We start from the raw sequence: 65270 nt of genomic DNA on the forward strand, positions 1-65270 counted from the left end.
GGGGAAATGGGAAGCGGCACTGAACACGACATTCACAGACGCAGAATGGGAGCAGATATGCTACCTCACCCACCACTGCTCGACACACAGCAAGACCCAGGAGACAGCATTCAAACTCCTGACAAACTGGTACCGCACCCCACACCTCCTCCACAACATAGACCCAGAACACACCAATCTCTGCTGGAGGTGCGAGAAGGAAACAGGGACCGCAATCCACGTATGGTGGGAATGCGAAATAATTAGACCATACTGGGAAGACATACACAAAATTGTAAAGATGTTCTCGGACGCCCCCCCCCCCCCTGGAACCGGCAGCAATGCTCCTTCATCACACCACAGTATCTAAATCCAAATACAAGAGGTCTATGACGGTTAGGATCCTAAACGTAGCTAAACAGATAGTCCCCCTCTACTGGAAACAAAAGACCGCACCCCCGCTGAGGGTATGGTTTGCCAAGATGGAAGAACTTAGGGCCATAGAAAACCTGCTCATGTCAGCCTCAGACAAACCCCAGACATACGCTGAGACCTGGACATTGTGGCTCCTTGAAACCGCCAAGGACACCTTCCTGGACAAGCTCAAAGACAGAGACACGACTGGACCCCGACCCCCCCCTCCCCCCCCCACCACGGCTTAGACTGAACGCGACTCGAGACTGGAACCCAGGACCGGCCCACCCTGGAGCTCCAATGCGCACCTCCATTCTACTAAAATAAAGACACGTTCACTCTGCGCTGCTACCTACACAGCAGCACTCAACATATCACGCTTTCAGACACAGGTTTAAGTATACCACAGCGGTCACACGCAACGCCCCGCTGTGGCACACATAGCTAACAGATCCCGAACGGGAAGGAGACCCAATACCAAGTACTGCAACACTCCTCGCAGAAGGTGCATACTACCATGAGCCTCGAACACACACTAGGGATGCAAATAATCCAAGCACACGAAACTTGACTAACATAACGCTGCATGCCCACATGTAATACGGGACCTGCGAGCCAGACATTACAAGGGGCCTGCGAGCCCAACTGAACATGCAAAAGTACTGCCCTCAACAAGGGACAGGGCACACATTATGCTCTTGCTCAAACACCTGTGACACTGTATCAACCTGTTTACTTACCCATGAGGGCCTGCGAGCCCGAGATCTTTTTGATACTGATCGTTAAACCTGTCTGCATATTCTAACTTGACTAGAGACCTGCGAGTCTCCAAACTTTGAACGTAAACAAAACAAAAATAAAAATTATATTTACAAAAAAAAATTTATTAAGTGTTGAGGCTAGAATAGGCTCTTCATGCATTTATTTGTTCCTTATATAAAGGATGCGTGGACACAGTGGACAGCGATGTATAAAAATTGTTGAAAAGAAAAAATGTTGAAAATTACTTAAATCTCTATAGTTATTATTATTGCAATTTATATAGCGCCAATAGATTCCGTAGCGCTTTAGTAGTTGCACTGGTTTTCGCTACAGACACTGTTTATAAATAGCCTCTAAAGCAGGGGTAGGCAACCTTTTAGCAGCACTGTGCCGATATAGGATTGTGATGTCCCGTAGCGTGCTGATCCTATTTTTGCTTTGGTGTGTATGCTGCTTGTGTTATTTTTACTGTAATTGCTTTGTATCGTTGTATTTGTGCGTATATGATCTATTATATTGTATATGTTCATTAGTAGTTTATGGTATCGTGTATGATACACATGAATGTGGGCTGCTTGTGCAACTGTGTGTGGATGGATATGTCACATTGTGTGCTTGGTAGAGTGTGTGGGCTGTTTGGGGTATTGCATGTGAGAGGCTGCATGTGGTGTTGTGTGCATGTATGTGGATTGTTAGTGGTGTTGCGTTTGTGGGGATTGTGTGTATGTTTGTATGCGGGCTGTTCGTATTATTTGTATGAGTGGAGGGTTATTCTGCATTTCTGTGTATATCTAGCAGTGTGGGTGGCTTCCCTGGGTTCCAGTGGGGACCAGGCTGGCCAGGTACAGGTCAAGGACAGGAGCTGCAACAGCAGCTGCAGGCTGCTCTACTACAGTGTGGATTCCCATTTACAAGTGCTGGGAGGAACTGATCTGAGATCACTTCCTCTACGTTCTGCAATGCATTAATTGAGGATTTTCCTTCACCACCTTTTCGTATTAGCAGATATCTGAAGTTTCACTGAGACTCCTGATAGGCCAGAGCCTGTTTGGCTCTAGCAGCCTTGAGTGCCGTGCATGGCACTAGTGCCGTAGGTGGCCTACCCCTGCTCTAAAGTAATAATGAAGCATACTTATGTGTGAACAGCCAACAACAGAAACCTGGATTAAGATTTAAGGTAAGTGTAATATAAATTGATCCATTTTATCAACATGTCCTGGCCATCTTACACAGTGCAGTCATCTAAAAAGAAGAATTCTGTGACAAAGTGGAGTAATCACCATGGAACCCAATGATGCTAGGTGCTAAAATGGTCTGTATCATCAATATAGACGGCACATCAGCTTTAAAAGATATTAACGGGGTTATTTACCAAAGTGAGAATTGTGAGGAATTTAAAGTGAATTTTGAGTGAATTCCAAATTTAAGGCCAAAATATCCAAATTGGAAAATCTCTCCAAGTCAACTATCCTTCAAAGTCGACACTTTTGGTGTAAATTTTGAATTCCTGACAATTCTTACTTTAGTGAATAACCCTAACAAATAAAAGAATAAGAACAGAAACACAATGACTTCAGAAATACATTGATACCATAAAGATGTTAGCTAATCTGAGCTTTCAATGCTTTACATTTTTGTTTACCAAGATTAATAAAATCTAAAGCACAACAGGGCGGCTCTGCAGTGGGAATTTTCATTGTTAATCTGCATGGTAGAATCTCCTTCACCTCGGACAAACTATTGTGAAAAGAAAAGAACTCAAAGAACTCAAAGAAAAGAACTCAAGCAGACAAAGTAGAAAACAATATTTATACAAACCAGCCCTACAAAGGAGAACATTATAAACTATGCTCAAAAAAAAAAAAAAAAAAATGATGATTTTTTTTGCTTCAGAACATCCAATTGTTTTGTTTCCATAACAGGAGATACAAAACTTGACAATCATTCAATCGTCTGACACAAGAAGATGCCTTCACTTGCATTTACAACTATAAAAATAAATATAAAAAAAGTGAAGTTCCCCAACGTGGAAGGTCTCAAATGCAGGCCTCCTTCCTGACACCATCTTTACACAATGGCATATTGCTCGTATAAAAGTTCTCTTATCCTAAAAAAGTCTTCACAAAGACATCCCTCTAAGCCAATCCGTCCATTTTCAGTCTGGGGAGAGAAAATAAAAAAAAAATAAAAACACTTTGTTAAAAAATCGGTAATAAATATAAAATCAAAAGCGTTATCAGTGCAGGACAGGTTTTCAAGGACTCACAATTCATTTATTGGTGTACATATTAAAAAAAACAAAAAAAAAACATGTAATATAGCAAATGTAGATTACAAATGCTTTGTGGAAGTGTGGATGCTTAATCACACAAAGTGAAAGGAAAAAAAAACCCCTAAAGTGTAGAAGAGGCTTGTGGGTTTAGGCATGTGCTCTTAAGAAGGGGAATTTGGCTAAAATATGTTATTTGCTCACATGGGCTGTGTATATAAAAAAGGTATCCATTCTAAACTCAAGTGTTTTTCTTTTAACCTCGTGAAAAGCAGTTGGATTAATTGCTAATAGAGAATAATTGTATATGGCACCTAGATGTTAATAAAATGTAGAACTTTCTATCACTGCGTTCCATAAATCAGACTAGATGCCGAGCTGTATTTTATTTAGCTAACTTTATTTATTATGGAAATGCCACTTCTCTAAAAAGAACACTGAATGGAAAATCACTTATAACTTGTGTTAACCCTTCTTTACGCGTTGCTCCGTTTTCTTTTACAATGTATAGTAAAGATTTAGCAAGAGACACATTCCAGTTAAGTTTAGACTCATCAAGGCACACAATGCAAAAGAGAACAGAAACACTGCTTCAGTTTGTCTTTTCTCTGCTATGTGGAATAAGAGAAAAGGCCTAGCTTTCGAACAAATGATCATAGCTTGCCAAATACGGGGTGCCAAAATGGAGGCACTCTGATCTATGATAGGGAGAATTGCAACAGTGTGGATTTCTGCATTTAATTTAATTTTTCGGACATCAGATAACATATTTGCCAAATATAGGAGATAAAGAAACATTAAATGAATACAGCTAAATGACAGTTCTCCTTTAACCCCTTCAGGACGGAGTCAATAGTGCACGTTCTGATCAAAACAAAACGTAAACAAATACTGGAATTTGCGCTATATGTCTGTTCACCCGTAGTTCCCCTCTTTCATATTATATGCACCCACACTTATTATATATCATTTTGTTCAGGAGAAACAGGGCTTTAATTTACCATTAACTATTCATATATGGAATACAATTTATTATGAATAAAATAAAAAAAACTGTGAGAAATGTATTTATTTTTTAAAAATGTGTAGTTCCGCCTCACATTTTAGCTGTAAATGTCATAATACTGTTAGGTTTTACTGCAACAAAATGCACATATTTGTAATCAGCGATGTCTCACGAGTACAACAGTACCCCCCATTAACAGGTTGTATGTTGTTTTGGAAAGTTACAGGGTCAAATATAGAACGTTCCATTTTCAAATTGAAATTTGCCAGATTAGTAATGTTACCTTTGAGACGGTGTGGTAGCCCAGGAATGAGAATTACCCCCATAATGGCATACCATTTGAAAAAGTAGACAAGCCAAGGTATTGAAAGTGGGGTATGTTTAGTCTTTGTTAGTAGCCACTTAGTCACAAACACTGGCCAAAGTTAGCGTTCATATTTTTTTTTGTGTGAAAAAAGCAAAAAACGAATATTTGGCCAGTGTTTGTGACTAAGTGGCTACTAAGAAAGACTGGACATACCCCACTTGCAATACCTCGGGTTGTCTACTTTTGCAAATGGTATGCCATCATGGGGGTAATTCTCATTCCTGGGCTACCATACGCTCTCAAAGGCAACATAACCAATCTAGCAAATTTCAATGTGAAAAAAATGAAACGCAAGCCTTATATGTGACTCTCTAACTTTCCAAAACACCATAAAACCTGTACATGGGGGGTACTGTTATTCTCGGGAGACTTCACTAAACACAAATATTAGTGTTTTAAAACAGTAAAACATATTACAACAATAATATAGTCCATAAAAGTGCCGTTTGTTTGTAAAAAATGCAAAAAACGTCACTTTTACTTAAAATATCATCGTTGTAATACAATTTACCAGTTTGAAACACTAATATTTGAGTTCAGCGAAGTCTCCCGAGTAAAACAGTACCCCCTATGTACAGGTTTTATGGTGTCGTGGAGTATTACAGGGTCAAATATAGTGCTTGCAAATTAAATTCTCTGCACTTTCTCCCTGTGTTGTCAGGCATGTCAATCAAATTTTAATTAATCAAATCACATAATTATGTTAAAAGATTATTTAAATATACATGTAGAATTTTAATATATATACATATATATGTATTTAAATTCTACGTGTATACTAATGTAATCTTTTATGTAATTATATGTATTTATCTATATATATATATATGCGGTTATTTGTATTTTATATATAGATAGATATATATAGAATGTCATTCTAAGTGTATTTTGTTACCAATATATATATATTAATAACAAAATACAGTTAGAATGAAATTACATATGAATATATAATTTATATTAAATTTTGTTTCAATATTTTATTTATTTTATTATTTTATTTATTTATTATTTTAATTATACGTATATATATATATAATATATATATGTACATCTATTATATATATAATATATATATACATATTATATATATATGTAACATCATTCTAAGTGTATTTTAATGCTAATATATATATACTTATATTAGTATTAAAATACACTTTGTATGACGTTACATATATATAATATGTATATATATTATATTTATAATATATATACATATTATATATATATAAAAATATTTTCAATTTATTTTTTAACATGTTTAATTTCTTTTTTTATACTTTCTTACCAGCAGGGGGACTGTCTGATATTTTAGACAGTCCCCCTGCAGGCAGATCCATAGCCAGCTATAGGGGGCCATGTGATCGCTCTTTGAGAGCGATCACATGGCCCCCGGGGGCCTCATTTGCCGTGGGAGGGCTGCCTGGGCTGTCAGGCAGCCCTCCAGAAGAGGATCGCGGCGGAGGTAAGTATAACTTACCTCCTGGGGCTCAAAGCCGTTACGGCGTTCCATGCCGCCGCAACGGCTTTAAAGCCCATTATAATGGGGACGGCATGGAACGCCGTAACGGCGTTAACGGGTTAAAGCAGAATTTCCAATCATGAAATACAGCTGCCCTCCAGCAAAGCATGGAGATCTGATATGACCAGACAAATTACCTGCTAGAGCAACAATGCATACTTGAAGTGGCATCACATATGTATGCATTTAACAGAAAGCTATTCTATCTACATGTGCAATGCTGTCCTAATTTAAAAATGTATACAAAATGATATCCTACACATGTAATAATGAGATTGCCTATTATTTTTACATTCTGCGTCCAATTATTCATGCTAAGGGAGAAATCAGAGAGCTTCCCAACTTCTGACCCAAGATGTCAGTTTCGACCCTTACCCTCCGAACAGCCACCATATTGTTGCAGATAAGCACGCCACCAACAAACTCAGCCTGTATCCCCTCTCGCAGGAGAACTTGCTTAAAATCAGAAAGCCGTGGTTCATTCATAAAGACAGACTGATGTCCTGGAACCTAGAAAACAAATAGAAATAAACCATTATGTGAATACAGTGATGGATGTTATCATATCGAATGACTCCCTATGCATTTCTGGCTGGCTGGCTGCCACAATGCAATATAAAGCACAACACCTTGCAATTTACGTTCATCTTTACTTTCTAGAAAACGTGTGGAATGCAACACATTTTTCAAAGTGCCCTTCACTGAACGTGGCTTAACGGGTAGAGTAATTAAATGGGCATACCTTCCATAACACTTGTCCTGAATGGGATAGGAGGATATCTGTAGATACACATACCTGTTTGCATGTGGACTTTAGTGACTTAGTGGCTTATTGTTCAAGCATCAAATGGGAATAGTTGATAAACAAATGTAAAAATTCAGGCTACAGGTACGCAGTGTTACTGAAATATCTGAAACAACAAACCCTACAGTCTGTACTGTATTGCATGCAAAGGATCTACCAAATACAGGGAAGAAAAGATGCTGGATCCCACGGTTATCAGAATCTCCTAGCTCCTAGGTGGAGAAAAAGTAGCTCGACAGTTATTTTGGAGCTAAAGCTTGCATAATGCTTTGACAGAGTTTGGATCATGAGCCATTATTTTTTTTGAAAAGGACAGATAAACCAGAATAAAACGGTCTTAGTAATTACCTCATTACTTGGTAATGGCTCAAGAGTCGGGATGATCTCACTTTCCTCGGTGAAGTCTTTGTCATCATCGCCAAAGAGGCTCTTTATCACTTTCTGCTGAGCAATGATATTGGCATCTGTTCCAGGAGTGTCCACTTGCATTTCTGAGTCCTCTCCGTCATCCTTCAACTCTCCCTCCTCCAGGATGACACCTGTGTCCACCTTAGACACCCGCATGTCCAGAACTCCATCAATCCACGCTAATTCAGTGTCCTTGGCTTTGCAGAACTTAAGAGAGCTGACTAAAGAGTCCTTCAGTCGAACCTATATGTAGAAGAAAAAAAATATATATATTAACATACAACCTAAAATATTAAAGAAATGCAGACTAAATGTTCAATAGAAAACAGATCAAAATATACCGCAGGGGTTAAAAGGGTCAGCCTTGATGTACAGGTAAACAATTCCTATGGAATCACTTTACAAGCACATTTAAAAAAAGAAAAAAAAAAAAAAAGAAAAAGACAAAAAACACAAACGAAAATGCCCACCTAAAATCATGACACTTGTAGCAGGTATATAAATTGTGCCTACAAAATTGCGGCCAGCGTATACACATTAATACATGTACTTACTTGAATATTTCTTCCTTCCCATCCAAGAAGGCGACTACACGTATTAAAGAAGTAATTTTTGAAGTAGAACTGTCACTTTTAGAGACTCTGACATGTCCGCTAACCTGTTGGAGGGTAGATATACTATTCTAGACCTCCATCTTTCCAGCACGGCCATCTTCTTCTTGGCCTAGTGCTGTTGAAAGCTTTACTCTGCCTTGTTACTACTCTACTTTCCTGTCCCAAGAGTACAAAATGGTTTCCTATGGAAGGACTGCAGGATCTACCCTAGATTATTTCTCCCATGTGCAATGAGACGCCATCGCAATGCCAATTTAATCACTAAACTTGAATATTTACTTGTTGGCTTCCGCTCTTTTAAGAATATTTTTATATTCCATCTACATTCAGCTGCTGGCAACAATTTGATCTCATTACCTGGTATATGTGAGTCTCACTTGTGGCATCCACTGTTTCATGCAGTTTTGGGGTGTACACTTTAATGTCTTTGCCTCCAAATGCTCTGCATGCCTCAGCCAGGTCTTGGCTGGCATCCGGCGGTCCGTGTACAATAACCAGCTGGCGGGGCTTCATCTGGTTAATAATCTTTTTGATTGAGTCGCCATCAGAGCGACCCTCGTAGTCGATGTACGTTACTCGTGCTCTATAATAAAGCATAACGCAGAGATTTGCTCAGAACTGTACTGAGAAATGACATTTACAGATGTAACCAGGATGCTTTGCATTCACAGTCTGATGAGTATGTATATTGGTATCATATTGATATGCGTATTATAGTGTAGGTTGAAATCTGCACAATGGACTCTGAGAACAGATTGAAATGATACATAATTTACATGCGTCGTCTTTGCTCTGTTTCAAACATTACCACATGCAAATACATGGAACCTTATGCAAATGAGCTGCGTGATTGGCATAATGTCACAGATGGGGTGTAGATTGAGTCGTTTTTACTTCTTCGCTTTCTTGCAGTTCTCGTGACAATCTGTAGTTTACGCTATACTAAATGTTCTCTGTGGGGAGGTCTTTTCTGCTCTTCCTTGTCAGTCAAATCATAGGTATAGTGTCTATACCAAATATTTGACTGAGAGATGGGAGAAAGAGCAATTTTTTAACCGTGTTTCTTACAATCTATACATTTCGAGAAAATCTGCTAGCCAATGTAAAGATAAACTCTATTGACCTTTCAAAAGAGCATAAGTAATTTAGGGCATAACAGGTTCCATTTAAAGATAGGTTTAAAGAATGCCCTTAATCATAAAATGTACTCTTGAATGTTTTATACAATTATTAGAAGAATCAAATTTATGTCCTCTACTAGAGACTGCGTTGTCATTTCGAAGTGTATGGTTGAGTTTAACTTACTTGATTTCCATCGGTTCTGTTGTGGAGACACATTTGGTAGGAACATCAGATAAGTCTTGGTCCATTGGTTCTTCACCATTGGCTAGGCCAGATTCCAGTTTGCTTTTTTCCTCTTCTGTGGCTTGAAGCTCTGGAACCAAGAAGTCTTCTGGCCTAATGGAACAGGAGCTTTGTAAATATTAAAACTGCATTGCAAGGTATCATCATGCACATGGTGTATTTTGAGAGATTACTCAATAAATAATTAAAGGGAAAAAACAACAACAACATTGATGGAATATCGCTGGACTCTATGAGCTGCCTGTATATCAAATAACAAATGGAAACGTAGTTCACTTGCTAATGGATGAATCTCAGTACATAAAATAGAGAACCAATATAACATTCAGCACAACACAAAGATCTAAAATTACAAAATTATAATGTACATCCTATTGGCCCAATAAACTGCATTTCTCCTTTTAACTGTCTTTATCTTTAGATTTATGTAAGCAATTTCGATTTTTATTCTCAGGTCAATACAAAGCAATATAAATGAGAACAGCTAGATGCACACCTCCTATAAATTAGTGGATTAAGTTTTTTTTTTGAAAGCAGGTAATAAACATTCAAGCTTACCTGTACAAAACAAACAAACACACACACACACACAAACTAAACAATCTGACAATTTCAAATTAATAGGAACAGTAAACATTTCCAACCACTCAGCCCAGTGTAAACCTGCAGCAAACGTATAGTGTTCTATATAGAAGAAAAACACAAAATAAAACACAATAGTAATCAAAATGTGCTGGGCAAATTTGAACAATTACACACCCTACCAAGGTATTCTTACATTTTTCTCTGTCGTTTCTTTAACGGAACACTCAAACTGAGTTACGCTGAAATTACAGAAACAAACATTTCTTTCCTTTTTTTGGTGTGTAATTGTTAACATTTTGCAAAGCACATTTTGGTTACTCTTATATGTATACAATCTAACATCAACTAACATCACGGTAATTGGCTATTACACATAGTGGTCAATGACTTGTGATGCGTAAAGTCATTCCCTGTTCAGAAAAATTTGGGGTAATATATGTGTATGCAACATTTCTAAAAGAGGAGTTTATTATAGAACACAGTACATCTCGCTATATTTTACTTTGATTTCATTGAACGATAGTGGGCATTAAAAATGTTCTAGGTTAAATCAAATAATCTCTCATTACTCAACTCAATTTACTCAAACTGGTGATCGTTGTCAACCTCTAGACAACTAAAACCAACGATGCCTGTCATTCACATATCTTCACAGAACCTAAATGCTTTGAATGAGCCTCACTTTATGATTTCACCATATTCATCCCATTTAATTCTCTCTTCTGGTGCAGGAAACATGGGATAGGATTTCTTTGCCTGTTTGAAGAAGCTTCCCTTCCTGCTCCCTTCACTCTTCATCATCAGGTCATGTTTGGCCTTGTGTAAGGTTGGTTGGTCAATGTCCTCCTCTGTATCACTGTCGTCACTGGAATCAATGTCTGCTCTAATGAAACAATACAAAGCAAAGGTTAGAGTAGGAGATCCTTGACCTTGGTGAACTCAATGAAATTTAAAAAGGATAAAGCACTAAACTCTTTAGATTGCTCCAGTTTTTTGGCAGCTTCCTTCTTCAGTTTCTCTTTTTCCAAATACTCCTCCAATTCCTTTCCTTCAAGCTTCACGCGTTTTCTAAGCTGAAATAAATAGAGGAAGTGTCAATAATTTTCCACTTTGCGCTTAAGCCCACTGATTGTTTTGAACATATCCAACGAGCAGGAGGCAAAACTTAAGTAAAAACCCCTGAAGCCAAGGGTTCAAATAAATGTCACAGATTGTGCCCAATGTCTAAATGTTGTGTGCAATTCTATGGATGGCACTCTCCTTTCTGAGTTTCTGAAAAGAAATAATACACAGATCCTAAATAGGACTGCTTGGCTTCTTCGTTTTATAATCATTTGAAAGCCTCGCTACTACAATATGTGCCATTTGCTTTAATGCTCTCAGAGACCTATAGTAATGTGATACCATCTACAATTTCTCACATCGGATTAGTGATGTGCAAAGTCATAATATTATAAAGGATATTCCTGCTTTCAAAACTGGCAGGCCAGGCAAACAGATCGTTCACACTGGAGAAGATAGGAAGATCTAAACAGTTGTCACAGTTTATAACATTCTAACAAAACAAACTTTGCAAATATGTGTATATTTGGCAACTGGAAAAAAAAAATCAGAGACTTGAAAACAGAAGATCGATAGTAGGTATTAAAAAGTAAATAAAAAAATTGGATGCTGGGTAGCTGTATTTAGTCTTGCGTTAAGCAGAATTCGTGCGGTGACAAAAAGGGCCATAGCTATATGTGTGATCCATTGGTGAATAAATGTGGGTCATGCAACACTCACTGCAAAAATGATACAATTGCTAGTTTAGAAAAAAGCTTTAAAGAATACAGCTTCTAGACAGATGTATGGCCTGACCCCATGTGTACATATTACCTCCATATCTATGATCTTTTCTGAAGGGTTATCAATAAGAAAGCGGGTAAGTGTTCCTGGAGTTGTTCTGTAGGTGAGGATGACAGAGTTTTTGGGGTCCTGGCACCACTGAATAAAGAGCTCCCTGGAAAAACCGCACTCCAGATCAGGTTGGCTTGCAAGGACCACTTTAGGGCTGGGAACACGTGCAAGGTCAGCAAAACCATGACATAAAGTAAGGTGACGGAACTGGAACGGATTGTTCCTTTTATCTTCAAAGCATCTCATCAATTTGTCACTCATCCATTCAACCTGGTGGGAAAAAAAACACAGTTCTTTCAGAGGGAAGGTATAGAAGAGAAGTTGCTTTATAACTCATTCATTGTCAGAGAACCACAACAAATAATCAACTCTGATAGCACTGAAGAGTTTTAGTAGGGGTATTTTATTTTCTTTCTTAGAGTTTTCAGGAACCACATTGAGACAAATACTGTTCCAGAAGGTGTTAGATGCTTTACTTCCCCATATTGTCCCTCTAGATGGAGCTATTTGAAGGGAGTTATCTACTATTTGTCTACATACCACAGCAGAATCCCAATGGAAGTGAATAGCAAATTAAAAACTTGGGTTTCAACAAAATTATTCCTTCAACCCATCAACTCTTAGCATAGTGAACGGACAGAAAAAAAAATATACAGTCATATAAAGCCAACTATTAATGGACAGAATGGGTTCAAGGAAGAAAGAGTGTAATTAAAAAAGTGTAATTAATGACATATTAGGAGCCAAAGTAAATGAACAAAATATATATATATAAAACAAAATAATAAAATATGAGAGAGAGTGAGAGACAGAGACTTAAAATAGAGCGCAACGCACCTGAGACTTGGAAAACTCAACTACATTGTAGCTGACATTATTTAGGAGCGCCAAAGAGTAAACCCCAAGGCCAGCATCCTTGGTTCTCCAAATCTGGTCTAGAAGCTGTGCAAGTTCCAGAACCCGCCCGGCCGTATCCACCGCAATGAGGACATTCCCGTCACCTCGTAGGGTTTCCAGGACATTTGCTACAAAAACACAACGTAGTCTCATTAGCGTAGAACATATCGCCAGCAAAAAATGATTATACTTCACTTGTTCAGGGTAGAATAACAGTGTAGACTTGTCCAAAACTTTAGTGAGTATTTATTTACCAAATTATGAGCAGTCATGTTTAAGATAAGAAACATTTTAAAGCTAGCCAGTAAACAAAACTCACTCAGATATTAAACATATATTTATGTACATAAATATACCCATATAAATACACTCACTTTTTCTATATATGCAAAAAGAGGTACTGCATGCACCTTAACAGCTGCTAATATAGTGGTTAGAGCACCACTATGTAAATTCACGGGCACCATCCACTGTTTGTTTATGTCAAACCGTTTACAAGCTGTTGGCCAAATACGTGCTTTCCATGGCACCCGTAGCCAGATTACATTACAGCTGAATTAATAATGTGAAAAATACACTTCCACGTTATCAAGTGCAGAGAACCCACTTCTCAGCTTATTTTGCAATTCAGAAGAAAAAAAAAAAGGAGGGGATGGAAGCTAAAGGGAAACACTCATAGTGGGGTTAACCCACAATAATCTACCAAAGTAGTAATCGACAAACAAAGAACTTTTGAGTGCCCTAAGAAAAATGATATAAAATATAACTTTTAATAATGAAGATTAAAATAGAAATATAGTAGCTAAGTGCAAAATGCACCGAGATTGTCAACATAAACAAACAGCGACCAAGTATCTAGTCGTAGATCGCTAAATATACGTAGCTGTGAAAAAGGTTATCTAGTAATATAGCGCTATGTACATACTGCTTGGTCTATATAAGTGCAGTCGAAATAATACTTGGTTGCTGTTTATTTATGTAGACAATCTCTGTGTTGTTTGCACTTGGCTACTATATTTCTATTTTATTTTGCAATTCAGGTTGATAATATTGAAGTGTAGTTTGAATTGTAGTGGTTACAGTCCTGAAGAGAGCAAATTTAACTCAAAAACCCTTAACTGATGCCTCATCTACCTTTTGAAATGGCAGAAAGGAAACGTCAAAATACTTTTTACACGATCCTATGGTATATTAGAGGAGTAAAGTATTTTATATAGTGTCTCACAAATTAGATATCCTCTCCTCTAAGAGAGCTTGAGATATCATAATAGCATCAATATGTGAGTGAATGCAGGACTATGTGTGTTGTGTCACAAGTGTGGTTACAAACATGTGCATCAAGGGTCTGTGTGCGTGTGGTAACAAACCTTACCTCCAGCAACATGTTGCATGCAGCCATGGCTAAACTTAAACTACCTTGCCAGGGTTTTAGTTTCCACATATTAATAGAGGGATGAAACATTGTGCCCCACATATCGCAAAGGTTTTACTGGGCTTTAAATTATCAAAATTTTTGCATTTATGAAGTCAGTATTCAATAGTTTAGAGAATGTTGTGCCTCAGACCCAAATTAAGTAGGCCGGAGTTTTAATATAAACAGAGTACTATATAAATAAAGCAAATAGATTATCAGGTTACTTACTTAACAACTGCTCATCTCTCTGTTTTCTCCTAGGCTGTACATAGGTGGCATTAAAACAGTCTGTGATAAGGAGGGAAGGTCTATTGATCATCTCGAGGGAGCAGCCGTTCAAATGTCTGAAATGAAAGCAAACAATCAGCCCAGCATTGCTTGATATCCAATCATGGCAACGTGAAAAAGGAAGGAAAGGGCCCTGATAAATGTCCCATTTTGCAGCCCAGTTTGGTGAAGCTCGTTTTTTATTTTTTTCCCCCACACAGTATTGTGAGGGATAAGTGGTTCCTCGGGAGAGAACTAATGGCATGTAGCGCCTGTCTTTGTTATTTTATGAAAGAAAGAAAGGGGAGAGAAAATGATCAAATAATTTAGATTTTCTTTTTCAAGGACATCATATTGTTTGGACCAAAGGAATATGGACAGAAAGTGCCACATGGCATTGAAAATTAACCTAGTACCCACTGAGCTTGTCTACACCCAAAATGAATATAGAGAACACAATGTCTACAGTTCTTTGGCCCAGCTCAGTTTAAGCAATAGTATATAAGAATGTATCGTACATTTCTCTCTTGTGATTGAAATCTACAGCATAAACAATTTCTTCTTCTCCATCTTTCACAATTTTCCATATGGTCCCTCCGATCATGTGCCCGGCTGGCAAAGGTGTTATGGACAAACCATGTCCTTTCCCTGGGAAAGAGAAACCATATTAGTAACAGAGTTGAAAAATAATGTTTGGCCTCTGGAAAAAAACATAATATAACCATCAACTTTTTACCTTTTAGATGCACAATTTGGGAGAATTTCAGTTGCTGTATTTTATCAAATGCACAGTCCACATCATCAAGAGTAAACAGATTGAAATCTTCAGTATTATGCCGAGACTAAAAAAAAAAAAAAAAAAAAAAAAAAAGAAAATGCCAAGCTTTACAACAAACTCAATTGTGTTAAAGCTCATATTTAGTAAAGTTCCAAACATACCTGGTACATATCATACATAAACATTTGCCCCATCTTGTACACTGGAATTGTGGCATATATGGCGCAATTTAAACCCATCCTCCCAACGGCATATGGAAGAGCCCCAAGGTGCAAGGGATCCGGGTGAGACAAGAGAACAGCATCCACCTGATGAACATATCTGGCAATAAAATTATAAATATTTTAATATCACAGATTTATCAGATTAGTACAATAACCAGGTTTGCAATCCCAGCCATCAGAGATTGTGGCACGGGCCAGAGGCAAAAAAAAAACCAAACAAAAAAAAACCTGTGCTTTCACTGAAGTAAAAACAAAACAACATGAAGGCTAGTAAATGTGCTGCTGAACAAAACTGAAAGGAGTTCTCTGGTGTGATGTAAACTAAAATACAAAATATAATATCTCGCCACTGGTGTGATATACCTGTATTGCACAATACAATTACAAGTTGAAAAACTTTGTTAGCAAACTAAGGTGAAAGGGTAACATAAAAAAGATGGGAAATGGAGACAAGATTAGCATTGGCTTTAATGAATCATCAGGGAAGCAGCTCCCAGACAGCTGGGTTTCCATAGTAAGTCATCATTGGCCAAGTTCTCCTGACACATTGGACATCCATTATTTTCTCCTATAGATTTACATTAAAAAAAAAATAATATATAGGTAGAATTTATGGATTATACAGATTTCTTCAGAAGTTGGAAAATAATGTCCGCTACAAAATTGTCATGACATTTTCCAAGATCTGCTGTATTCTAAAACATCATATCGCCTCTCAACCAATGCATCCCCTGCCCAGTCAAACTAATGACTGATAACCTTAGAGTTTCAGGCATTGCTGGATGTTCTCTTGCGGCTTCCCTGGTGACAAGTACATAATCTGTTTTGTGAGCATGTTAGGAGATTTTGCAAAGCCTTTGTAATGTAATCAGAAGCAAGACTGATCTCTTCCAACTTCAACAGCTGTGAGAAAAAACAGTCACCAGCCACATTTACTGGTTGTTACAGTAAATATGAGATGAATGGGAGAGTGGGGATATACCCAACTAATAACACTAGTTATTTATGACCTGACAAGCACCGGAGTATGTCGTTTGTTTTATTTTATCTATTGTAACTTAGAGGAAATAGCGGCATGAGCATAATTATTTAACTCCTTTAAAACAGCAAATAATTGAGCATTAAAGGGAAACTCCAGTGCCAGAAAAACGATCCGTTTTTCTGGCACTGGAGGGTCCCTCTCCCTCCCACCCACCAATCCCCGGTTACTGAAGGGGTAAAAACCCCTTCAGTCACTTACCTGGGACAGCGGCGATGTCCCTCGCCGCTGTCTCCGCCTCCGCGACGCTCCTCCTAGTGCTTACGTCGGCCGGTGGGCGAGACTAATCTCGCTCACCGGCCGAGGAGACCTAATGCGCATGCGCGGAAATGCCGCGCATGCGCATTACGTCTCCCCATAGGAAAGCATTGAAAAATCATTTCAATGCTTTCCTATGGGGTTTTGAGCGACGCTGGAGGTCCTCACACAGCGTGAGGACGTCCAGCGACGCTCTAGCACAGGAAACCTGTGCTAGAAACAAGGAAGTGACCTCTAGTGGCTGTCTAATAGACAGCCACTAGAGGTGGAGTTAACCCTGCAATGTAAATATTGCAGTTTATGAAAAACTGCAATAATTACAGTTGCAGGGTTAAGGGTAGTGGGAGTTGGCACCCAGACCACTCCAATGAGCAGAAGTGGTCTGGGTGCCTGGAGTGTCCCTTTAAGACTGCAGGGACATGAGCTATACACCAAAACTGCTTCATTAAGCTAAGTTGGTTTGGTGCTTAGAGTGCCTTTAAGACATTTTTGGCTCTGTATCAGCGTTGGTATGTTTTGATCTAGTCCATTTCCAGGAAAGAGTTTGTGAAAACCTTTAAAAGGACAGGTTGTTCTCACAATAAAACTACATTAGCAAACGCTAAGCACCTACAAACAAAAAAAAGAAAACTTACTTCTTGATGGAGTCTATAATGTCCATGGAAAAATTCTCATCCCAGCCGCAATCCAAGAGAAAGCGGAATTCGTCAACTTGAAGCAGGTAGCAAAGAGCAGATTCCTCCTGCGCTCCAGAAAGCGTGGTTAGCTTAATGATAGACGTCATTCTTGCAATTATAAGAAATCTAAAAACATTGAATAAAAACAAAACAATGCATCAACATATCAGCTGGCAATGCAGGGAAGTGAGAAAACATAAAACCATCAATGTTAAGTGATCTGATTACTAGTTGTTTAGAGGACTTTCCATCCACTTCTGTGTTGACAACTGTGACAATTAATCATCTAAAATTTAAACATACACTATGTAGGTCCCCCACTTGTTGCCAAAACAGCTTGGATGCGTTGAGACATGGACTCTACAAGATCTATTAACATGTCCTGTGACATTCCCCTCCCCCCCCAAATTTTTTTTTATTGTGAACCCATGATACAAGAATATGGAACAAGTGACATTATCATTTTCAAACTATCAAGACTGCTTTTAAGTTGCACCACTTTTGGTAGTACTAACCACTGCATATAGGACTCACCTTTGAGATGCTTACACCCAGCTCTCTAGTCATAACTATTTATAACCTTGTTAAATAATTTAGATCTTTTTGTTGGCCCTTTTTTTCCTGCTACCAACACATGAAACTCGAGAACGGACTGTTCATCTGCTGCCTAATAAATCCCACCCCTTGATAGGTGCCATTGTAACAATATCAATGTTATTCACTTCACCTGTCAGTGGTTTTAATGTTGTGGCTGATCAGTTATTTTTTTTGTTTTTTTTTTATTGTTCTTTTTAAATTCTTCAGAGTTAGGTTCCATACGCCCATTGTTTTGATTCCATACCCCAAATGATATAGATATGCCTGGTTGAGAAACACTGTGCTAGACATTAGCAACAGGGCAAGTAAGGCCACAAGTTTTTTATGGCAGGTATCTCAATCAAGAAGGCTCACTAGGAGCCAGGATTGCTTTGCTGTGCAGATCAGTGTTCTCTTGCCATTTCATAATCAGCTGTAATACCATCTCCTTGGACCCTCAGCACTAGGTTACTCAGATCAAAACCATCTCAAATTAATGCTGTTCCCAATGGGTTTCAGGCCAAATGTTTTAGAGTTAGATTAATCAATGTATTTTTAGGTTGTTTTTTTTGGTTTTGTTTGGTAGTTAGGGACAGGATTTTAGAAATCTAGATCCTCTCATAGGAAATTAAAACTCTAAAAGCAATTATGATGATCTGCTGTGCTAGGCGGTTTACACACTATTTTCGGTCCTTGCACTTTGTTCTCTCACATGTTGCTCTTTGTCACCCGTGAGGTTTTTTTCTCCTTCCTAAGAACCGAGTGTCTTTTTAACTGAACTCTCCGTACCATTTCAAGCTCCATTTATTCCATACCCTCAGCAGGGATGTGGAATTCATATCGCTCGAAGCCTGGGACTTATAATTCAAAGAATCAGGCAGGCAGTAGGCAAGTATCAGGGAGGGTGGGTATTGATTGGGTCAGACAACAATAATCACATCTTATGGTCTGGCACTCACTGACTTTGACTACCGGACTGCAAGGGAGTGTTTACCACAAGCACCCACACTGGACTACCATGGACTTTTCACACCCCAAGGACCACCAAAGGCCATAGGGCCTCTTCTTGAAGTAAACTATGCAGGAGGTGGATGAAATACAATACACAAAACAGCCAACAAACAACACACACACACACACAACCAGAAACATCAAATACTAGATACAGCCAGCGCGCACCACACACAGAAACTAACCCTCTAATATTAACAAATCAAATCTGAATGAAAAAACTGCAGCTAAAGGTTGCGACTATTGCTATTTTGGAGAATATATCCAGGTCTATATCCAGTTTTTTTTAAATCTGAAAGTATTTGTGTTTCAGGGGAATTAGATTGCAATGTTGGACAAGTAGATTTAGTAAAAATTTTCACACCCCTGTCTAAACACCAGACTGCATGATTTCCCATCCCTGGGATCTTCGTAATAGTCTCAGTGCCAGGCTGCGCTCTCTCTCTCTCCTGGTCTCAGTGCCAGGCTGCACGCTCTCTCTCTCTCTCTCTCTCTCTCCTGGTCTCAGTGCCAGGCTGAGCTCTCTCTCCTGGTCTCTCAGTGCCCGGCTACGCGCTCTCTCTCTCTCATGGCCTCAGTGCCCGGCTGCGCTCTCTCCTGGTCTCAGTGCCCGGCTGCGCTCTCTCTCTCGGTCTCAGTGCCAGGCTGCGCTCTCTCTCTCTCTTGGTCTCAGTGCCAGGCTGCGCTCTCTCTCTCTCTTGGTCTCAGTGCCAGGTTGCACTCTCTCTCTCTCTTGGTCTCAGTGCCAGGTTGCACTCTCTCTCTACTGGTCTCAGTGCCAGGTTGCGCTCTCTCTCCTGTTCTCAGTGCCAGGCTGCTCTCTCTCTCTCTCTCCTGGTCTCAGTGCCAGGCTGCTCTCTCTCCTGGTCTCAGTGCCAGGCTGCTCTCTCTCTCTCCTGGTCTCAGTGCCAGGCTGCTCTCTCTCTCTCCTGGTCTCAGTGCCAGGCTGCTCTCTCTCTCTCCTGGTCTCAGTGCCAGGCTGCTCTCTCTCTCTCCTGGTCTCAGTGCCAGGCTGCTCTCTCTCTCTCCTGGTCTCAGTGCCAGGCTGCTCTCTCTCTCTCCTGGTCTCAGTGCCAGGCTGCTCTCTCTCTCTCTCCTGGTCTCAGTGCCAGGCTGCTCTCTCTCTCTCTCCTGGTCTCAGTGCCAGGCTGCTCTCTCTCTCTCTCCTGGTCTCAGTGCCAGGCTGCTCTCTCTCTCTCTCCTGGTCTCAGTGCCAGGCTGCTCTCTCTCTCTCCTGGTCTCAGTGCCAGGCTGCTCTCTCTCTCTCTCCTGGTCTCAGTGCCAGGCTGCTCTCTCTCTCTCTCCTGGTCTCAGTGCCAGGCTGCTCTCTCTCTCTCCTGGTCTCAGTGCCAGGCTGCTCTCTCTCTCTCTCTCCTGGTCTCAGTGCCAGGCTGCTCTCTCTCTCTCTCTCTCTCCTGGTCTCAGTGCCAGGCTGCTCTCTCTCTCTCTCTCTCCTGGTCTCAGTGCCAGGCTGCTCTCTCTCTCTCTCCTGGTCTCAGTGCCAGGCTGCCCTCTCTCTCCGGGTCTCAGTGCCAGGCTGCCCTCTCTCTCCTGGTCTCAGTGCCAGGCTGCCCTCTCTCTCCTGGTCTCAGTGCCAGGCTGCCCTCTCTCTCCTGGTCTCAGTGCCAGGCTGCCCTCTCTCTCCTGGTCTCAGTGCCAGGCTGCCCTCTCTCTCCTGGTCTCAGTGCCAGGCTGCCCTCTCTCTCCTGGTCTCAGTGCCAGGCTGCCCTCTCTCTCCTGGTCTCAGTGCCAGGCTGCCCTCTCTCTCCTGGTCTCAGTGCCAGGCTGCCCTCTCTCTCTCTCTCTCTCTCCTGGTCTCAGTGCCAGGCTGCCCTCTCTCTCTCCTGGTCTCAGTGCCAGTCTGCCCTCTCTCTCTCTCTCCTGGTCTCAGTGCCAGGCTGCCCTCTCTCTCCTGGTCTCAGTGCCAGGCTGCCCTCTCTCTCCTGGTCTCAGTGCCAGGCTGCCCTCTCTCTCCTGGTCTCAGTGCCAGGCTGCCCTCTCTCTCCTGGTCTCAGTGCCAGGCTGCCCTCTCTCTCCTGGTCTCAGTGCCAGGCTGCCCTCTCTCTCCTGGTCTCAGTGCCAGGCTGCCCTCTCTCTCCTGGTCTCAGTGCCAGGCTGCCCTCTCTCTCCTGGTCTCAGTGCCAGGCTGCCCTCTCTCTCCTGGTCTCAGTGCCAGGCTGCCCTCTCTCTCCTGGTCTCAGTGCCAGGCTGCCCTCTCTCTCCTGGTCTCAGTGCCAGGCTGCCCTCTCTCTCCTGGTCTCAGTGCCAGGCTGCCCTCTCTCTCCTGGTCTCAGTGCCAGGCTGCCCTCTCTCTCCTGGTCTCAGTGCCAGGCTGCCCTCTCTCTCCTGGTCTCAGTGCCAGGCTGCCCTCTCTCTCCTGGTCTCAGTGCCAGGCTGCCCTCTCTCTCCTGGTCTCAGTACCAGGCTGCCCTCTCTCTCCTGGTCTCAGTACCAGGCTGCCCTCTCTCTCCTGGTCTCAGTACCAGGCTGCCCTCTCGCTCTCTCTCCTAGTCTCAGTGCCAGGCTGCCCTCTCTCTCTCTCCTAGTCTCAGTGCCAGGCTGCCCTCTCTCTCTCTCCTGGTCTCAGTGCCAGGCTGCCCTCTCTCTCTCTCCTGGTCTCAGTGCCAGGCTGCCCTCTCTCTCTCCTGGTCTCAGTGCCAGGCTGCCCCCCCCCTCTCTCTCTCTCTCTCTCTCTCCTGGTCTCAGTGCCAGGCTGCCCCCCCTCTCTCTCTCCTGGTCTCAGTGCCAGGCTGCCCTCTCTCTCTCTCTCCTGGTCTCAGTGCCAGGCTGCCCTCTCTCTCCTGGTCTCAGTGCCAGGCTGCGCTCTCTCTCTCCTGGTCTTAGTGCCAGGCTGCGCTCTCTCTCTCCTGGTCTTAGTGCCAGGCTGCGCTCTCTCTCTCCTGGTCTTAGTGCTCTCTCTCTCCCCTGGTCTCTCAGTACCTTGCTGTTCTCTCAGTACCAGAAAGCTCTCTCTCTCTTCTGGTCTCTCAGTGAGAAATTGCTCTCTCTTCCTTGGCCTCTAAGTGATATGCTGATCTCTCTCCCTTAGTCGTTCTCTCTCTGTGCCAGGCTGCTCTCTCTCTCAGTGTCCTGCTGCTCTCTCTCCCCCTCTCCCCTGGTATCTCAGTGCCAGGCTGCTCTCTCTCAGTTCCAGGCCGCGCGCTCTCTCTCAGTCTCAGTCCCAGGCTGCTCTCTCTCTCTCTCAGTCTCAGTCCCAGGCTGCTCTCTCTCTCTCTCAGTCTCAGTCCCAGGCTGCTCTCTCTCTCTCTCAGTCTCAGTCCCAGGCTGCTCTCTCTCTCTCTCAGTCTCAGTCCCAGGCTGCTCTCTCTCTCTCTATCTATGTCTCAGTCCGAGGCTGTGCTCTCTCTCTCTCTCAGGCTCTCTCTATGTCTCAGTCCCAGGCTGTGCTCGCTCGCTCTCTCTCTCTCAGTCCCAGGCTGTGCTCTCTCCCTCTCAGTCCCAGGCTGTGCTCTCTCCCTCTCAGTCCCAGGCTGTGCTCTCTCCCTCTCAGTCCCAGGCTGTGCTCTCTCCCTCTCAGTCCCAGGCTGTGCTCTCTCCCTCTCAGTCCCAGGCTGTGCTCTCTCCCTCTCAGTCCCAGGCTGTGCTCTCTCCCTCTCAGTCCCAGGCTGTGCTCTCTCCCTCTCAGTCCCAGGCTGTGCTCTCTCTCTCTCCCTCAGTCCCAGGCTGTGCTCTCTCTCTCTCTGCTCTCAGTCCCAGGCTGTGCTCTCTCTCTCGCTGTGCTCTCAGTCCCAGGCTGTGCTCTCAATCCCAGGCTGTGCTCTCAGTCCCAGGCTGTGCTCTCAGTCCCAGGCTGTGCTCTCAGTCCCAGGCTGTGCTCGCTCTCTCTCTCTCTCTCTCTCTCTCTCAGTCCCAGGCTGTGCTCGCTCGCTCTCTCTCAGTCTCAGGCTGTGCTCTCAGTCTCAGGCTGTGCTCTCTCTCTCTCAGTCCCAGACTGTGTGTGTGTCTCTCTCTCTCTCTCTCTCTCTCTCTCTCTCTCTCTCTCTCTCTCTCTCTCTCTCAGTCCCAGGTGGTTGAGGCATGTTTCCCACTAATAATGTAACCGTGTGCCCGTACCGTTACCTGTTAAGCCGGTAATCGCAGTAACGGTCGGTCAGTTCCTGCTCCTGCGGTCAGCCCGTTCTCGTGCCCCATGTAGCAGTCTCAGGCCTGCACTCTCGGGACTCGCTGTATCGGACCCGGCGCCATGTTAGCAGCGCGCAGGAGCGGGGACCAGCTGGGAGCAACCAACTCACACCGCGGGGGGAACCAATGTCTGCTTCACTCCATCCGACTATCCCTGTCTGCCGTGCAGGCTGCTCTCACCATACACTGCAAGGCTTTCAGAATAATTACCGGTCTATAAAAAACCTCTAGCTGTCCGCAGACTATACATTCCAAATAACCCCCCCCCCCCCCCCGTGTGCGGTATAATGGTCTCGCCCAATGCCCTCTATCCCCGTGCTGGGAGCTCAGTGTGCAGTCTGGGCCCAACACAACACAGAGCGGTGAGTGACACCTACCTGCCCACCCTGGGGACTAACATGGGGCCCCTGAGAGCCTCACACATGGCAACACCTGGGAGCCTCACACATGGCAACACCTGGGAGCCTCACACATGGCAACACCTGGGAGCAGGTGATATCAGGGACATTATACCAACCTCATATAATGCAGCCAATGGCTACTACAGGGATATAGCCTGATATCCTACACCCCATTATTAATGGGAGGAGGGTATACCCTGATATCCTACACCCCATTATTAATGGGAGGTGGGTATACCCTGATATCCTACACCCCATTATTCATGAGAGGAGGGTATACCCTGATATCCTACACCCCATTATTCATGAGAGGAGGGTATACCCTGATATCCTACACCCCATTATTAATGGGAGGAGGGTATACCCTGATATCCTACACCCCATTATTCATGAGAGGAGGGTATACCCTGATATCCTACACCCCATTATTAATGGGAGGAGGGTATACCCTGATATCCTACACCCCATTATTAATGGGAGGAGGGTATACCCTGATATCCTACACCCCATTATTAATGGGAGGAGGGTATACCCTGATATCCTACACCCCATTATTAATGGGAGGAGGGTATACCCTGATATCCTACACCCCATTATTAATGAGAGGAGGGTATACCCTGATATCCTACACCCCATTATTAATGGGAGGAGGGTATACCCTGATATCCTACACCCCATTATTAATGGGAGGAGGGTATACCCTGATATCCTACACCCCATTATTAATGGGAGGAGGGTATACCCTGATATCCTACACCCCATTATTCATGAGAGGAGGGTATACCCTGATATCCTACACCCCATTATTCATGAGAGGAGGGTATACCCTGATATCCTACACCCCATTATTAATAAGAGGAGGGTATACCCTGATATCCTACACCCCATTATTCATGAGAGGAGGGTATACCCTGATATCCTACACCCCATTATTAATGGGAGGAGGGTATACCCTGATATCCTACACCCCATTATTCATGAGAGGAGGGTACACCCTGATATCCTACACCCCGTTATTCATGAGAGGAGGGTACACCCTGATATCCTACACCCCGTTATTCATGAGAGGAGGGTACACCCTGATATCCTACACCCCGTTATTCATGAGAGGAGGGTACACCCTGATATCCTACACCCCATTATTAATGAGAGGTGGGTATACCATGATATCCTACACCCCATTATTAATGGGAGGAGGGTATACCCTGATATCCTACACCCCATTATTAATGGGAGGAGGGTATACCCTGATATCCTACACCCCATTATTAATGGGAGGAGGGTATACCCTGATATCCTACACCCCATTATTAATGAGAGGAGGGTATACCCTGATATCCTACACCCCATTATTAATGAGAGGAGGGTATACCCTGATATCCTACACCCCATTATTAATGGGAGGAGGGTATACCCTGATATCCTACACCCCATTATTAATGGGAGGAGGGTATACCCTGATATCCTACACCCCATTATTAATGGGAGGAGGGTATACCCTGATATCCTACACCCCATTATTCATGAGAGGAGGGTATACCCTGATATCCTACACCCCATTATTCATGAGAGGAGGGTATACCTGATATCCTACACCCCATTATTAATGAGAGGAGGGTATACCCTGATATCCTACACCCCATTATTCATGAGAGGAGGGTATACCCTGATATCCTACACCCCATTATTAATGGGAGGAGGGTATACCCTGATATCCTACACCCCATTATTCATGAGAGGAGGGTACACCCTGATATCCTACACCCCGTTATTCATGAGAGGAGGGTACACCCTGATATCCTACACCCCGTTATTCATGAGAGGAGGGTACACCCTGATATCCTACACCCCGTTATTCATGAGAGGAGGGTACACCCTGATATCCTACACCCCATTATTAATGAGAGGTGGGTATACCATGATATCCTACACCCCATTATTAATGAGGAGGGTATACCCTGATACCATATACCCCATTATTAATGAGAGGAGGGTATACCCAGATATTCTACACCCTGATATTCATGAGAGGAGGGTATACCCTGATATCCTACACCCCATTATTAATGAGAGGAGGGTATACCCTGATATCCTACACCCCATTATTCATGAGAGGTGGGTATACCTTGATATCCTACAACCCATTATTCACGAGAGTTGGGTATACCCTGATATCTTACACCCCATTATTCATGAGGTGGTGTAACGGCTACCCAGGTATTGAGAGGGTATCTGCCGTTGGAGACGTCCTTTTCCCTGCAAGCTGCTGTGGAGAAGTAAAGCTGGTATAATCCCATCCACGATATCCAGAGAGAGTCAGGTTTAGCTGTAAACAGGAGTAGAGTAATCTTCCCAAATAATCCCCTTCCAAGAACGAGACGAGGCTACGTTTTGAAGGGTCAAGATGAACTGAGGACTGGAACACCCAGCCTGCTTTTTATTAGGAACAGATACATACAGGACACTCCCAGGGGGAGGATGAAAACAACCAATCATACGTATGGTAACACCCCCACGTCTCCTCCCCTCAGATAACCACATAACATAATTAAAATGTCCACATTTTTACACAAGTTCTGGATGTACCCCAAAAACAGGGGGTACCGCTTTAAATCCGGTAGCTGGATAGCTCTCCTTCAGGGGAACAATATGTCCAAAAATCAGCCCATTCGGATGTATAGTTCGGGAGATACAGAGTTCCAAAGTTTTGACCGACCGCACAGACCAACTAGCCGAAATTAGTTCCATGAGTTTTGGCCTTGCGGTCGGTCTCCGTTCGCACGGTAAAAAGACCCGAAAATCTGGTCATCCATGCGAATCTCGGTGGTCGCTGAAATCCCCATAGATGGTTAAGCATAACTACCGAATGGTGGGACGTTCAGTAGTTTCAGTACGAATTTACGGAGGTCTGGAGGACTCAGCGGTGTTCGCCTGTTTGTGTATCCGTTTTCAGTTCCATGCGGTTACAGGCAAATACCGCTGTTCGTGCACAAGATGGCCGCGAACACGTGTAAAAGTCCCGAAATGGCGGCCACCTATACTTTACACACGGAATTCGTACTGAATCATGCGAACGGTTTATTCTGTCGAATCCTCTTATATTTTACACTGTGGATTCACTTAAATCATGCGAACAGGAGACAATGAAACGAATAGAAGTTTGAACTGTAATTCCCTTGCTTGCTTCACAGCTACCAGGGACTTGTAAGGATCTGTTACAGGTGGGTATACCCTGATATCTTACACCCCATTATTCATGAGGTGGGTATACCCTGATATCTTACACCCCATTATTCATGAGAGGTGGGTATACCCTGATATCCTACACCCTGTTATTCATGAGAGGAGGGTATACCCTGATATCCTACACCCCGTTATTCATGAGAGGAGGGTATACCCTGATATCCTACACCCTGTTATTCATGAGAGGTGGGTATACCCTGATATCCTACACCCCATTATTAATGGGAGGAGGGTATACCCTGATATCCTACACCCCATTATTCATGGGAGGTGGGTATACCCTGATATCCTACACCCTGTTATTCATGAGAGGAGGGTATACCCTGATATCCTACACCCTGTTATTCATGAGAGGTGGGTATACCCTGATATCCTACACCCCGTTATTCATGAGAGGTGGGTATACCCTGATATCCTACACCCCGTTATTCATGAGAGGTGGGTATACCCTGATATCCTACACCCTGTTATTCATGAGAGGTGGGTATACCCTTATATCCTACACCCTGTTATTCATGAGAGGTGGGTATACCCTGATATCCTACACCCCGTTATTCATGAGAGGTGGGTATACCCTGATATCCTACACCCCGTTATTCATGAGAGGAGGGTATACCCTGACCTCTTACACTCAATGACTCATGAGAAAAGGATAGTCTAAGGTTCCGATCACAATCTACCTTACTGCAGTTTAGGATGGATAGTGCAGAATTTTAAAGTAAATGCTCAATTAAAGTGTGTATAAATAAACTATCAGGGCTCAGAATTTCCTCTAGCCATTGGCGAGTGAACATTTAGCCCTGGTGAGCATACCATGGCTTGCATTTGTGAGCAACCTCTAAGGCCTGGCTAGTAGCAAAGGACTTGCTATTTATTTATTTATCTATTTTATTGGAGGGTTCCCAATTATGTATGGATTTCTCAAGCATTTCCCTTTCAGAAGTTAACTAAACTCTCTTTTATTGCAGTTCCGGGAGGGTCACCTCATTGCAGCTATCATCCTTGTTCTGTGAAGTCTTCATTACTGAAGGCTGGAACACACGGCACATGCTGCAGCATTTCGCCAACAATGCTTCTCTTAGAGAACACTCACTTAAGCTTTGAGCTACAGTTCGGAGAATAAGGCAGAAAAACCATCCAGCTTTCTGACAGCCGGGAAGTGTTACTAACGGGATTTATAAATATGCCCATTCCTTCGTCGTAACATAAACCCGCAGGGACAAACTTGTTGAAGGCCATGCTCAGACAGCTAAACCTGAGGGTCGGGTTTATTATCTATTATTATTATTATTTATATAGCTCCAGCAAATTCTGTAGTGATGTACAATCCGGGTCCTACTTATAAGATGTGGCGCCCATGGCAGTCTGTCCCTTCCACGGAGAAGTGATGTATTAAACAAGCCGCTCATAGGAAGAGTTAGCCTGGCAGTAACGTTCGGAATGGACTGTGAATGGGAAGTATGGGCAAGTAATTTGTTGCACCATGTGTTGTAATTTGCTTGATTAATATTTGTTTTTGCTTGCAGTGGCCATGGTGAATATTATTGGTATTGTGCGTGAGCACTGGCCTGCTGTTCTTGTTCCAATGGGATTTGTGATTGGATGGTACTTGGACCGAAGAAACAATGAAAAATTGTCTATGTTCAGAAATAGAAGTGTCCTTTACAGAAGGTGAGATCTGGATGTGTAAAAGCAGGTCTAAAAATAGGAAAGGATATTTGTGGAACACTAGATTTTAAATGTAAGAGCAGCCAATGTGTATTTCCACCACTAATCTAAAATGATGCAGAAACTTGCTAATGTTATTTAAGTAAATATGAAATCATTTATTTCTGTAGCACCAACGAATAAGCAGCACTACATCCACTGGGAAAATTGTATTCTTTAATATTTGAAGGCTTTTTACATTCTATTTAAAATGGCAATTAAACTTCCCTTCATTCCAGCTCCAAGTCAGTCTCCACAGAGCAGCTGCTCCAACTCTGGTAACGTTATCAGTAGTGATGACGTCTGTTCAACCCAACAGAAACAAAAGACCTTGCACACTGATGCCGCATTCAAGGTCCGACCTGCGACCAAGGAGGTGCTCCAAGTCAGGGGAGAACACAGCTGAATCCACCAATGTAAACTTGAAAGTAGAAAGACACAGGCGACACTGAGATCAAGAAGGTGAATATTTTTTTATTAGTGGGAACACCACTTTACAAAGTTGCGACGTTTCGTCTCGGCAGAGCCTTAATCAAAACGTCACAACTTTGTGAAGGGGTGTTCCCACTAATAAAAATGTCACCTTCTTGATCTCTGAGTGTCGCCTGTGTCCTTCTACTTTCGAGTCTGTTCAACCCAGTCCTTCTCGTAGAGAAGCACTGTGGACACAAGGCACACGAACGTCAGTTGTGGCACTCCACCAATTGGACGACTCTCACAGAGAACCATTAGATCTAATACTTCTCTATGAGAATCAATGGAGGCATTTTGGTGTAGGGTGGCAGCAGAGAGCGGCAGGTGCTGGTAGCTCTACGTCACAGGAGAGTCAGAGGGGGGCTGGTACAACATTTCAATGATCTCTGGAGGCAGTAGGGAGATAGATGCTAATAGGAAGCACTGGCCTTGCTGCCTGGGATATAGTTATCGTGATTTAATAGATCATGCCCACACATTAGTTAAACCGTGAGCACGTGTTAATTATCGCATGGGCAAGATCTGCTTAATTGCACACATGATACTGTACATCAACACAACAACAACAAATAAATACATATTATCCCTGGGTCTCTTTAGTAATGAGTGTGGATTGATGCAAAAGAAAATATTCAAACAATTGTAGCATTGCTGTGTCAACTGTATAACTACTTCTTGTTCGCAAACTTTGGAGAATGATATGGTATATGATGTATTATTTCCACCTGACATCCACAATAAAAACGGTTGGGGGGGTGGGGGGGAAACAATTGTAGCACAAGGCTGCATTTTTTTTTTTTTTATGTCTCCCTGAGGAAAGCATAGTATCGGACATCTGTAAACATTGCAGTTTCTGTAAAATGGCAATGCTTTTTAAATTATTCTATTATTTTTAAATTTCTTTATACATTGCCTAACAAAATAGGACCGCATCTATGCCACAAAACCATTTTAAGATTAAGTGTGTTTTGTGTCTAGCGTATACCTTTTTAAGGTAAAACAAAGTGTAGTCTGACAACCAGAAACCAATTGATAACAGTAGGCTCTGAGAGCTTTGCCTGCAAGCTTACAATCTAAAGGGGATAAGGGGGGAGGTACATGGCATGACCCAGATAATTTGGCAAACCGTATAAAAAAAAAATGTTTTATCACTTTTCATAGAAACATAGAATGTGACGGCAGATAAGAACCATTCGGCCCATCTAGTCTGCCCAGTTTTCTAAATACTTTAGTCCCTGGCCTTATCTTATAGTTAGGATAGCCTTATGCCTATCCCACGCATGCTTAAACTCCTTTACTGTGTTAACCTCTACCATTTCAGCTGGAAGGCTATTCCATGCATCCACTACCCTCTCAGTAAAGTAATACTTCCTGATATTATTTTTAAACCTTTGTCCCTCTAATTTAAGACGATGTCCTCTGGTTGTGGTAGTTTTTCTTCTTTTAAATATAGTCTCCTCCTTTACTGTGTTGATTCCCTTTATGTATTTAAATGTTTCTATCATATCCCCCCTGTCTCGTCTTTCCACCAAGCTATACATGTTAAGATCCTTTAACCTTTCCTGGTAAGTTTTATCCTGCAATCCATGAACCAGTTTAGTAGCCCTTCTTTGAACTCTCTCTAAGGTATCAATATCCTTTAGAAGATATGGTCTCCAGTACTGTGTACAGTACTCCAAGTGAGGTCTCACCAGTGTTCTGTACAATGGCATGAGCACTTCCCTCTTTCTACTGATAATACCTCTCCCTATACAACCAAGCATTCTGCTAGCATTTCCTGCTGCTCTATTACATTGTCTGCCTAGCTTTAAGTCATCAGAAATAATCACCCCTAAATCCCTTTCCTCAGATGTTGAGGTTAGGACTCTATCAAATATTCTGTACTCTGCCCTTGCGTTTTTATGTCCAAGATGCATTATCTTGCACTTATCCACGTTAAATGTCAGTTACCACAACTCTGACCATTTTTCTAGTTTACCTAACTCATATGCCATTTGGCTTATCCCTCCTGGAACATCAACCCTGTTACATATCTTGGTATCATCCGCAAAAAGACACACCTTACCATCAAGACCTTCTGCAATATCACTAATAAAAACATTAAAGAGAATGGGTCCAAGTACAGATCCCTGAGGTACCCCACTGGTGACAAGCCCAAGCTTCGAATATACTCCATTGACTACAACCCTCTGTTGCCTGTCACTCAGCCACTGCCTTACCCAATCAACAATACTGGAATCCAATCTTAAAGATTGCAGTTTATTGATAAGCCTTCTATGTGCAACAGTGTCAAAAGCCTTACTGAAATCCTAGGTAAGCAATGTCTACGGCACCACCCTGATTATTTTAGTTACCCAATCAAAAAAATCAATAAGATTAGTTTGGCATGATCTCCCTGAAGTAAACCCATGTTGTCTCTGATCCTGAAATCCATGTGTTTTTAGATGTTCAACAATCCTATCCTTTAACATGGTTTCCATCACTTTCCCCACTACTGAAGTAAGGCTTACTGGCCTATAGTTGCCTGACTCCTCCCTATTACCTTTCTTGTGAATAGGCACAACATTCGCTAACTTCCAATCTTCTGGGACTACTCCTGTTAACAATGATTGGTTAAATAAATCTGTTAATGGTTTTGCTAGTACACCACTAAGCTCTTTTAATAGCTTTGGGTGTATTCCATCAGGTCCCATTGACTTATTTGTCTTTACTTTTGACAGTTGAAATAGAACCTCTTCCTCTGTAAACTCACGTGTAATAAATAAATCATTTATCCTTTTTCTTAACTGAGGTCCCTCTCCTTCATTTTCATCTGTAAATACCGAACAAAAATATTCATTGAGGCAGTCAGCTAGACCTTTATCCTCATCTACATACCTTCCTTCTTTTGTTTTTAATCTAACTAATCCTTGTTTTACTTTTCTTTTCTCATTTATGTATCTAAAAAAAGTTTTGTCCCCCTTTTTTTACTGACTGTGCTATTTTCTCTTCTGTGTGTGATTTGGAAGCTCTTATAACTTGCTTAGCCTCTTTCTGCCTAATCTTATAGGTCATTCTGTCTTCCTCACTCTGGGTTTTCTTATAATTACTAAATGCTAACTTTTTGTTTTTTACTATTTTGGCCACATCTGCAGAGTACCACAGTAGTTTCTTGAATTTTTTGCTTTTACTGACAAGCCTAATGCAATTTGCTGTTGCTTTCAGCAGTGCAACTTTTATATAATCCCATTTCTCTTGGACTCCATTTAAATTGCTCCAGTCTGATAATGACTCCTTTTACACATATTCTAATTTTAGAAAAGTCTGTTTCTAAAAAAGTCTAAAACTTTTTTTTTTGTTTTTGTGTGGTGTGACTCGTTCTTATATTAAACCACACTGACTGATGATCACTGGATCCTAAACTTTCACCTACAGTAATATCTGATACCAAATCTCCATTTGTTAACACTAAATCTAGTATGGCCTCTTTACGAGTTGGCTCCTCAACGACTTGTTTTAGAGACAATCCCAGTAGGGAGTTTAGAATATGTGTGCTCCTGGCACAAGCAGCTAATTTTGTTTTCCAATTCACATCAGGAAGATTAAAGTCACCCATGATGATAACTTCCCCCTTCGTTGTCATTTTAGCTATTTCTTCAACTAGTAGATTATCTAACTCTTCAATTAAGAGGGACTTATAAATCACACCTACACGAGTTACTGTGTGATTACCAAATTCTAACGTAACCCAAACGGACTCTGTTCGCCTCACTAACCTTTCATGGGTTGGCACCAGGGCACTTGCTTGCTGTGTTCCCTTAAACAAAATTAAAGCCGTGTTCTAGTGAGCATCTTAGCAGTTTATATTCTAAACCAGGCTTCCTCAAACTCCAGCTGTCCATATGTTGCTGAACTAAAACTCCCATGATTCTATGAATGAAATAGCCCGAGAATCATGGGAGTTGTAGTTCAGCAACATCGGGAGGGCCGGAGTTTGAGGAAGCCTGCTCTAAACTGATAACTGTGGTCAGTTGAAAAGACATCACACACTTTTTTTTTCTCCAGAGCAAAGCTTGAGTACAATAAATTGTGGAATATGCAGCTCACAAACATACAGTTTTGAAATTCCCTTTATGGATTTCTAATTACATTTTGTTCTCAATCTCTAAAGGGAACTGAAACCTGGAGAAGAAGTCACTTGGAGATGAAGAATGGAAAACAAACCTTCTAATTATCTATTTTACGTTGTACCAATAAAACACTGTGTGCTTACTTACAAACATGTCTTCTGTATTGCACAGTCTGGAACCAACTTTGAGCTAAATGTGACCAATAAATGTACTCGCGGAAGACCTAAATTTAGAGTTTGTGTTCTGGTACATTTTAGATACCAACTACTCTCTATTAGTGGTTGCCAAACCAGTCCTAAAGACACCCCTATCAGTTCATGATTTATAGATTACCCAGTTGTGTCTAATGTGTTTTTTAGAAAATAAAAGGTGTAAAATAAGGACTTTATACAGTGAATGATTAAGATTCCATACAGACCGTGGCAAGTTACCATTTTGAACCCCCACGTTCACTCTTTAGTATATAGGGCAATTTCATAGGGCCCAGTATCTTCATGGGTATTTTTTCTAAAAACTGTGCCTTAGTCTGCCTTCCTAGTGCGTCTTATGGTTGATCGGGCTATGACTACTAGGAAGAGTATCCACTCTATTAAAGCTTCTCAAAGTTCCACATATCAGTCCACAAAAGAAGTATGTAGTATAAAATGTGTTCAAGTTTTACAGTTAGGTTTATTTTATTTTTTTTCATTTATTTTTTATTCTTTCAAAAATTTAAGTAGTGCATTATAATATTGTGTGAAATCATCATCAACAACAACAAAATGCGTAAGGGCCTTCCAAAGGGCCGGTTTTTAGAAACAGGCATAATTATAAAATATTTTTAATGTTCCAGAGTTCTTTTTATTTTAGGGATTGTAACAAAGTATTTGTGTAAAGCAGATGTGGGCACATGTCTAAAAGGGATGAAAATTATAGACGTGTGAGTTTAACATGTATTGTTGGTAAATTATTTAAGGGGTCATTAACATATGCTTGTCAGTACTTGAGAGAGGAGAGAAGCAGGAGAACCCTCCTTCAGGTGGTTCTCTTACTCCCTCTCAGCAGCTACAGGTGCTTTACGTGCTGCGTTTGATTATCTAAGTGAATGCCTTCTGCCGGGGCAATAAAGGACTTGTCGCTTCTTTTAATGCTGACATGGTGGCAAGGAAGCACACACAACAGCATCTTTGAAAAGATGTGATCTTCTTGGGGAATTGTCCACAAACAGGACTTGGGGAGGTATTTGGAGTCGGGAGATGGGTCTTACATTAGTGTTAAACACAAGAAGATGACAACAGAGGCACCTGTTAGAGGAGGTGGATACAAACTAAAGATTTCTTATTAAGAAATGAAATGCAACATTGAGAGTTTTGATGAATTCTATGTTTCTTCCATTAAAGGAACACAATAGCATTAGGAATGCAAATTCATAACACTGTGGGGCCCTGTTAGCCATTTAGGTTCCTGGCACTACTGCACCAGTCTCAATGCTGCCATCCCGCCTCCCTGACTTAGATCATCAGTCATGGTCATAGGAAAGCAATGGCAGGCTGGTGCGCATGTGCAACTCAATATTAAAATGTGTCAATCGGGTGGTTTCTAGGTACAGGTTCAGGTAAATCCCATGTTTACCTCTCCCTCCACCCCCACCTCGGCCACCAGACCCTGAGCGACGATGTCACCTCAGGGGTCTTTGTAAATTTGGCAAAGTCCCCACACAGTGACACTGCGGCTTTAACCCCTTAAGGACCCAACTTCTGGAATAAAAGGGAATCATGACATGTCACACATGTCATGTGTCCTTAAGGGGTTAAGCAGGCATGGTTATGGCACCCAGTCCACTTTTTTGAGAAGTAGTAGTCCGAGTGTCTATTGTCATTTAAAGAGAGCCTGTCATAACATTCTAGAATTAGTTGAAACAATAGCATTAGTAGGTTTTATGATAGATGGATCATGTGAAACTACATTTCATTCTTCAAGGAAGGCAGTTTTACATGGCAGTCACTAAACTGTGTAACCACTACATACTGATGTAGTGGTTATAGTACATTTAGGCCACAGGTGCTATCCACTAGTTAATGATGAAAATGTTTTCAAGTAGTTTGACCAAAACCTGACACACTCAGCCAATCAATGACACCAATTTACAGAATAAATTGATAATGCTTAAGTGGAACTAACGCATAAGCTATTCTGTAAAGTGGGTTTTGGGGATGACAGTTTAGTCAAGCCATTAGTGGTTAATCCATCCATGGGCCAACCCCTACTGGAGGTATGGGTAAGGCAGAGATTACACATTTTTTCTTTATAGCCATGCCTATTCATACCAGCAATGGGTGCTCTGAAAGGCTGAAATCTGTTTGTTAACACTGACAGCCAATCGCTGCAGCCGATTGCAGCTCAATTTAATGCTTCCTCATTAGGTCAAGCAGTGTATAGGAGATGGCTGCTGGAGACTCATTTAGCATTAAAACATTAAAAACTGTTTAATATTGAAAGGAAAGAAAGCACCAAGGGACATCAGAAACTATAACCAGTTAGCTGAGAAATGACTTGCGTCCATCGAGTTCAGCCCTTCTAACATCTATAAATTAGTTAAAGCAAATACAGTTCCTACAGTGTCCCTTAAAACAGGGGTGGGGAACCTTCGGTCCTCCAGATATTATGGACTACATCCCCCTTGATGTTTTGCCACAGCATTATGGCTGTAAGAGCATTATGGGAGATGTAATCAAAAACATCTGGAGGGCCGAAGGTTCCCCACCCCTGCTTTAAAAGAACACTCCAGTCACAAAACTTTATCTATATGAAGTCTTTATGGTGCCAGGAGCCTTATTGGCGTTTTGTTATCTTGAGGGGCTGCAGTTCACCCAGGCGACATCCGGCTTCTGAACCTGAGTTTCAGGATGCATGAAGTGTGAACAGACAGTGGCGCACCGCTGGTTGGTTAGGTCAATAAGTCCCCATTCATTATAAAGGTGGTGACCGGAGTGTTCCTTTAACTGAATGATCTCTTACTGTATATGAATTCCATGTACTGCTGTGCCTACTCAATTACTGACTCACCATAGTTATTTTGATAAATATTCAGGAAAGAATAGATCACTGTCCATGACTACCTCTTTCTGGTTTTCTATGTGAATTTAAAAGTCCCAAAAAATGAAAACAGAAATAACTTGGAGTACTTTTGGAATTCATTAATTGTGGCCTAAATTTTGAAATTCACGTTAAAATACTTGGTAATTCTCACTGTAGTATATAACACTGTCTGTATGGGTGATTTCTACTTTCAATCCACTGTTCTCACGGAGTAGTGACAGCTGAGCCATAGGGAATACTGAAGTTGCCCGGTTCAATCATGGCATCCAGGCGCTTGCCTACATCAATACAGGCCGGAAGAGAAGGGAGATATGGGTAGAAAGCGGGTCACGTGACAGGCGGCCAAATCACCTGACTGCCACTCGGTCACATGATCACACGGCTTGCTTCCTGATTGGTTGTCCAAACGCCGGTACGCTGGTGACGTTTTCGTCAGGGGGCGGGGTCCACGACCCGAGATAAACATGGAGTCTATATTTCATGAGAAAGTAAGTTGGGCACCGGGTGTTGGTCTGACATGGTTCTGGAGGGCAGATATGGCGGGAGATACCCGGCAGCCATCACACGGGGGGGCAGCAGCCATGATGATCAGTCAGTGTGTGTGTGAGACCCCCAGGAGCTGAGATCACTGGACATCCGGGGCTTTGGGGGCTGTATCCAGGGGATTAACCCTTTCAGGGTGGAGGTGGTGCACAGACAGGACCATGCTCTCATATCCTGTGGTGCAGGGCCATAGCAAGGCTCAGGGAGCTCACAGGAACCCCAGCTGGGACCAGCCTGGGCTAAGCAGCAATCTGCCTGGGTACCCAGACTGTAATTACTGACTGGCAACTTGGGGGACCCCTGCTTCCTTCTAACATCTGTTAAAGTGGGAGAACAGGGGGCAACATGTGCACAATGGATGGGTAACCGGGTAACAATATTGTAAAGCGCCCCAGAATAAGCTGGCGCTCTATAAATAGCAATAATATTAATAATAAAACAGGTAGACACCCTCTGGATTAGTCCCTGCAAGACATAATATTGTAAAACAGTGCGGAATAACTTGGAGCAATATAAATTCCAATAAAAATATATGAGAAAAAAACAATTATGGTTTCCATCTTCACAAAAAGGATAGAATGACAGCGAGCACCAGAGCAGTATGTGTTCTTGTGGATACGTTGCAAGTAGATTAGTCCAAGTAATTCGCTCAATTTCCAGTCTATTGTACAAAACATGATTCTTGTGTGATTTTTTTTTTCATGTCTATGTCTAATACGTCCGCAAGGAATCTTCACATTTTCTCTCAAATTATACACAATTTAAATGTCGTTGCTATTGCTGTGAAAGATAAGTGCCTTTTACATGAAAAAATGTGAGAAATCTGTGAAAGTTTTTGAGCATTTTCAGTTGTTTTAGCACACAATGTCCACGACTTTTGCATTAGAGATGCCTGGATTTTGCTCACTTTGGAACATTATCACACAGAGCAGTTTCAACATACTGTATTAATGTGGGCATGGAGCTCATCCTTTGTCATCTGTGATGTGGAAACTACAGAACAGGGTCATATTTGTTTTGCAGGTATTGCTTACCATGGAATAAATGGTTAAAAATGCTATTATTATTTTTTTTAACAAAAGCACTCGCTCAACTTTTATGTGGTGATTTTACTATAAGTTGTAATTCTGGTTGAAAATTTGCAGAGTTGGTGTTGTAAAGCTTTGTTATGATGTACAACAATTTTACATTCCTTTTTCCCTAATTATGGTTTCATTGATAAAATATGTGAACTGGCAACTTTTATTCTAAATTGGATGAGAGCTATAAATATGTTGATATGCATTATAACTACAGACGCAAATAGGTACCAAATGAGTGCATTCTTCTGATGAAATCGGTCAATGTGATAAATGCCATATTCCAATAAGTGATAAATGTTTTCAGCTTTTAGAGCCAGGGAGATGTAAAATTAAATTTAAATATTGCACGTGATCACTTGGCAAGTAGTTTGACTTTTACACTGATCAACTTCTTTATGTTTAGACTTAATTTATATGAAAGGGCTGCAAAAATCTCCAATGCAATTGTTTTAACCTGCGTTTTGAAACTCAACTCTGAAAATATGCCAGATCACCTTTTGCTTACATGTTTAGAAGTGACCAGTTAATGGGTGTTCATTAGTATCATAAAGGGAGCAAACTCGTTGCACAAGCACCTGTTATGGATATGCAAGAAACATCTCTTATGGCAAGTTAATTTTTCACTTCTTGTGAAGTGTGGTTAAAGAATTGTCTTAGACCATCTACAGACCACAATCCTACGCCATTAACAATCTATAAAAAGAATAGCTATCATTGTAATTGTTGAAAGTTTTTTGTCTGCAAAATACGGACTTGTCATGTTTTTCTGTGTTTGTAATGCAGCAAGAAGGATCTTTGTGTGCTCAGCACTGTCTCAATAACTTATTGCAAGGGGAATATTTCAGCCCGGTGGAGTTATCTTCTATAGCAATGCAGTTGGATGAACAAGAGAGGATGAGGATGGCCGAAGGAGGCTTAGCCAGTGAAGAGTACAGGATATTCATGCAAGTAAGATATTGCTTAATGAGAAACCTATATAAGATGTTTGTTAATTGTGTTTTACAAAGTCTCATTCAGTTTAAAATGTTAAATGCACACTGTGCTAACAAAAGTAATTGCAAACAGGTGACTTAGGCTCTTTTGCATACATGTCCTAATTCATTTAAATAGTGGTCTAAATCTTACTTGAATTGCCTTGAAAATTATTCCTTTTTACTCTGTTAATTTTACTTTATTTTAGGGATGTATGTACTAACTGAAAATAACTTTTCTTGGGTAGAATGATGCATAGAATATGTCTTATGCCCTTTAATTTAAAGCCATGTTATTTTTATTAGGCAATAAAGGATGGTGTTAACATTTGCGTTATCATATTCCTATCTACTGTTAATAAACAGGTGAGCTGTATTGCTGATATCTAGTGCGTAATAAGGGGTGATTGATAACAGCAGTATCCTTGATTTGTAAATAAGTGAGTTAGAGCAGATCCCCTGGACGGGTAGGGGTAGAGCAGGGGTAGGCAACCTTCCGCACTCCAGATGTTGTAGACTATATCTCGCCTGATGCTTTGCCAGCATTATTGCTATAAGAGCATTATGGGAGATTTAGTCCACCACAACTGGAGTGCTGAAGGTTTCCTACCCCTGAGCTAAAGTATAGCTCAACAGGATTTCTTAAAGGGGTTGAACTATATATCTGACAACCATGGTTGATAAAGTGCTGGAGCACAGACAACTAGCGTTGGTGAAGAGCTGCAGCACAGATCTACAGGTGAGGTAAAGATATGAGCTAGAGCACCGATCTCCAGGATTGGTACAGTGTTTGAACACAGATCTCCAGGATTGGTACAGTGTTTGAACACAGATCTCCAGCATTGTCACCGTGCTAGAACACAGATCTCCAGCATTGTCACCGTGCTAGAACACAGATCTCCAGCATTGTCACCGTGCTAGAACACAGATCTCCAGCATTGTCACCGTGCTAGAACACAGATCTCCAGCATTGGCACTGTGCTAGAACACAGATCTCCAGGATTGGCTCCGTGCTAGAACACAGGTCTCCAGGATTGGCACCGTGCTAGAGCACAGGTCTCCAGGATTGGTACAGTGCTAGAGCACAGGTCTCAAGGATTGATACAGTGCTAGAACACAGATCTCCAGGATTGATACAGTGCTAGAGCACAGCTCTCCAGGATTGGTACAGTGCTAGAGCACAGCTCTCCAGGATTGGTACAGTGCTAGAGAACAGCTCTCCAGGATTGGTACAGTGCTAGAGAACAGCTCTCCAGGATTGGTACAGTGCTAGAGCACAGCTCTCCAGGATTGGTACAGTGCTAGAGCACAGCTCTCCAGGATTGGTACAGTGCTAGAGCACAGCTCTCCAGGATTGGTACAGTGCTAGAGCACAGCTCTCCAGGATTGGTACAGTGCTAGAGCACAGCTCTCCAGGATTGGTACAGTGCTAGAGCACAGCTCTCCAGGATTGGTACAGTGCTAGAGCACAGCTCTCCAGGATTGGTACAGTGCTAGAGCACAGCTCTCCAGGATTGGTACAGTGCTAGAGCACAGCTCTCCAGGATTGGTACAGTGCTAGAGCACAGCTCTCCAGGATTGGTACAGTGCTAGAGCACAGCTCTCCAGGATTGGTACAGTGCTAGAGCACAGCTCTCCAGGATTGGTACAGTGCTAGAGCACAGCTCTCCAGGATTGGTACAGTGCTAGAGCACAGCTCTCCAGGATTGGTACAGTGCTAGAGCACAGCTCTCCAGGATTGGTACAGTGCTAGAGCACAGCTCTCCAGGATTGGTACAGTGCTAGAGCACAGCTCTCCAGGATTGGTACAGTGCTAGAGCACAGCTCTCCAGGATTGGTACAGTGCTAGAGCACAGCTCTCCAGGATTGGTACAGTGCTAGAGCACAGCTCTCCAGGATTGGTACAGTGCTAGAGCACAGCTCTCCAGGATTGGTACAGTGCTAGAGCACAGCTCTCCAGGATTGGTACAGTGCTAGAGCACAGCTCTCCAGGATTGGTACAGTGCTAGAGCACAGCTCTCCAGGATTGGTACAGTGCTAGAGCACAGCTCTCCAGGATTGGTACAGTGCTAGAGCACAGCTCTCCAGGATTGGTACAGTGCTAGAGCACAGCTCTCCAGGATTGGTACAGTGCTAGAGCACAGCTCTCCAGGATTGGTACAGTGCTAGAGCACAGCTCTCCAGGATTGGTACAGTGCTAGAGCACAGCTCTCCAGGATTGGTACAGTGCTAGAGCACAGCTCTCCAGGATTGGTACAGTGCTAGAGCACAGCTCTCCAGGATTGGTACAGTGCTAGAGCACAGCTCTCCAGGATTGGTACAGTGCTAGAGCACAGCTCTCCAGGACTGGTACAGTGCTAGAGCACAGCTCTCCAGGACTGCTACAGTGCTAGAGCACAGATCTCCAGGACTGGTACAGTGCTAGAGCACAGATCTCCAGGACTGGTACAGTGCTAGAGCACAGATCTCCAGGATTGATACAGTGCTAGAGCACAGCTCTCCAGGTTTGATACAGTGCTAGAACACAGCTCTCCAGGATTGGTACAGTGCTAGAGCACAGCTCTCCAGGTTTGATACAGTGCTAGAACACAGCTCTCCAGGATTGGTACAGTGCTAGAGCACAGCTCTCCAGGACTGGTACAGTGTTAGAGCACAGCTCTCCAGGATTGGTACAGTGCTAGAGCACAGCTCTCCAGGATTGGTACAGTGCTAGAGCACAGCTCTCCAGGATTGGTACAGTGCTAGAGCACAGCTCTCCAGGATTGGTACAGTGCTAGAGCACAGGCTTCCATGATTGCTACAGTGCCAGAGCACAGGCTTCCATGATTGCTACAGTGCCAGAGCACAGGTCTCCAGGATTGCTACAGTGCTAGAGCACAGGCTTCCATGATTTCTACAGTGCTAGAGCACAGGCTTCCATGATTTCTACAGTGCTAGAGCACAGGCTTCCATGATTTCTACAGTGCTAGAGCACAGGCTTCCATGATTGCTACAGTGCTAGAGCACAGGCTTCCAGGATTGCTACAGTGCCAGAGCACAGGTCTCCAGGATTGCTACAGTGCTAGAGCACAGGCTTCCATGATTGCTACAGTGCTAGAGCACAGATCTCCAGGATTGATACAGTGCTAGAGCACAGCTCTCCAGGATTGATACAGTGCTAGAGCACAGCTCTCCAGGATTGGTACAGTGTTAGAGCACAGCTCTCCAGGACTGGTACAGTGTTAGAGCACAGCTCTCCAGGACTGGTACAGTGTTAGAGCACAGCTCTCCAGGATTGGTACAGTGCTAGAGCACAGGCTTCCATGATTGCTACAGTGCTAGAGCACAGGCTTCCATGATTGCTACAGTGCTAGAGCACAGGCTTCCATGATTGCTACAGTGCTAGATCACAGGCTTCCATGATTGCTACAGTGCTAGAGCACAGGTCTCCAGGATTGCTACAGTGCTAGAGCACAGGTCTCCAGGATTGCTACAGTGCTAGAGCACAGCTCTCCAGGATTGGTACAGTGCTAGAGCACAGCTCTCCAGGATTGGTACAGTGCTAGAGCACAGCTCTCCAGGACTGGTACAGTGCTAGAGCACAGGTCTCCAGGATTGCTACAGTGCTAGAGCACAGGTCTCCAGGATTGCTACAGTGCTAGAGCACAGGTCTCCAGGATTGCTACAGTGCTAGAGCACAGGTCTCCAGGATTGCTACAGTGCTAGAGCACAGGTCTCCAGGATTGCTACAGTGCTGGAGCACAGGTCTCCAGGATTGCTACAGTGCTGGAGCACAGGTCTCCAGGATTGCTACAGTGCTGGAGCACAGGTCTCCAGGATTGCTACAGTGCTGGAGCACAGGTCTCCAGGATTGCTACAGTGCTGGAGCACAGGTCTCCAGGATTGCTACAGTGCTGGAGCACAGGTCTCCAGGATTGCTACAGTGCTAGAGCACAGGTCTCCAGGATTGCTACAGTGCTAGAGCACAGGTCTCCAGGATTGCTACAGTGCTAGAGCACAGGTCTCCAGGATTGCTACAGTGCTAGAGCACAGGTCTCCAGGATTGCTACAGTGCTAGAGCACAGGTCTCCAGGATTGCTACAGTGCTAGAGCACAGCTCTCCAGGATTGCTACAGTGCTAGAGCACAGCTCTCCAGGATTGCTACAGTGCTAGAGCACAGCTCTCCAGGATTGCTACAGTGCTAGAGCACAGATATTGAGGGATTGTAATGAAGTGATCTTAAACACTGATCTGCAGAACTTTTTAAAGGGGTATAAGTACATATCCTTAGAGTTTAAATATGTGTGAGCTAGAATTTTGTCTATTGCATGTATTTCTTAGTGGGTGGTGAATATATCTTCTACTACCGCTATATATAAGAATATGTTGCTAATTGTTTTCTGGGTTTTTGTTTTTTGCTCTCTTTACAGCAACCCTCTGGAAACATGGACGACAGTGGGTTCTTTTCCATCCAGGTGAGTTATGATTCACTTAATAAAACCTTGCCTTTTAGTTCTGTCTTCCGAAGCTCTGCAGGCAAGTTGGCCACTAATTATAAATGATAACGCCGTGCATTACCACGGCATTGATCTTTTCATTGGTTTGTTATTTCTACACAGGTTATAAGCGATGCCTTAAGAGTGTGGGGGTTAGAACTAATTCTATTCAACAGTCCAGAGTATCAGATGCTTGGAATCGATCCCATGTAAGATCTTTTTCAGAATACTTCAATTTGTGCTAATACCCTTTTATATATTTGAATAAAAGAAACTGTTGTGAGATATTTAATAATTGTTTATATTCACCTTTTAGTGTCTCATCCACCAGGAGATCTCATCACTGTTGTCTCTTGTGCAAGCATGAGAGTCAGTCTGTGCTGTATACTGAGAGACTGCAGGATCCCCTATAGAACTGCTTTTATTTTGAGAGCAAATGCTTTTTCCAAAAATTGTCACTGACAATGGTGGACGTCAGACGTTTAGTGTTTTGTCCGCATTAGCGTGGCTCATACCATAAATTTGTTCCTACTTTGCCTTATATCTTTTTAACTGAATTTCAATGAAATTCCAAAGCCGTCAACATGAGTATTTCAAAACCTTTTATCTTTATGAAATACCATAGAAATAGTAAAGGGGAAGTGTCTCTATTTACACAATAGCTCTAAAACAGGTCCATTTAAAAAATTTTTTTAAAGCATAACCAAATTTTGAAAGAAAAATAGAAACCAGGACCGTGTGACTGGGAAAGCTGTTTAATCTTTGGCTTAGTACTCTAAAGGCAGTTTTTAAAAAAAAAATATATATTTAGATTGCATCCCTCACCTGCAAGGTGGGGTGTCAGGTTTATGCAGATTTCTTAATGTTTAATATCAATGTGAATCACTCTGCTCACTTTATTAAAGGGATACACATCACTTTGAGACAGCTGTCTCATTCAAAATCCTTAGCTTTGAATGAGATTGTTGCCTCACTCTTTAGGCTGAAAAAGAAGGTAAATATTTTTTTTTTTTTCATATTTACCTGCTTCTTTTTTCTTATGCATTCCAAACCCACACCTGGGTGGACACTTATCTATCCAATCAGTGTCCTATCCCTAGGAATGCTGGAAAAGTGCACTAAGAATGCCTGACAGATTTATGCATGTGTTGTTGGAAGATACTGTCACCTTGCAACCTTCAGACAGGAGGAGAAAATGGGGAAGTGTGATCAGTGTCATCATACAGATCAGGCTCCAGTGTTGGGTTTCTATTTGCTGCTGCTGCAGTGATACCCTTTTACTGTCATTAATGGGCTGTAGCTAACTGAAAGGCATGTCCAAATATCTAATCTGACCAAATTTTATAGTAAGTTTATAAACGTGTATTACATACTTTTCAAGTTTTTCTTCTTTTATGCTGTATATTGGTGCATATATGATTTTAGTTAATAAATAATTGACAAGAGATGCATGTCCCTTTAAATGTGAATTGCAAAACTTAGGTCAGAATAGTTTATTTAGGGAAAAAAATAAATGAGAGAATTTGATAAACACTTTTTTTTTTTTATACATTTATTTATTTTATTTTTAGTGTGCAGATGGGTAAATGACAGTAACAAACGTCACAACAGCGTACATGTAGGCATGCAGGGGAGACAGACTTTTTTAATACACTTATATATGTGATGAAGGCTAAACTTGATGGACGCAAGTCTCTTTTCAGCTATGTAACTATATACACTTTTTTTTTTATTAGTTCTTTACTCATTAAAGCAACACTTTCAAATTAAGGCTTGTATTGAGGGATGAGAGGTGATCATAAACCTAAATGAATTCTCATGTAAGTTATGGACACACGGGTCCATCAGCTACTAAAGTATTGATACATGTCCAAAAGGAAATCGTTCTGGAGATTGATAAACGTGCTATTCCCATTCATCACGAAGGCAATTCAGATGACCAGTGAGGTCATTGTAAGAAACTTCCTGTACAGGTTATTCTTATTGAAAGCAGAATATGGGAACACTCCAGTGCTAAATCAAGACTTTCACCTTTTGATTTCCAATTGAATATCAAACCTGCACTTGTGTTAGAATCAGTGCTCATGGGTGATTATTCTTTTTCTTTTAGCAGTTTGAAGGTTTACGTTATTGTTCTGTTGAATGTTATGTCAGCCAACCAGCTTATCGACTGGCTCTTGAGTGCATGTGCTTAAAGCACCAAATGGTTCACTATGGAAACTAATGACTTAGAGCTGTAAAGAAAACTCTCACACAGCTGCCAATGTGCCAACTGTGTATGTAAACACATAGCCTTAGTTAAGCCCATACATAGATATGCTGAAATCCTATGCCAATTTATGCATTCAGTAGGAGCATTCTGTTGCTATGGTGACTGCTCCACATTTTGAACTTTGCCAAGAATTGCTTTGAATGTCTGCCCTTTCAACCGATGTAATATTCCAATGGATGTTTTCATTGTAATTAACATGATGCAAGGCACAATGGCCCTAACTGAACTGCAATTAAAAAAAAAACACAGATGGGTGCGCTTGTCAGTGGCTCTCAATACAATAGATGAGTTATGATCACAGAGGGAGGCAATGTGGTTAATGAGCACCTAGACTTACCTTCATTTAAAGCTATTGTCATAGAATTTAAATTTTCTTTTTTTCTTTTCTTGCAATGCATTTTTTTTTTAATTATGTGTGTGCATTTTTTATGTATTATTAAGGAAAGTGCTTGCAGAGGGAGTGGTTCCACAAAATGTGATTCATATAAAACATTGGTATACGTTGGTGAAATGGTAGTTAAATCAATAAGAGACGTATAAGGAATTACAATACTTCAACAATGCTAATATAACTCTTATAATCTTTATGGCACTATAAGACTTAATGACCAAACTTCTGGAATAAAAGGGAATCATGACATGTCACACATGTCATGTTTCCTTAAGGGGTTAAACCTAAAACAAGTGGTGGCAGATAAAACAAGTCTAGTTTTCTGTCCGCAACTGTACAGCAACAGGACACCATGGATCCCAGGATATGTCGCTGCTGTATGAAGGTCTCTAAAGACCATTGGTATGGGCAGTCCTATGGAGGGCTCTGCAGCCTGGGAGTATCTTTGTTTTCCATTGCACCAGACCTTGGTCGCCGGGGATCCCCGGATTCCAGCACTCTGTTGTGTTGGGAGAGTGCAGCCAGAGAAGGCAGCTGAAGTTTCTGCAGCAAGTCTGCTGAGTCATCAGAGGCTTACAGGACAAGGACCTCACCCCCCTGTGGCACTACTAGGGTTCCCGAGACTCCCCATCAGTACCTGATGCTGTGTTCTCTCAGGAGTTTGGTGATGGGCAGGAACCTGCGACTAGCCAGCAGGACTGAGAATGGTAAGTCCGCGTAGACTGTCATTCTGCGGGTGTCTACTTGTACACTGTGTCAATTCATGAAACAGGCTATAATGGCCGATTTCACTGCTGTGTCCCGCGATGTCTCTGGGTGCGTCCGTTGGCTGCCACAAAGTGCGTTGAGTCTCCTTTCTCTCTGACCCCCATTGCTCGTGTCACCTTGTGCGCGAAGTCCAGTAGGGCTTCTGAGCTCTCTGTTTCTGGTGCTCCCCGGATCCGGATATCTTTACGGCGGTGTCTTGCCTCCAGCGATGCCACTGTATGAAAGAGGCTTTGGACCGGTTGTGTGAGGGCTTCCACTTGGGAGTGTGTGTCAGCTGCCAATGTGCACCCTCCCCCACCCTCTGGGTCCCACTCCCGCTGTGCTCTAAGGGGAGGGGAGTCCCTCGGCGCTGGGGAGTCTCCTCCCTCTTCCGACATCATCCGCTGAATGCACATGCATGACAAGAGCTGCGCGCACATTCAGTCAGTCCATAGGAAAGCATTTCTCAATGCTTTCCTATGGACGTCCAGCGTCTTCTCACTGTGATTGTCACTTTGAGAAGCCCGGAAGCGCCTCTAGCGGCTGTCAATGAGACAGCCACTAGAGGCTGGATTAACTCTAATGTAAACATAGCAGTTTCTCTGAAACTGCTATGTTTACAGCTGCAGGGTTAACCCTAGATTGACCTGGCACTCAGACAACTTCATTAAGCTGAAATGGTCTGGGTGCCTATAGTGGTCCTTTAAGCAGTAAACTTCTCCTCTTGTGTCTTTTATCTTATTAAATTTGAATTGGTAAACCCTCCTCCTCTCCGCAGATAACTTAGGTTTGTTTGTCTGGTTTTGAGTGAGGTTTTGTTTTTTGTGATGTCTTATTCTGTGTATTATTTTTAACATTAATCAAAATGATTTCATAAGATACATTTTTGCAGGTTTAAGGTTTGTTGGATGCCATCAAGTGTGTGTGTAATTGAAAATTAATCAAAATATATATATTTAGAAAACAAATAAAACATTGTATGTGTGCCTAACATTTAGTAAAGTAACCATATGTAGCTGACTCACTGTGTTTTTGCAATGTAATAACTTATTCTTGCTGTATTTATCATTATTCATTGCCCTATTGTGAATAGATTAGCTTGATTTATCATTGCAGAAAACTACTGATTTTAAATTCAAATAGGTTTATTCACTGCACCATACATTTGGTTAGCCTGACATATTCATAGTTATTTGATTTAGTGGTCAATCTACAAGCCTGATCATTTGGAGGATTTTTTTCTTCCTGTCATATGCCTATATGAACCAGCTGCAAATCACTAGCAAGCGAATACGCCCCAAAACCAACATTTAAATGTAGATTACAGTACTGTTTAACTTTCGCAAAATGCAATATGCCTCCCATTTTTCCTATAACACTGAACCACACAACATTTGTCTTGCAAGTAAGCTCAATAACAGCCCTTAGTACGTAGTTCTCCCTGTAGGCAAGTCCCCATTGGGGATGCTGGGACTGTATGTCGCACAGCTAATCCAAAGATATAATCACTTGTGTATAAGTGAATGGAATATATTATGCGATACATGAACGTGTAATATAATGTTTGTGATTACAGAAATGAAAGAGCCTTTATTTGTAATTATAAGGAACACTGGTTTACAGTCCGGAAATTAGGAAAACAGGTAAGATTCTGTTTTATTCCTCCGATTCTAATGCTGTGATCTTCAATGCTTGATAGTTATTAAAATAGCAGATTGTAGCCGCTGCCTTTATTTCAGAGATCTGCCATCAGGGCTTCTTGTGTTAGAGATACCTGAATATCCTACTGAAGTGGGACATAGTCCTAAAACATCTAGAGAGCTGCCACCACTGTGCTGCTTGGATACCTGCAGACACACGTCTTTCTTTTCATGATGAAAGAACATCATGTCATAACTTCCCGTGTCTGCCTTCTGAGATCTGTCCCTTTTCCATGCTTTAGAGAACTAAAGGGCAGACAAACTGAAATGCATTTATTTTCTTTAAAAAAAAAAAAAAAAACACAAAGTGTGGGTGGGTGGACTCTGGTAGCATTGAAGAACTGTTAAGTATTCTAGTGTTTCATTGCTTACTGACCTGGTCGTGATAATGTGATGTTTGTGCAGCGCTTGTTGTCATATAGAGTTATTCAGTAGTGAGAATTCAAAGTGAATTCTAAATTTATGGTCGAAATAGCTGAGCTGTAAAAATTCTAAGTCAGCTATGCTTCCATTTTGGCTAATGTGACTTTAACGGGACACTCCAGATCCCCAAAGCACCTGAACTTGCTGAAATACTTTACGTGCAGATATTAATAGACATTGACTTTTTTTTATTATTATTATTATAAATTACATCGAAACATAGAATGTGACGGCAAATAAGAACCATTCGGCCCATCTAGTCTGCCCAATTTTCTAAATACTTTTATTAGTCCCTGGCCTTATCTTATAGCTAGGATAGCCTTATGCCTATTCCACACATTTTTAAACTCCTTTACTGTGTTAACCTCTACCACTTCAGCTGGAAGGCTATTCCATGCATCCACTACCCTCTCAGTAAAGTAATACTTCCTGATATTATTTTTAAACCTTTGCCCCTCTAATTTAAGACTATTACCTCTTGTTGTAGTCGTTTTTCTAATTTTAAATATAGTCTCGTCTTTCCTCCGAGCTATACATGTTAAGATCCTTTAACCTTTCCTTGTAAGTTTCATCCTTCAATCCATGAACCAGTTTAGTAGCCCTTCTCTGAACTCTCTCCAAAGTATCAATAAAAAAAATGAACTTTGTTACACCCCCTGGTTTTAAAGCAGACAACAGGTCATTGAGCTGCATTGGGAAGTCTGTGATTGGACAGCCACAGAAAGTCTGGGCTGCGTTAGAAGGGGAGGGCTTGCAAAGACAGCAGACGACATCTGTAGGTTTTGCAAGCATTTTTTTTTTAAATATACCCCAATTAAAAAATGCAATATTAAATACATGCAAGCATTCATTGGGGGTATATCTACTGAACTGAGGTTTTTTTATTTTGTATTTGGGTGGTGGAGTGTCCCTTTAAATTTGAAATTCACTTTAAATTCTCACTTTAGTGAATAACCCTGATAGAGTTATCTTTGCTTCCTATTTATGGCAAATCTAGGAAACTATATGATAAATCTATTATCTACTACTATTAAAACTGAACACATGTGGAAGTAAGCCCAGACATTTACATGGCAACAACTGACTGTGTAATCACAAGTGATACTATATGATAAAATGTTTAATCAATTAAGGTTTTCTTCCCTTTGTTCCAGTGGTTTAATTTAAATTCTCTGTTGACGGATCCGGAGTTAATATCAGACACTTACCTTGCACTATTTCTAGCCCAGTTGCAACAAGAAGGTAAGTGTTTGTATCATTCATACATAAAATATATATATATATAGCCACAGCAAATAACAAACCATGGGGGATGGAGTAATGCAGAAAACCTTCATCGTAAATCATTTTTCTAGAGCTCATATTGCCAAACCATAAATCATAACATGAGACCTGATCTAGCTTGCTTTTACAAAAAAACTCTACTAATTACAATTGAACGTTTCTTTCATTTGCATCTGTCATCTAAAGTCCCCTCGTGCCTTGTAGACATTGAGAAAAAACTGCAGATACCATAACTACTAATATCATTTCTATAGGTTATTGTGCAAGAAAATCCCTGTTTCTCTTTCTCTCTTCTTTGTTCTATTGTCCATACAGTTTTACTATATGTCCTCACGCCTCTGCTTTATGTCGTGCATGGTTTTCCCTCAGACTGGTATCTTGTTCAGTGTTTGAAACCCATACACTTCCCAAGATTGTAGTGGATTTTGTAAGAGCCTTACAGCAGACATGCACAACAGTTAGTAGTTTTATTCATGAATTAAACATGAATGAATTAATATAAGGTAGTCTTGTGCTTATTGACTTTTTTTTTTTTTTTTTTCAACTTGTAGTTTCAAAATGAGCAGAGGGTACAGAAAAGAAGAGGGTGGGGAAGGGAAGGTAATAGGTACAGTCCTACAATTGTGATAATTACAATAACCATTATGGAGGATGGTATTACATAGCGATCAATCTGCTGTACAATGTAGGGTCGGCATCTCTGTCTTCCTGAACCCTTTGTGGAGACAGAGACCCTATGTATTCACAGCATTTGGTCAATCAATTGCTTTTTTTTTTTTTTTTTAAATGTTTTTTTCCATCGCCCCCCAATTACGCAAAACACATTTATTTACAACGTTCTTGACTACTCTTAAGAGTAATTTCATTCATGTTTTTCATGAATGAAATAACCTCCAATCGTGTGTGCATTTCTCTGTATAGCTTCCAATACAAAGCTGGAAGCTTTAATATAAACAGCGCTCTGAGTGAAAACCACAGGAGGTAGAGGAATCCCAGCCTTTTCCTCGTCTTTGCAGACATCCTTGTAGATGTTGAGCGATTGTTACCTGTTTTGTCTTTATTTATGAATCTTCCAATTTTCCTTAAACCGTTCTTTATTACACTGCATGTTGCAGGCTATTCCATATTTGTAGTTAAGGGCGACCTCCCGGAATGTGAAGCAGATCAGCTTCTCCAAATGGTTCTGGTACAGCAATTTCAGCGACCAAGACTCATAGGAGAGGATGCAGCAGCAAGAGACAGAAGGTACGGCTAGCACTCATTCTGTGTATCGACACTTAACCATGATGGAAATCTGAATGCATTCGTTAGAAATACAGATCACTCCTGCCAACTGCCCCAGATTCTCCAAGAAGAGTCCCTAGCATTAACATCTCCAGGATCTTTTGCTCACCCATGTGTCTAATGTGCCTTTTGATTTCATGATTTTCTGTAAGCATGTCAAAAGATTTGTATATTGTTCTCTGATCCACAGGGTGCAAATGCAGGAGCAGGCCATAGAGGGAGAACCCTTATACGAAGCACCTGTCATGATGGATGAGGATGAGGAAAACCTGCAGAAAGCGCTAGCTCTCAGTCGGCAGCAGATTGATATGGAAGATGAAGAAGCAGATTTGCGCAGAGCCATTCAGTTAAGCATGCAAGGTGCTGATTAATGATAAATATTATTAAGGGGCTTATTCATTGAACACTGAATTGGAGTGAATTGCAAACCAGTTGCGCAATCGAGGCTAAAATAGCTGATTTGGAAAAACTCTGCTACAGTCACAGCTTTATTATTTGAGCCCAAAGTTTGCAATTCAGTTTAAACACTGACATGGAATTCATTCAAGTGAATAAACACCCCATAGAGTTAAAGTAATTGTAATGTAATGTGCCTGACGCCCATCCGACATGCTGTTGGTATGATCATACGCTACGGTAATTCACTAAACTCTGAATTGTTGCAAATTAAATCCAAGTGGCAAAACTGCACCAATAATAGATGATCTAAGAAATATTCTCCAACTCACAAGTTTCGCATTGGGCTATAAAGGTGCCCTATAGCGTTTGTTAATACAAACACTATAGTTTCCTAGTCCCTATTTAGATTCAGGGCCCCAACGTTTAAGCTTAAAAAAAAATAAATATCAATGGTTTTTACTTCTCGTTTTTCCAGTTTTGAGACTCACTTGGTGAGAAAAGCATTGGAGACCACAGGTGCATGCGCAGCAAATGCCGCACGCAAAACCAATCAAATGCTTCTCATAGGAAAATATTAAATCCCATGTTTCCCTAGGTAATCAGCCGTCACATGTCCAAGTGAAACTCGGTCATATTAGCGGAAGCCCCTCTTAGTGGCTGTCAGCAAGACAACCTCTAGACTTGTAGTTAGCCATGCTATTATAAAGTAGTTAGCTGCATCTACTAATTAGCAATGCTTTAGATTGCCAGGTTAACACTAAAGGGTCATTGCACCCAGACCACATCATTTGGTTTAGAATTAAACCCTGTATGAGCAGCCATAGATTATTCATCAGAACATTATTTTTCATTGGTTGTAACCATGTCAAAGCTATTGAGACTACAGTGTCTTAGACAATCCAAGAACAGCTTGCCAATTGCAATATGACTCTATATACCACCAACACAGACATTTTTAGTAATCTTGAATACACCCATAGCGTACCTTTATATCTATCTATCTCTAGAGGATTCCATAATTTTATTGATTCTAGCAGTACGCTTAGGAATATGTGTTGATTCTACTGTTAGATTTTGGAATAACATCCCTTTTGGCTCATCGATGCGTGTTCTCACATTTTGAATTCTGTATGATCAACAATTGTAGGACAAGGCTGTAAATCTGAACAATAAACACAATCATTACATTGGACCACGGTGATTGCTCACTTTTAGAACATGCCCCCAGAATTGCTTTTTATACAGAACATCTAGCAAGCTTGCTGAAGTGCTTTAGATGGGAAGAGTGTGTCCTTTTATTCTTTTCTTCATAGTCCAAAAAGTGCAGATTTCATCCTTGCGACACCCCTTCCGAGCCCCCAGCTGTCAGTCAGGCAACCGGTTCTGTTACTAAATGGTGGTTTAGCTAAGTAGATCTACACTGATGAGGCAGCAATTGCCCAGAGCACCTGCCTTGCAAAGACTTCTCATTGAACTGCATTGGGAAGTCTTTGATTGGACAGCACAGAATGTGTGGGCGGGGTTAGAAGAGGAGGAGCATGCAAAGATTTCAGACAGGTTCTGCAGTTTTTGCAAGTGGTTTTTAGATATCCCCCTAATGAAAAAAATACATATTTAAATGCATGATTATTTTCGTTTGGGGTATATCTACTAAACAGTGATTATAATTGTATATTTGTGTCTCCTATTTGGGCAATGGAGTGTCCTTTTTAATGTTATTTTATACGGTTTACTTTGATTTTTAATGAAGTCATCGTGTTGGTCCTCAGGTGGCAATCGAAGCGAGTTTACAGATTCTCTGTCACCAAACATTCCTCAATCGTCCGAGACCAGTGACTCTCTCTCGTCAGAAGAGCTGCGACGAAGGAGACAGATGTACTTTGAGAAGTAATTCCCTCCCATTTTTATTTTCACCCTATGGAAACCACAAACAATAAAGCAGTCTGAGCTTCGGGTTTTGGCAGTGAACCAAGGAAGTTATTAAATCTCTCCCTTGCCAGGATTATTCCCTAAGAATTGCCAATTGAATTACTGGTTTTAGGCCAAAATATCCATATTGGGGAAAAATTATTAAACTGCACAATATTTGGCTTAAAATTTGCAGAGCCCTTGTCAATACTTTGCAAGTTTTGGGAATAACTCCGCATTCTCTGAACGACTAAGAACGTGGTCCTATGAGCCAATGGCAAAGGCAAATAAATCAAACACCTGGAGGCTAACGTTTTGGCTCCAAGTTTTATTCCCCCTGATAATGAGAGTGGCATAAATTCATATAATCTTGGCTTATTTTGTAATGGAAGTGATGTTTTCTTATGGGGCTGCTTTGGCTGTGTGCTAATTGGATTTATTTGCATTGAAGATTATGCATCACATTCACAGTTTTTTCTTTAAGGCAGCAGCAGCAGTTAAAGACGGACACACCGACCTCGGCTGCAACTGAAGACACTACTAAAACACTAACAAACGACACAGGTATCTGTTCGTGTTTCACGGTTAGCAATACTCTTTGAATGCACATAACCCAGATCTACAACATTCCAGCCTTCCGTTGATTGAAGCACATCTTATCCTGCACCTGCCATGCAAATATAACATGGTAGCATCTTATAATTATTTCAGGCTTTATCCTGTATTTATTTATGCAAATGCATAATTTAAATTCATTTCCACATTAGAATTTTCATTCTGTTGGCACAGTTTACATGCAAGGTATCCGTTTCCTCTGAAATTAAAGAAATACGTAATGGTTAAGTCCAGGAGTACACTGGTAGCCCTGCCCCATCCACCCTTATCCTCTTCCATGTTGCAGTGTGCTATAGTGATGATGGTGTTACTTTAAAAGTAAGGTTTATGGTGTTTTATTCTGAGTGTAAGTTGTGCATTAGTAAATGTATTCATCCACTGCGTATGTTTTGTTTTGTTTTTTTAATGCTACCATGCTCTGTAATTAGTTACATTTAAAGCAGATCTATGATGTTAAAGGTGTTGCTATTATAAAATTGATGATGCTGTTACATGTGTTAATGCATTTTTTTTTTTTTTAATTGTTTACTTTTTGTACAGCTCCGATTGATTTTGAATAATACATCTACACTCTGACTTCCCAAATTGTAAAGGGCATAGATGGGTAACTGCCAGCTAATTAACCTACTTTTCCCATGATCCTTTGGGAAAGCCCACAGTGGGCTTGGAACATTTCTCTGTATGTACTGTAAATTGATTCAAGCTGAGATTTATTTTTCCATTAACTGCAAAATGTGTGAAAGTTTAAACCGTTACTATAACAGTTTTTTTCAGTATATTTACTATAACATTTTTCCGTCTTACCCTTGCCCACCCCCTTTTTTATGTTAAAAGCATTTAAATTATACAAAACTTACCTCGGCAAGGTTCTTTGTGCTCTTTATCCATGCCCTCTCTGTCGTCACGCTGTGTCCAATCAAATGTTTCTCATAGGGAAGCTTTTGATTGGACAATTTTACTAGGCTTGGAAAGCATACATGCACTCTGAGTCACGAAGAGGAGGGAGGGCTTTAAATATATTTAAAAACAAAACGCAAAATACTGAAAATGTGGGGAGGGAGGGGACATTTAAACTTCCCCTTGCAGGTGATCTTCCAGTGAAGCCCATGACCGTTGTAGCCAGCGTGCAGTTTGTGTTGACTATAGACTTAATTTTTGCAAAGAACTTCTAAAAGCAGAATTGGCCATGGACGTTGGAGTAACCCTTTAAATTTGATGACTAATGTTCATCACTTTTTATTCTTCTTCATATATACAGCTAAATATGCAACCTGACCAGTGGTGTATTTTGCATCTGTGCTGCCTTAGGCGTGACTGAACTCGGGCACCCCCTAATTTTAATTTGCCCTGCCCCTTCCTGTCAAGACCACACCTCTTCCGGTTAAAGACTAACACGGTTTGACTGACAGATACACAGACACACACACTCACTGACAGAAACGCACACACTCACTAACATACACACATAATCACTCACAGACATACGCTCACACAGACACACACACACACACTCTCACTCACCCACAGACACGCTGACCGCTATACAGACACACATTCACTCACAGACACACGGTCACTGACTGACTGACAGACACACTAACAGATATACACACACTTGCAGACAGACACACATGCGCACACACACACACATTCACTGACCGACACACACACACATTTCCCCCCAACAATCACAGATTACTGTTATTTATTTTAATTTAAATCCACCCAGCCTCCCTACCTTTGGGAGAGCTGGGTGGATATTTTTCACCTGTGGACCAGTGGGGCTGATGGGCAGGCGGGCAGGCAGGCATGCAGGAGGCCAGTTCTGTCCCAGGTGGTTGGGCGCGCAAAGCAGGCAGTGAGGGTGCTGAGCTCTTCACACTCAGCTCCCTCGCGCGCCGCAGAGTAATGCCGGGAGCCAGAGTGACGTCTTATTCCAAAGGTGTTGGGCTCTTGGGCCCCCTTAAAACAAGGCATTTGTCTGGGCATTTGGGGGCGGCGCCCCCTGGAAAGTGCCGCCCAAGGCAAGTGCCGCCCAAGGCAAATGCCTTGTTAGCCTCGCGGAAGATACAGCGCTGAACCTGACACAACTGAGTCTTGAGAAAAGTAGGTTAATTAGTTTGAATCGTGTGTTCAGAGGGCAGTTGTGATGTAGGTTTAATTATACAAAATACAGCATGTAACAAACAAATTCATGTATGAATATTAATTTTGCAGTTAAAGTTTATAACCATATGCTGGCTCAAAAAAATTTTGCCCTGGTTATTACTTAATTTTAGTTTGAACTGAGACAATAGGTCCAATAGGGGCAGTGTTAAATTACTGTGTGATTGTTATTCAATGAAGTCAGAATTGCAGGGAATGCAAAGGGGATTTTACATTTATGGCCGAACTATTCGAACTGGAAGCCTAACTGATTTGTAGAATGTTTTTTTTTTTTTTTTTTAGTTTTACTTTTTTTTTGTCTTTAAATTTAAAATTCACTTTAAATTCCTGACAATTCTCACGTAGCATCTTGTCTGTAATACCTGCTTCCTTGACTTCCCACCAGATGCATCTATGAATGAAGACGTGCTGAAGGCTGCTATGAATATGTCTCTGGATAAAGTTGGAACCAACTCGAAACCTGCAGAGGAGAAATGACATAATCCCTTTAGCCTGTGCACATGCTGTCCCTGTGTGACCCATCTCCTCTGTCACACAGGTAGTGAGGATGTACATATTGAGTCCACGTTCTGAATAACGTTTGCTTGGGATATTTCCTGATGCTTTTATGAATGTCGTTTCTTTTTTTTTTTTTATTCTTCATATATAGATAGGTTTGTTTCCAGAATGGCCTTTGGACCTGCATTTTCTTTTTCCGTTCCCATTTTGTACCTGCTATACACAGATCTATCCATAACACAACTCTGCTTAATAAAACTTGCTGTAAGGATAATGTCAACGTGACCAAATTAACCATAACCATTTCTGCAGCGGCATGCCAAGCAATAGTCCCGATCACACATACATACTAACCTACCCTTTTTCAGTTTAACCTTTTTGTTTTCGGAGGGTCAGTGGTCCATTTCTCCGTAACATGTTTTGTCCCTCCTGATTTTTGTTGCTTTTAACGCGGTTTACAAACTACGGCTGTTCTCATGTTTTTTTTATGTCAACACTGTATTCAAATGGATTTATAATTACAGTACAGTATTTCTCGTGATCCGGTGATGAGAAGAGAAGTTAAATCCTCTTTTATAGTTGTGGTCCAGCAGGGGTGACAGTGCTTTCTCTCTTGTTTATAAAATGGTTTCCATACGAAAAAAAGATTTTTGTTGTTATGACTACATTTTACAGCTTGACTCTAGCACCATCCATTGGCTATAATTGATACTATGTGATGGAGTAGATAGTTCCCTCCACTCCCCTTTGAAGACGATGTAAATATGTCTGTTTTGTGATTATTTCAGACTTAGAAGGGAGTGATGATCATATAGTTTCAAAATAAAGAATTACATTTTTTTTTTTTAAAGTGCATGCAGCAGTTAACATGAATAGTTGTCCGTGTGAGGCATCAATATTAAATTGTTATAACACAAAGGGGACATTACGTTATGCCAGACTATCTGCACTAGTTTTTAATATGTCAGGCTGTCATTACCCTAAGCAAGCCAGAGGCGGACAGAAGAGATTTAGTGGGTCAGGTGGTTTAGTGGTACTCCGTTAACCCTAGGGTGGAGGAAAAATATGCGAGAAGTTGTGCTTCACGGGTGAGCAGGTGGCTGTCGCATAATAATGTGGAATCATACATGCCCATAGTTATTTTAGTTTTGCAAGAACTGCATTACATATAAGCACATTTTTGTACAGTGCTTTTTACAGTCCCCCATAAAGCATGCTTGGTCAGGAAGTAGATCCCAACGATTGCAGAACTGCAACACCCATGATGTTTTGCTATCCTTAGTTACTAAAGCACCACGAGCATTGTAGTTTTAATTAATCTCCATTTCTGTGCTCACAAACCTCAAAGGACCACTATACTGCCCGGAAAACACACTTGTTTTCCTGGCACTATAGGGTCTTTAGGTCCCCCCCACCCTCAGGGTCCCACTCCCACTGGGCTGAAGGGGGAGGAAGGGGTTAACCACTTACCTTTCTCCAGCGCCGGGCTCCCTTGGCGCTGGGGAACTCTCCTCCCTCTTCCGACGTCAGCGATGAATGCACATGCGGGCAAGAGCCCTGCGCACATTCAATCAGTCCATAGGAAAGCATTACTCAATGTTTTCCTATGGATGTCAGCGTCTTCTCACTGTGATTTTCACAGTGAGAAGAGCGGATGCGCCTCTAGCGGCTGTCAATGAGACAGCCACTAGAGGCTGGATTAACTCTAAGGTAAACATAGCAGTTTCTCTGAAACTGATATGTTTACAGCTGCAGGGTTAACCTTAGATGGACCTGGCACTCAGACCACTTCATTGAGCTGAAGTGGTGTGGGTGCATATAGTGGTCCTTCAAGTCCAGTGCAGGTTTGGATCCAAGTCCTTTTGTATAGGATTTGATAAAGTCCATATGTAAAGCAGGAAAGGCAGTTACTTGGGCTTTTTTTTATGATATAAAAACATTCCTTAACCATAATTTAAAATAACACATTGCGTCCTAAACACAGGCACATTGATAACTCCTTATGGATCACAATCTGGTTCTTAAAGACCCAATGCTAGTATGGAATGTCCTGCCTATTGTTCATTCGCAGCTCTCTACAGCCTGCAATCATTAAAGGACCATTATAGTGCCAGGAAAACAAACTCGTTTTCCTGGCACTATAGTGTTAATAGGTCGCCCCCCTGCCAGGCTCTAGGGGGAGGAAGGGGTTAAAGGCTTAATTTCTCCAGCGCCGGGCTGGGGACTCTGCTCCTCCCTCCGACCTCATCGGCTGAATGCGCATGCGCGGCGAGACCCGCGCATTCAGTCAGTCTATAGGAAAGCATTCTCAATGCTCTCCTATGGATGCTGGCATATTCTCACTGTGATTTTCACAGTGGGAAGCGCCTCTAAAGGCTGTCAATGAGAGAGTCACTAGAGGCTGGATTAACCCAAATATAAACATAGCAGTTTCCTTGAAACTGCTATATTTACAGCTGAATTGTTAACCCTAGATGGACCTGGCACCCAGACCACTTCATTAAGCTGAAGTGGTCTGGGTACCTATAGTGGTCCTTTAACCCCTTAAGGACACATGACATGTGTGACATGTCGTGATTACCTTTTATTCCAGAAGTTTGGTCCTTAAGGGGTTAAGTGAGTGTCCAGAAGCAGACTATTAGCTTCCATGATGGATCAAAGGCCACAGATTAATTTGGAAAAGACTTCAGAGTCTGTTTCTTGCTTGTTTGACTTCACGTTATGTTAGAACTGTATGAACGTACATGTAAAGAGTGTGTATGTATGTATGTACATGGAATAATAGATTGGGGGAACAGGTCAGCCTTTTAATTTATCTTTTACTTTGTTTTAAACCAATGTTGTCGAACGTTAAACTGAGGATGGCTGTTTGGACACAAAATCCTGGAGCAACCCCCATTAAATCTATGATGTCCTACAGTAGACCATCATGCTTTTTTTTTTTTTTTTTTTTTAATTCTTTATTTTGGGTGTGCACGGAATAAACAAATATCCGGTATGCGCCACAACAGCGGCATCCGGTAGAATAAGTAAACAGTGGTGTTACATGTCATGGCATTCGTTACATAGGCACATTTTTGTAATATTAATACAATCTCTGGTACAGTAGTTTAGGTTCACGTGTAGTTTGAAACATTGTTAGCATAATGCACATGTCATGGAGAAATAGGTAGAGGAGAGACAAAGGAGGAAAGCATGGCTTGTGCAGAGAGTGTACATGTAAGATTATTCTAATAGTTGACTTGGTGATGAAATGGTCGCTTAACCCCTTAAGGACACATGACATGTGTGACATGTCATGATTCCCTTTTATTCCAGAAGTTTGGTCCTTAAGGGGTTAAACTGATTAGTGAGCTACACGTGAGCTGCAAGTACAGGCTCAATTAGGCAACATGAAAAACATGCATTGTTTGACTGAGTATAACATGTTATAAAGCAATCTATAAACCAGGTCTAAGTTATGCATATATGAAAGACTAAGGTTGCACAATTAGCCTAGATGCTTCCTAAGGCTGTTAGTAAGTAAGTTTAACTGTATGCTGTGCTACAGAACTCAAGATTTAGACATGCTAGTGTTAAATGGTGTTTGTTCGATTATTATATCACCCTGGCTGGATTAGAGTTCTGGGGTTGGTTTGCATTCCAGGGCTCTTCAGGTACCTCTTCTGTACTTCCCGAGGTGAGCGCCTGTTAGGACGGGTGTTTGGGCACCGTGTGGTATAGGTGGTAGCTGGATGAGATCGCCGTTATCGTTGCAGGTGATCAAACTGTATGTGAGGGTTGCAGATGTGGTCGACCTTGCTGTGGGAGTCCCTTGGTCTGTTGCGAGGTCGGCAGTCTCTGGTGGTGGAGGGTCGGGTGCACAGTGGGCCGGTTTCGCTGCCCTCGTGGCTCGGGCCATGCCTCTTCTGCTGCTCGCCAGAGGCCAGGTTCGAGTAGTGGGCTGGTAAATAGTCGCTTGTGGGGTTGTGGTGTCTAGTGCGGGGAGCTGGAGTTCTTCTGGCTCCCTGGGCCCTTGTCCAAAGACCCATTTTGTTGCTGTACTCCCCGTGAGGGCGCATTCCCCCCCTCCGGCCCCAGCGTGCATGGCATCCGCCATCTTGAATGTCGTGTTCGGGACTACGAGCAGGATGGTGGTGCCTTTGGGACCTGGATGTGTAGCCTCTGGGTGAGGACCAGGATCACCCCCGCCGGTCCATAGGGGGGGGAACAGGGCCGGGATCGCTTGGGTCTTGATCTCCGGTTTGGTACCTTTAGGCAGGATAAAGGGGCAGCGGCCGTCTGCCCCTCTCACCACCGGCGTAGGCCCGAACTTGTTCGTCGCGGGCCTCACCTCCTGGGGACTGTAGCTCCCGGAGCCAGCCTCTCCCAGAATCCGGTAACTTCGTCGGTCTGAAGACCATTGTAGACGGTCATTAGATAGGTCGTTCGTCATATTTGTAAGCTTATTTGCAGCTTATTTGCAGGTTATTTGTGGGTATATTGCAGGAGCTGCACTTATGTGCGACCGTCCAGCTCGGCGGTCCGGCCCCGCCCCGCCCCCATCATGCTTTTTCTTATAGGTTATGGGCCCTAAAGACCCTTGCATCTAGTTCAACAATCCCTGTGTAAATACTGTTAAATATTTTGCTTGGGACTAAGCTAAATCCACTAATGGACATGCAGTGGAGGTGGGGTTGTATTAAAAAAGTAATCCCTGCACCCTAACCTCCGTGGTTTCAATGGGAACAGTCACTTACAAAGATTTTTAATATTCTTATTTTTACTTATACCTATACTTAGCAAAAATCTGTGTTTGCGGTGTTAAACTACAATGTAGAAATCCACACCATTATCTTGCAGTGAGCACCACCATCTATGCTCCCTGTCCATCATTGTTATAATGTCTGTCCTCGGCAGTCCACATACAGAGAGCAAAGAAGGGAGAAATGAAACAGTGTTACTATTTCTCTTCTTTATTTGCAATGTTTGCCCTGGTTTTACCTTGTCGGGTCTGGATTATGGTATCATTTGCTACATTTTTAATATAAATTAAGAAGAGCGAAAAGTATGGTGGGGAAAAAAAGTCAAAAAAAGTTCTACTTTATTTTCAAAGGTTTTAATTTTGTAGCGTGACAGTACCCATTTACTGAATTGGTTATGGTGCTAAGAGGCTATCTTGAATATATTTTGTTAGATGCATGTGTAAGGGTCTGGGCTTGTAACATGTACTTTCATGTAATTATGTTGTATAAAAATGTATTATTTTTTTTTCCTAAAAATAAGAATGTACATGCCATGCTAGTCTCATGTTTGTACAGAATCCTGCTGCAATCCACCATAAGGCATCGATAATTTATAGCAACAAGCAGTGTGTGATTAATTTAAGCATTTAATGAACTGTGAGCTTCTACTGGCTGTGAGGTCAGTATGACCTCCCCAAACTCACAGGCCTCATTGCACCTAATCAAGGGTTTAAATGGCTGTATCACTGGAATGCTGTATTTTTCAAAATGATGATTTCTCCCCCCTTCATTCAACGTTGAGAGACAATGTTCTGTTTTACAATAAAAAAAATACTTTAATGTGTTCTTTCAGTTTTGAACGTTCCTGCTCATCTTAAATGGTTCTCTCTCCAGTGCAAAGAAATATATTTACTTATCTTAAAGGGTTATCCCTGGAGGTATTGGAATTTTTTTTTTATGTTTTAGTAAGAACTAAAGGTCACACTTACCTTAGATTCTGCTCCGAGGCCATGTTCTCCTTCTGTGATGTCACCCACTCCTCACTGCAGGGCAGCAGGAAGCGGGAGTTGTGCTGCCATTGGACGATGGACATTTTTCATGCACCAAAATAATTTGCCAGCCCTAAATGGTGGTTCATGGGACCAGGAGTAATTCTTTCCTCTCAATCCTGATCCATTTTTTTACAACAATTTCTGGAGCTCTGCTGCTGAAGCAAAAAACCTTAGCCCTATGAGTACATTGCCGAATAGTTCTAACCTATTTTAGCTTACATTTTGCAATTTTGTTTTTATGTTGCTACAGTTAAATGTTTATAGAAACAAAACAAAAAAGAGACATACATGCATATATGAAAGAATGGTTCAAAAAAGTTTATTGAGAAAGCCAATTAAGTTGCTAGATTACCCTTTGTGCTAGTGTAATGTTACTATTTTCTTCATCAGTCCAATCTATGTATGAGTAATACACAAGTCCACATACTTGATCTGGTGATGTAGAAATAGTTTGACTCCTAATATTAATGATTGGTACATATACACTGTTCAGTCTAATTTTAGCATCACTCAAATACACTCTGTGTTTGAAATGGCAGTTTTGAATATCACAACTAGGAGGAGCTGTGCCTGAACTCAATAGAGCAATGGGTAGGATAATGTCACACAGCTCTTCTGCAGGTCAAAAGAGTGATATTACATCAAGTTCAAGATTTGATCAGTTTATGAAATACCGGTAGTTAATTTCCACATTAGTAAGCGTCAACCCTCTCCACACTTTAGCTGTGCATAAGACATGTACAGCATAGTGGGTACATACTGCTAGAAAGGTGCAGTGGACTGTGTTGATGGATAAAATTAGTTTCTACTGCAAGTAGCATTGAATCTTGGTTATGAGATGTAGGCAGCTGCTTTCTATAGACGGAGGCTGAAAGTGACTGCATTGTGTGCAATGTACATTTTATATTGCGTGTCATTCCTAGTATGCATCATTCTAAATAACCCTTCCAGTTCATGCTTCATTGGTGATGTATTTGGAACAGGATATATTAATATGATTGAGATTGTACAAAATTCTTTAAAAAAAAAAAAAGGGGGGGGGGGGGGGAGAGAATCCAGCTTGTCTGCTTTTAGTAAAATAAATTCATTTGTAAACTCCCATGTATTAAAGGAACACTATAGTCACCTAAATTACTTTAGCTAAATAAAGCAGTTTTAGTGTATAGATCATTCCCCTGCAATTTCACTGCTCAATTCACTGCCATTTAGGAGTTAAATCACTTTGTTTCTGTTTCTGCAGCCCTAGCCACACCTCCCCTGGCTATGATTGACAGAGCCTGTATGAAAAAAAAACTGGTTTCACTTTCAAACAGATGTAATTTACCTTAAATAATTGTATCTCAATCTCTAAATTGAACTTTAATCACATACAGGAGGCTCTTGCAGGGTCTAGCAAGCTATTAACATAGCAGGGGATAAGAACATCTTAATTAAACAGAACTTGCAATAAAGAAAGCCTAAATAGGGCTCTCTTTACAGGAAGTGTTTATGGAAGGCTGTGCAAGTCACATGCAGGGAGGTGTGACCAGGGTTCATAAACAAAGGGATTTAACTCCTAAATGGCAGAGGATTGAGCAGTGAGAGCTGCAGGGGCATGTTCTATACACCAAAACTGCTTCATTAAGCTAAAGTTGTTCAGGTGACTATAGTGTCCCTTTAACACATTATGCCATGATTTCTATTTTTATAGAAATCAGATACAGAACATCCCTAAAGGCTTTGTAACGTTTAAAGAAAACTTTTACCATTTTAAATCATTGTAAAGATTGCTATGTTAAATTTCCTGGTATGTTTACATTGGATTAAGACTCGATTGGGACATCCCTCCACTACTGTTAAAGGGACACTATAGTCACCTCACCCTAAAAATAATGAGGGGGGACCTTTAACTAAGAACCTGCAAAAAAAACAACTTACCATTCGATGTTTTCTTTGGCCAAATAAAAATCCATAATAACCGACGCAATTTAAAAAAAAAAGAGCACAAAAAAAAATAATCCTTCACCCATGGAGGGCTCCGCGCAGACTGAGTTTTGCAGGGCGGGGCAAGGCTTATAAAGGCGCAGAGCACTCTGATTGGTGGGTTTAAGTCATCCAATCAGAGTGCTCTGACAGGTAAATGAAGAGACTGACAGGTAAGTCTCTACATTTACCTGTCACAGCACTCTGGTTGGTTTGAAATCCACCAATCTTTACACAGCATGGTAACGTTCTTTGGAATTTTCCCACGCTCTGTAATTTGACTCATAACTCATTATTTTTAGGGTGAGGAGGGTAGGTAGGGGGATACTTTTTATTGGGGGTGACTAGGGGTTTGGGGACCCCTAGTCACCAGGGGGGGGCATTTTTTTAGGGCCCCCACCCGCCGCTCGGGGTGGGGGCCGGGGGGGAGACAATAGGTCCCCCCCTATTGGTATTTAGGGCCCCCACCCGCCACTCAGGGG

At 41.8% G+C, this 65270-nt stretch overlaps 3 protein-coding genes across 4 annotated transcripts; 2 read left to right on the forward strand and 1 right to left on the reverse strand.

The window, feature by feature from the left end:
• Positions 1–2947: 2947 nt before the first annotated feature.
• CPSF2 (cleavage and polyadenylation specific factor 2) lies at positions 2948–23430 on the reverse strand. 2 transcript variants are annotated; one of them, XM_063439069.1, is made up of 15 exons: positions 23217–23430; positions 17508–17675; positions 15513–15672; positions 15310–15415; positions 15092–15221; positions 14535–14650; positions 12833–13020; positions 11975–12265; positions 11072–11172; positions 10782–10982; positions 9455–9607; positions 8507–8732; positions 7476–7778; positions 6698–6832; positions 2948–3315 (listed from the first exon to the last, which is right to left on the reverse strand). In XM_063439069.1, the coding sequence occupies exons 2-15, from the start codon at positions 17654–17656 to the stop codon at positions 3223–3225; spliced, it is 2352 nt and encodes a 783-aa protein (XP_063295139.1). In that variant the 5' UTR covers positions 17657–17675; positions 23217–23430; the 3' UTR covers positions 2948–3222. The 2 variants fall into 2 exon arrangements, with proteins under 2 accessions (XP_063295139.1, XP_063295140.1); XM_063439070.1 differs by having other exon boundaries at positions 23211–23430.
• Positions 23431–28453: 5023 nt separating this feature from the next.
• NDUFB1 (NADH:ubiquinone oxidoreductase subunit B1) lies at positions 28454–33363 on the forward strand. The gene is made up of 2 exons (XM_063439199.1): positions 28454–28594; positions 33255–33363. Exons 1-2 carry the CDS (start codon positions 28455–28457, stop codon positions 33289–33291), a joined length of 177 nt encoding a protein of 58 aa, XP_063295269.1. The 5' UTR covers position 28454; the 3' UTR covers positions 33292–33363.
• A 3337-nt stretch (positions 33364–36700) lies between these two features.
• Positions 36701–59537, forward strand: ATXN3 (ataxin 3). Its single transcript, XM_063439235.1, has 11 exons — positions 36701–36779; positions 38700–38864; positions 43298–43342; positions 43487–43572; positions 48350–48416; positions 50051–50138; positions 51296–51425; positions 51655–51824; positions 53633–53750; positions 54256–54335; positions 56938–59537. Exons 1-11 carry the CDS (start codon positions 36756–36758, stop codon positions 57027–57029), a joined length of 1065 nt encoding a protein of 354 aa, XP_063295305.1. The 5' UTR covers positions 36701–36755; the 3' UTR covers positions 57030–59537.
• The last annotated feature ends 5733 nt before the right edge of the window (positions 59538–65270 follow it).

The sequence above is a fragment of the Pelobates fuscus genome, chromosome 13 (assembly GCF_036172605.1).
Source record: "Pelobates fuscus isolate aPelFus1 chromosome 13, aPelFus1.pri, whole genome shotgun sequence".
NCBI lineage: Eukaryota > Metazoa > Chordata > Amphibia > Anura > Pelobatidae > Pelobates > Pelobates fuscus.

What these genes read in the sequence shown, in the direction of transcription:
- CPSF2 (XM_063439069.1), bottom strand. Translation starts at nt 17,656, where the DNA reads ATGACGTCTATCATTAAGCTAACCACGCTTTCTGGAGCGCAGGAGGAA. An exon ending in TTATGTATGATATGTACCAG is followed by an intron (nt 15,416 to 15,512) that starts GTATGTTTGGAA and finishes TTTTTTTTTTAG; the next exon opens with TCTCGGCATAATACTGAAGA. An exon ending in TTCAATCACAAGAGAGAAAT is followed by an intron (nt 14,651 to 15,091) that starts GTACGATACATT and finishes CTTTCATTTCAG; the next exon opens with ACATTTGAACGGCTGCTCCC.
- NDUFB1 (XM_063439199.1), top strand. Translation starts at nt 28,455, where the DNA reads ATGGTGAATATTATTGGTATTGTGCGTGAGCACTGGCCTGCTGTTCTT. An exon ending in AGAAGTGTCCTTTACAGAAG is followed by an intron (nt 28,595 to 33,254) that starts GTGAGATCTGGA and finishes CAATCTCTAAAG; the next exon opens with GGAACTGAAACCTGGAGAAG.
- ATXN3 (XM_063439235.1), top strand. Translation starts at nt 36,756, where the DNA reads ATGGAGTCTATATTTCATGAGAAA. An exon ending in ATGCTTGGAATCGATCCCAT is followed by an intron (nt 43,573 to 48,349) that starts GTAAGATCTTTT and finishes TTGTGATTACAG; the next exon opens with AAATGAAAGAGCCTTTATTT. An exon ending in GCAGCAGCAAGAGACAGAAG is followed by an intron (nt 51,426 to 51,654) that starts GTACGGCTAGCA and finishes TCTGATCCACAG; the next exon opens with GGTGCAAATGCAGGAGCAGG.